Source organism: Lupinus angustifolius, chromosome LG18 (genome assembly GCF_001865875.1).
Source record: "Lupinus angustifolius cultivar Tanjil chromosome LG18, LupAngTanjil_v1.0, whole genome shotgun sequence".
Classification (NCBI taxonomy): domain Eukaryota; kingdom Viridiplantae; phylum Streptophyta; class Magnoliopsida; order Fabales; family Fabaceae; genus Lupinus; species Lupinus angustifolius.
Genome location: NC_032026.1, coordinates 11,421,105 through 11,493,193, shown reverse-complemented (window position 1 = coordinate 11,493,193; position 72,089 = coordinate 11,421,105). Strand labels below are relative to the sequence as shown.

General features: G+C 33.1%; 6 protein-coding genes and 1 pseudogene across 8 annotated transcripts; 3 read left to right on the top strand and 4 right to left on the bottom strand.

The window, feature by feature from the left end:
• Positions 2,276-2,920, bottom strand: LOC109332550. The gene has a single exon (XM_019567532.1). It carries the CDS (start codon positions 2,918-2,920, stop codon positions 2,276-2,278), a length of 645 nt encoding a protein of 214 aa, XP_019423077.1.
• Positions 24,576-24,938, bottom strand: LOC109332548 (protein app1-like). Its single transcript, XM_019567531.1, has one exon. The coding sequence runs from the start codon at positions 24,936-24,938 to the stop codon at positions 24,576-24,578; it is 363 nt and encodes a 120-aa protein (XP_019423076.1).
• On the bottom strand, positions 25,277-27,005 carry LOC109332255. The gene has a single exon (XM_019567175.1). It carries the CDS (start codon positions 26,863-26,865, stop codon positions 25,867-25,869), a length of 999 nt encoding a protein of 332 aa, XP_019422720.1. The 5' UTR covers positions 26,866-27,005; the 3' UTR covers positions 25,277-25,866.
• LOC109332547 lies at positions 30,312-31,677 on the top strand (annotated as a pseudogene).
• Positions 33,327-38,465, top strand: LOC109332329 (guanosine nucleotide diphosphate dissociation inhibitor At5g09550). The gene is made up of 13 exons (XM_019567275.1): positions 33,327-33,497; positions 34,086-34,148; positions 34,233-34,316; positions 34,819-34,926; positions 35,079-35,251; positions 35,545-35,656; positions 35,867-35,947; positions 36,023-36,085; positions 36,266-36,367; positions 36,738-36,862; positions 37,247-37,457; positions 37,769-37,843; positions 38,202-38,465. The coding sequence occupies exons 1-13, from the start codon at positions 33,411-33,413 to the stop codon at positions 38,253-38,255; spliced, it is 1,338 nt and encodes a 445-aa protein (XP_019422820.1). The 5' UTR covers positions 33,327-33,410; the 3' UTR covers positions 38,256-38,465.
• Positions 52,385-53,409, top strand: LOC109332402 (zinc finger protein 6-like). Its single transcript, XM_019567375.1, has one exon. It carries the CDS (start codon positions 52,499-52,501, stop codon positions 53,264-53,266), a length of 768 nt encoding a protein of 255 aa, XP_019422920.1. The 5' UTR covers positions 52,385-52,498; the 3' UTR covers positions 53,267-53,409.
• On the bottom strand, positions 61,814-63,720 carry LOC109332148. 3 transcript variants are annotated; one of them, XM_019566999.1, is made up of 3 exons: positions 62,697-63,720; positions 62,430-62,600; positions 61,814-62,177 (listed from the first exon to the last, which is right to left on the bottom strand). In XM_019566999.1, exons 1-2 carry the CDS (start codon positions 63,504-63,506, stop codon positions 62,463-62,465), a joined length of 948 nt encoding a protein of 315 aa, XP_019422544.1. In that variant the 5' UTR covers positions 63,507-63,720; the 3' UTR covers positions 61,814-62,177; positions 62,430-62,462. The 3 variants fall into 3 exon arrangements, with proteins under 3 accessions (XP_019422544.1, XP_019422543.1, XP_019422542.1); XM_019566998.1 differs by having other exon boundaries at positions 61,814-62,151; XM_019566997.1 differs by lacking the exon at positions 61,814-62,177 and having other exon boundaries at positions 62,267-62,600; positions 62,697-63,719.

Below are 72,089 nucleotides of genomic sequence, written 5' to 3'. Positions count from 1 at the left end.
TCCGGGCCTTGCAGGGCTTTGCTTGTGAAATAGACCAGATTTTGACCTTCTGTCGTTTCTCGTATCAGTACGGCTGCCACCGCCCCGTCAGACACGGCCAAATATACATACAGGATTTCTTCTGGTAATGGCTTGGAGAGAATAGGTGGGGCGGTCAGATATTGCTTGAAAGTGTTGAACGCCGCTTCACGACTCTCAGACCATTCAAATTTCTTGCTCTTCTTCAATAACTGGAACAAAGGAAGTGAATGTTTCGCAGCAGATGGGAGAAACCTGGATAGCGTGGCTAGTCGCCCATTTAATTGTTGGACCTCCTTGACCGGGCGGGGGCTTCTCATGTCGATGATTGCCTGGCATTTGGAAGGATTTGCTTCGATCCCCCGGCTGGTTAGAAGGAAACCGAGGAACTTGCCCGTCTCTACTCCGAAAGTGCATTTTTCGGGGTTTAGCCGCATGTTGTATTTGCGGAGTTGTCGAAAAATGATTTCCAAAATGGATACATGATCTTCGCCGGGGAGGCTTTTGGCGATCATATCGTCCATGTAGACATCCATGTGTTCTCCGGTCTGTCCGGCGAACACCTTGCTCATCATTCTTTGATACGTTGCCCCCGCATTTTTCAAACCGAGGGGCATGACAGTGTAGCAGTAGGCGGCTTGATCAGTGATGAATGCAATCTTTTCTTGGTCGAGGGGGTACATCGGGATCTGATTGTAGCTGGAGTATGCATCCATGAAGGACAGGTACTGATATCCTGAAGAATTATCCACAAAATGATCAATGTTTGGGAGAGGATAAGGGTCTTTAGGGCATACCTTATTGAGGTCTGTGTAGTCCACGCACATTCGCCATTTTCCTGAGGGTTTCTTCACCAATACAACATTTGCCAACCATGTGGTGTAGGTGATTTCGCGGATGTAACCCGCCTCCAGCAACTCGGCCACTTTTGAAGCAACTTCTTTGGTCCTGTCCGCCCCCATTTTTCGCCTTCTTTGCGCAACTAGTTTAGCCCCTGGTTTTGTTGTCAGTCGATGGCAGGCGAAAGAAGGATCTATGCCCGGCATATCTGCCGCTGACCAGGCGAAGAGGTCCCGGTTTGCCTTTAGCGATGTCTCCAGTCGTGACCTTTGATTTGGCAGGAGGGAACTGCCAAGGTACACTACATGCCTTGGGAATTGACCCAATTGTAGAGTTGTTTTTTCCCCCTCTGGTTGTGGTCGGAAGTCTCCTTCGTCCGCCTGGACGTCCAACTCTACCATGTGCACGCTCCGAGGTCTTTTGGAGGGAGGAACGTGCTGCTTGTTGAAGTGGGGGCGGAGGCTCATCTGGTAGCAACTGTGGGCCGAGTGTTGGTCTCCTTTGACTGTGCAGACTTGGAGACTGATGGAGAGGAACTTCATGCTGAGGTGGGGTGTAGAGACGATGGCTCCAAGCCTGTTCAAAGTTGGCCGGCCGATTATGGCGTTATATGTAGAATCGCACTAGACGACCAAGAACTTTGTTGGGACGGTCCTGCTCATGGGGTGGTTGCCGACTGTAAGCCAAATCTCTACGTATCCCCTGGGAGTGATTCCTTGACCGGAAAATCCGACCAGCTGTCCATCATAAGGTAGGAGGAAGCGATCCCGGAGCTCCATTTTTTCAAATAGATCCTGAAAAATAACGTCAACCTAGCTACCTTGATCAATGAACAAGCGACTAACCTTTTGTTGTTGATTTTAGCGGTGATGACGAGAGGGTCATCGTGGCCTCGGACGACACCTTCATAATCCCGGTCGTCGAAAGTAATGGGGGGAGTGGATCTGTAATGCTGTTTCTGCTGGGAACTTCTGGCAACGACGTGCATTACCTCCCGGACATATCTTTTTTGGGCGATCCTCGAGGTACCCCCGACAGCAAAACCTTCGGAGATGGTGTTGATATCGACAGGCTCCATGGTCACCGATTGTCTGCTCGGTGCCTATCCGTCTGAGGACGTGGGGTAGGTCGCCGTTGTTGAAATTGTGGGGGGGCCGTCTTCTTGGAGGTTCTAGGCGACGGGGTTGTGGTGATCGCCGGCGCTGTTCTAAACCTGCGATGAATCGTTGCAGATGACCAGCCTGTATGAGGTCTTCGATGGTATCCCGGAGCTGGGTGCAGTCATTGGTTAAGTGGCCGAACATACTGTGGTAGTCACAATACTTGGACCGGTCTTGCGGGCCGGGCTTTGTAGGGCGGAGGAGTTGGACGAGGTGAGTGGAGAGGACCTCTTGCAAGATTCGGGAACAACTGGCGTTCAGGGGGTATAGGTGGAGTATTTGGCCTTTTTGGTTAGTGAGGGTAGGTCGCGGGGTAAGTTTTGTGGTCTTGGTCGTTTGGTTTCCCGTGAGCGGTGGTGTGTTTGGGGCTCGGTATGGGTGTGCATGTGGTGGGTTTCTACGAGGTTGATGAATTGTTGGGCCTTGGAACGGAGGTCTTTCATCGTAAGGTCGGTGTATTTGGCTAACTCCGTGCGGAAGAGACCTTCTTGGAGTCCCATAACGAGGACATGCACTGCTACTTCGGGGCTTAGGGTACGTACCTTCATAGCCTCGGTATTGAACCGATCGAGGTATGCCCGGATAGATTCGTTGGACCCTTGGCGAATGCCAGACAGTGTGTATGATGACCTTGGTTGTTCCTTGCTCGCTGTGAAACTTGTGTTGAAGACTGAAGCAAGGGTTCCCCAAGTGTTGATGCTGTTTGGGGCTAGGCGGGTGAACCATTGGAGGGCCGCTTTTTTAAGAGTCAGGGGGAAAGCCCTGCACATGATGGGGTCAGTTGCCCCGCGGAACAACATAGAAGCCTCGAAGGCGTCGAGGTGGTCTTGTGGGTCAGCCGTCCCATCATATTGGTCCATGTTTGTGGGACGGTGGAAATGGGAGGGTAATGGGTAAGTCATGATGGTAGGTTTAAAGGGATGCCTAGCACCACAAGATTGGTGTGGGGTTGGTTGGGATGGTGGGTGGGATTCGTCCGCTGACTCTGCACGGTTACTTTCATGGAGAGGGCGTTCAGAATGATCCTCAAGGTTTATTTTGGATTGGCGGAGTTCTTGTATTACGTCGGCCTTCTACTGGATGAGCCGCTCTTGGCGTTCCAGCATCTGGAGAAGGTGTTGGGTGGTTGGCTGTTGTTCTGGAGTGGTATGATAGCTTCGGCTGGCTTGATGGGATGGTTGTCTCGGTGGGGGAAGGGTACTTGGTGTAGGGTCGACTTGGCTGGTTGATAGAGCTCGGTTTCTGGTGGTTACCATGTTGTGAGTAGGAAGCATAGACGGTGCCAATGTTCTTTACTAGAACACAAAGATACGGACTATGATGGATCAGATGTTGATGAAGGGGTAGAAGGTAGTCGTCAAAGCAGCAGGAGGAAGTAGGAGAGTTGGACCCGCCGGTGGAGGTACCTGAAAAGGTTCTCCGACGATCAAGTCAGTGTATGAACTAGTGAGAGAATAGTGAAGGCAAATATCAATAGAATGAGTAATATTAGAGAGTGAAGAGATTAAGATACTTCCTGTTGGTGGAGATCCCTATTTATAGAAGGGAGAGTTGACATTGAGCTCTTGGTTGGTGGTGCGACGCGTGGTCGACCAAGGGTGTTGTCGGGAGTTACTTTTCCCGTGTCAGGCGGTCTGCTAGGATCGTACGCTGTGCCATTCTTGTCTTCTAGCCTGTGGTTGGTTTGGTGTCCGTTCTGTGACCTGTCTGTTGTGCTGGCAGGTAGGTTGGTGGAGTACGGAAAGCACGCTATCCCTTGGGTCAACTCTGGTGGTCCCAACAAGTGGGGCCCACCTCGGCGACCAAGCTTGGGACTCTTCGGTTCGCCGGGTAGGAACAGGTAATTAATTGAAGATTTAGAAATAAATTTTGATGAACAATAAGATAATTAGCATTTAAGGCAAAGATAAAGGAAATAAATAATTTTATGAGATAATACTTAAGCAACAACAGAAACTTATAGCTTTTTACGTAGGATTTAATATACACACAGATAGTGTAACTGTTTTTACACTGTTAACGAATCATATATCATTTATAACAACATTGAATATCAAACAAAAGTAATAAAGTTCAATGATATATAATATGATGATAATATAAAAAACTTTATACTAAAAATACATAGATTTTAAATTCTTTTAGATATTGTATATATTTTTTATTCTATTAACATGCTACTAAAGTAGTTCAATAAACAAAATTTAGAATAACTTTTAGTTTTCAAAAATGAAGTGGGTAGTATTTGAGAACTAGTTTTTCGAAAATTACTTATAGTTTTTAAAAAAATATTAAGAGTTTTGAATAATTCATTACACAATTTTGCCCTTCAAAATTTACCAAATTATGTTAAATATATCACACTAAATAAAATACATATTAATTGTTGTGCAATGACTCATATCTATAGATAACAACAATATAAGTTATGGACTTGGGCTGATGTTAGGAATGGCAACGGGGCGGGTTGGAGTCGGGTTTGCTTCTACCCAAACCCGAACCCGAAATTCAAAACCCGAACCGAAACTCAACGGGGTTGAAAATAAAAATACCATCCCCGAACCCGCCGGGTTTCGGGTAACCCGAACCCGAAAAAAACCCGAAAATGTTAAAGTATTAAGGAAAATATGATATTATTTTCGTGTAATTTTACTCTAACATTTCTATTTTCTCTTGTATTATTTCATTTCTTTTATGTTTGAAGATCCAATAGTATATAAAGTAACATTAGAAATTAAAAACAATTGGCAAATGATAGAAATTTCAATTTTAAATTGAATTACCTTACTTCGGGGCGGGTTCGGGTTAGGGTCTTTGCTATACAAACCCGAACCCGAAATTTAAACCCGAGTAAAACCCGAACCCGAACCCAATCACATCGGGTTTTCCCCGTTAAATTCGGGTTCGGTTCGGGCGGGTACCCACGGGTTCGGTTTTTGTTGCCATCCCTAACTGATGTAAAGGGGTTGGGGTAGATGACTATATATTTATGTTATGTAAACCTAATGTAACAAGGAGAAGAATATTTAAACAGTAATCCTAGCCGCTCAACGCTCTCGGGGACGTAGGCACAATTGACCGAATCTCGTTACCAAATCTCTTGTGTTATTCTCTTGTCTATGTACTCTTTATTATTTGATTGTTCGCTTGTTCCCAACAATTGGTATCAGATGACTCTTAACCCATGTGCCAAATTCGAGGTGGGGAAGTTTGATGGAACTGGTAATTTCGGATTGTGGCAAATGAGAGTTAAGGATGTGTTGGCTCAACAAGGTCTATCAAAGGCGTTGCGTGAGAATAAACCAGAGGGTATGGATCAATTGGATTGGGAAGGGTTGAAGGAGAAGGCTGCGGGAACCATACGACTCTGTCTATTAGATAAGGTGATGTATCATGTTATGGATTTGACGTCACCAACAGAGGTATGAGAGACATTAGAGAAGCGGTTCATGTCGAAGTCTCTAACAAATAAGTTGTATTTGAAACAGAGACTCTATGACCTGAAGATGCAGGAAGGTGCTTATTTGCAACAACATCTCAACAATTTTAATCAAGTGATCAATGACTTGCAGAAACTTGATGTGAAGGTTGATGATGAGGACAAAGCAATAATATTACTAGGTTCTTTGCCAAATTCCTATGAACACTTGGTGACAACATTGACATACGGGAAAGACTCAATCAAACTGGATGAGATCACATCTGCACTTCTGTCATACACTCAAAGAAGAGAGAATGTAGGTGAAGGGTCTCAGGGTGATGATCTGTATGTAAAAGGGAGTCAAGTGTGTGGGAGGAGACAAGGTAGAGGAGGTCCTGCCAAAGGGAAAAGACCAAATTCCAGGGACAGAACACCAGTAGAGTGCTATAAGTGCAAACAGACTAGGCATTACAAAAGGATTGTTCCAATGAATGGAGTCCTAGCAAGCGAGTGGGGAAAGATGGAGTATCTATATCTACAAATGTTGCACATAAAGATGACTCTGGTTACAACAGTGAAATTGATCTACTATCTGTATCATCAAATTCTGGTACATATGAGTGGATACTTGACACTGGTTGTTCCCACCACATGACGCCAAATAGAGAATGGTTCACCACATACAAGACATGCAATTTTGGTTTTGTGTATCTCGGAAATAATAAAGCATGTGAAATTATTGGTATGGGAGAACTCAGAATTATGATGGATGATGGTCAACTGAAGACGTTATGTGAGGTTAGGCACATACCAGAATTGAAGAAGAATTTGGTTTCTTTGGGGACATTGCATGCCAAAGGATTTAGCTATAGAGCTGATAGAGACAATGATATTCTTCGAGTATGCAAATGTGCTCTAACTGTGATGAAGGGTAAAAGGACTGTAGGGAACACTTACAAGTTGTTAGGGAGAACAGTGATAGGTGGAGTTACTGGAGTGGCTGAAGAGATCTCAGTAGATTCAGACCATGGTGCTACAAAATTATGGCACATGCATTTGGGACATATAAGTGTGTGTAGCATGACAGAACTATGCAAAAGAGGATCGTTGAGGGGAGTCAGCAAATGCAAGCTAGATTTGTGCAAGTATTGTGTGCTCGGGAAACAAACACGAGTTAGTTTCAAGGCTGGCCAACACAAGACTCAGAGCATTCTAGATTATGTCCAAACTGATGTATGAGGACCCACTCAAGAACCATCCCTAGGAGGTTCTAGGTATTTTGTTACCTTCATTGATGACTTTTCTCGCAAGGTCTGCATATATTTTTTGAAGCATAAGTCATAAGTCTTTGCTAAGTTCAAGGTTTGGAAGGCAGAGGTAGAGAACCAGAATGGTAGAAAAATCAAATACATGAGGTCAGATAATGGTACGGAGTACAAAAACTCACAGTTTCAGAAATTCTGTGAGGAACATGGCATTCAGAGACACTTTTCAGTGAAGAAGACTCCTCAGCAGAATGGTGTTGCAGAAAGGATGAATAGAACTCTTACAGAGAGGGCCAAATGTATGAGACTGAATGCTGGACTTTCCAAATGATTTTGGGCAGAGGCACTTAGTATGGCATGTTATGTCATCAATAGATCACCATGGGCTTCATTGGATGGTAAAGTTGCAGAAGAAGAATGGACAGGTAAGCCAGTCAATTATAATATGTTACGCATATTTGGTTGTCCTGCTTATGTACATGTACCCAATAATGAAGGATCTAAACTTGATCCTAAGTCAAAGAGGTGCATCTTCATTGGATATACCAAAGGTGTGAAAGGGTTCAAGTTCTGGGATCCAGTTTCCAAAAAGGTGGTGTTGAGTAGAGATATAGTGTTTGATGAGGATTTCATGATGAAACAGTCAATTTTGACAGAGGTGCCCATGCCAAATGGCGAGACTTTAGGATCAAATATGATTCAGTGAGCAATGAAATGGTTCGGGTGAATAAAGGCAAGGAACTATGCACTAGTTCAAGTAAAAAATATGATGATTCTCAGGCGGAGAGTTCGGGTGTGCAGGAGTATCTGCTTGCTAGAGACAAGGATAAACGTCCTATTAAACCTCCAGAGAGATATGACTTTGAGGATATGGCTTCAGTTGCTCTCCATATCAGTTCAACAGATCCATGTAGCTTTTAAGAGGCTATAAATAGTCAAGAGAAAGAACAATGGATGGGTGCCATGATGGAGGAGATGGAGTCTTTACAGAAGAACCAAACTTGAGAGCTTGTTCTATTTCCCCTAGAGAAGTGTGCAATTGGGTGCAAGTGGGTGTACAAGAGGAAGCCAACAGTATCAGAAAAAGAAGGGGAAAGTTCAAGGCTCGTCTTTTAGGAAAAGGGTATTCACAATGGAAGTGGATCGACTACAATGTGATTTTCTTCCTAGTGGTGAGACACACTTCTATCAGGGTAGTGCTTGCCTTGGTAGTCAGCCGAGATATGCACTTAGAACAGATGGATGTAAAGAATGCCTTTCTCCATGGTGAATTAGAGAAGAAAATTTACATGACACGACCAGAGGGGTTCAATGCAGCTGGAGAGAGTCACATGGTTTGCAAGTTGAAGAAGTCTCTATATGGGTTGAAGCAATCTCCCAGATAGTGGTACAAGCAGTTTGGCACTTATATGTTGAAGTTTGGTTATAAGCACTATGAGTATGATTGTTGTGTTATGTCAGAAGCCTTGACAATGGTTCTTTTATTTTTCTGTTACTTTATGTTGATGATATGTTGATTGCTGCTAATCATTTTAGTGATATCAATGAACTCAAAGTCATGCTAGGTAAGAAGTTTGACATGAAAGATTTAGGGGCTGCTAGGAAGATTCTTGGGATGGAGATTCACAGGGATAGGGGAGTTAGAAACTATGGCTCTCCCAGCAAAGCTATGTTGAAAAGATCTTAGAGAGATTTGATATGAGCAATGCTAAAGTAGTGAGCACTCCATTGGCAAATCACTTCAAGCTTTCCCTAGATCAGTGTCCAAAGACAGATGAAGAGAAGAAATACATGTCAAAGGTTCCATATGCCAGTGCACTGGATTGCTTGATGTATGTTATGGTTTGTACTAGACCGGATTTGGCACAAACAGTTAGTCAAGTATGCAAGTACATGTCGAAACCAGGGAAGCAACATTGGGAAGCAGTCAAGTGGATTTTCAGATATTTGAAGGGGACTACAGGTCTCGATATCATGTTTGGCAGCTAATAGAGTAAGTCTTCAGTTATTGGTTTTGTTGATTCAGACTATGTAGGAGACTTTGATGATAGAAGGTCCACAACGGGGTTTGTCTTCACCCTTGCAGGTGGACCAATTATGTGGAGATCATCAGCTCAGTCTATTGTTGATATGTCCACAAATAAAGTAGAGTACATGGCAGCTTCTAAGAAAGCTATATGGCTTATGGAGCTGGTAAATGAGTTAGGCATTGAGCAAGGTGGAGTTCCACTACATTTTGACAGTGAGAGTGTTATCTTCTTGACAAAGAACCATGTGTATCATGCTAGGACCAAACATAGTGATGTGAGATTTCACAAGATCAGAGAGTTGATAGCTTGTGAGCAGATACTATTGTAGAAGGTTCACACTTCAGAAAATGCAACTGATATGCTAACCAACTTCAGAAAAGGCATTGCCTGAGCTTGCTGAACATTCACTGATGCTGGACTATGGAGTGCTCCCAACCCAATGACGAAAGATGGAGATTGATGATATTCCCAAGGTGGAGATTGTTGTGCAATGACTCATATCTCTAGATAACAATAATACAAGTTATGAACTTCGGCTGATGTAAAAGGATTGGAGTAGAGGGCTATATATTTATGTTATATAAACCTAATGTAACAAGGAGAAGAATAGTTAAACACTAATAATAATTCTCTAATAATATATAGTGGTAGCCGCTCAACGCTCCTGGGGATGTAGGCACAATTGGCCGAACCTCGTTACCAAATCTCTTGTGTTATTCTCTTAATCTCTTGTATTATTCTCTTGTCTCTGTACTCTTTACTATTTGATTGTTCGCTTGTTCCCAACACTAATAGTGATAAATAACTAAAAACATCAATAACTATAAATTAATAATTACTATTATTTTATGAAAATATGGAGATAATTAAATAAATGATACAAAATTACTAATAAATTTATCAAAATCTTGATCTTTATTTAATTAAAATTAATAATAATCTTACTAATATTTATTTGTGTAGTTATTCGTGTTTAATTATTATTTTTGATATAATCAAGGGTATTCATTCACTGAATGAGTAAGGAATTAATCTCATGTGAGTTTATCTCTTCTAACAAATGTCGCTCATTTGAATTAAACAATTGACTTTTTAGTATATCTGCGTATCCAATACGACCTTGTACCACTACTAATTGATATACATATTTAATTACTACAATTAATAATTATAATTTAATTAATAAAAACTAAAAAATAGTAATAAATAAATAATATATGTATTTGTAGTAATTAAACAAATGTTAAGTCCAACTAAGTTTTATGAATAATTTAGTTAGTTATATACGCAATTAGAAGCTTCATCACACACACCACCACATCTAAAATTTAATACCTAGAAAAGCTTCTTTTGCCAAATCTACCCCTAGTGATTAAAATTCCATGTTGTGGCTAAGGATGACAATTAAAACCGAATTTATGGATACCTACCCGAATCCAACCCGAATATAATAAGGAAAACCTGATGTGATGGGGTTTGGGTTTTACCTAAGTTTAATTTTCGGGTTTGGTAGAGAAAATATCCTACCCTGAACCCGCCTCAAAGTAATATAATTCAATTTAAAATTGAAAGTGATGACAACCTCTTTGTGGATTGTCTTTGTTGTGGGATCATTTCGTGTTAAAGTCCTCTTTTGTATTTGATTGTATTGTATTTGTTGTTAGTTTGATTTATTATTTGCCTTGGGATCGCCTCGGCTTTGATTTGTAAGAATGCTTGTGGAAGATTTGATGAGGAATTGAATGCTCACGGTTGGAATGGGATGAAGTGTTCTCGGTTGGATGGTGGAATGATGAATGGATTGTATGATTGTTCACAGTTTGGTTGTTTGGAATGTAGGTTGGTGTGTTTGTAAGTATTTGAGAATATGGATGGGGAATTGGAATGACTTGGCGCCACAAATAATGGAATGTTTGATAAGCCTTGTGAAGTTCGCCACAAGAGAATGATACTCTTGATAAGACCAAATGGGTTTTGGCTTAGCCAAGGAGCTAGGAGAAAACTCACTAACAATGGTTATGTCAAAATAAAATTCAATGTACCTTATTCATTATCATGCACAGTTCATATATAGAACCTTACATTAGGGAAATCAGCCATAAACAAAAAGATTGAGAAGATAACAATCTAATATTATCTAATTTCTAATCTAATTTCTAATCTATCTATTCGGTTGGCATTTTGAGATTTGATGCTTTAGCTTTGTTTCTCCTTAGAGGAATTCCTTTAGGTGTAGATTGATTTCCTTTTGATCTTGATTGTTGAAAGATAAGGTTGATTGATCTTATAGCCTAGATTGTAAGCATTGGCCATGCGTTTGTTCTTTTCCATCTTCTCCTCCTAGATTGTATTCGTGTGGACTTTAGGTAGGATTTGATTCTTCCTTGTTTCATGTTACTTGCCCTTGTTCTATCTCTTTGCCTCCTTATGCTATCTCCTATACTTGGTCGTGCACCCTAGAAAAGAAAGCATAACTTTAATTAAACAAATGCATCTAAATGACATTAATTTAAAAGACATAATTAAAATTCCTAAGCTAGTGTGAGTTTAAGACAACTTCTCACTTATTTAGGGTCCTAATTATTTATGTAAGAACTAAAGAGAGTCAAGGTGGTTTCTCCCTTAAATCGTGGACCTCCTTGAGTTCTTCACTTAGGCTTATGCAATTTAAGACCTTCTCATCTTGCTTGGTCTCATTTGCACTTGTCTCCATGGTGGAAAATATAAGTTGTCGAAGTGCTTCTTGGGCCTTTTTGGTCTTTGCTCTAGATAGGTCCTCCTAAACCATGTAGAGGATCTTCAATTATGTTATGCCCCAATGGGTTTACATTATCCCCTCCTTCTTCGAAAGAATTCAACCTCGAATGAGCATTTTCATCACCTGTATCAAAGAAGGTCAAGTCAGTCACATTGAAAGTAGCACTAATATTTTCATACTCACTTGGTAAGTCTAGCTTGCATGCATTGTTATTAATTCTCTCCAAGACTTGGAATGGGTCGTCTCCCCTAGGTTGAAGCTTTGATTTTCTTTGAGATGGAAATCTCTCCTTTCTCATGTGTATCCAAACCCAATCTTCTAGTTCAAAGATGACTTCGTTTCTTCCTTTGTTGGCTGATCTTGCATAACTTTCAGTTCTCTTCTCAATTTGTTCCTTCACTTTCTCATGTAGTTTCTTCACATACTCAGCCTTGGCTTTACCATCTTTATGTTTCAGCAATGATGTACCTGTAAAAGGTAATAAATCAAGGGGAGTTAGTGGATTGAAACCATAAACAATTTCAAATGGTGAATGTTTTGTTGCACTATGAGTTGCCCTGTTGTAGGCAAACTCCACGTGGGGAAGATAATCTTCCCATGCCTTTGAGTTCTTCTTTAGGACAACCCTCAACAAGGTAGAAAATGTCTTATTTACCACTTCAGCTTGCCCATCTGTTTGAGGACGACATATGGTAGAAAAGAGAATCTTTGTGCTAAGCTTCCCCCAAAGGGTTCTCCAAAAGTGACTTAGGAATTTGGCATCCCTATCACTCACTATGCTCCTTGGCAAGCCATGTAGCCTTACCACTTCTTTGAAGAATTCTTTGGGCAAAAGATAATGTTGCCAAGTTTGTAAGGCCCTCACTAGGGCATAAAGCTCGTTATCATAAGTGGAGTAGTTAAGGGAATCCCCCCCCCCCAACTTCTCACTAAAATAGGCAACAGGATGCCTATCCTGCATTAGAACAGCCCCAATTCCCACATTGGAAGCATCACACTCAATTTCAAAGGATTTTGCAAAGTTTGGTAATCTTAATAGTGGAGTATGTGTGAGCTTCTCTTTTAGCCTCTTGAAGGCTTCTTCTTGCTTATGACCCCAATGGAATCCCACATTCTTTTTGACCACTTCATTTAGAGGTGCAACGAAGGTACTAAAGTCCTTGACAAACCTTCTATAAAAACTTGCAAGGCCATGAAAACTTCTTACATCTGTGGTGCTCTTTGGGGTGGGCCATTCTTGGATAGCCTTTATATTTTTAGGATCTATGTGTACCTCATTAGAACTGATTATGAAACCAAGGAATATCATGTGATCAACACAGAAGCTACACTTCTCAAGGTTAGCGTATAGCTTCTCTTTCCTTAATATAAGCAAAACACTTTTTAGGTGTTCATAATGTTCATCAAGACTCATGCTATATATAAGGATGTCATCGAAGTACACTACAACAAATTTCCCAAGGAAATATCTTAGAATGTGGTTCATAAGCCTCATAAATGTGCTTGGCGCATTGGTTAAATCAAAAGGCATAACCAGCCACTCGTGCAAGCCATATTTTGTTTTAAAGGCTGTTTTCCACTCATCCTCTTCCCTAATTCGAATTTGATGGTACCCACTGTTCAAATCCACTTTTGAAAAGATGCAGGCCCCGTGTAATTCTTATATGAGATCATCCAATCTAGGAATGGAATGTCTATACTTGACCGTGATATTGTTCACGTCCCTACAGTCAGTGCACATCCTCTAGGCTCTATTTTTCTTTGGGACTAAGATGACTGGGACGGCACAAGGACTTAGACTTTCTTGGACCCATTCTTTGTGCATAAACTCCTCAACTTGTTTTTGTATTTCGTGAGTTTCTTAAGGATTGCTCCTATAGGCAGGCCTATTGGGCAATGAAGCACCAGAAATCAAGTCAATATGATGTTCTATGCCCCTCAAAGGTGGAAGACCACTAGGGACTTCTTCAGGGAAAGCATCATTGAATTCATTCAAGAAGTCTTTCAAGAATTAAGGCATAGTAGCCTTCTCAGTAGTCGTGCTACTCAAGCAAAAGCTTTTGCATAAAAGTAAGTACATGGGTTGCCTTGTGATCAAAACATGTTTTACTTCACATTTTGTGACAAAATAGTTCTTTTTAGGATCCTTTCGATCATTCTTTTTGACTTGGCTAGAGTCTAGGGTTTTAGTCGTGACCTCTTTCTTTTCTTTCAGCCTACACTGATCATCACTCACTTGTTTTGGAGACACGAGTTATAAGACCATTTTATGATTATTATTCATAAACGTGTACTTATTAGAACGACCCTAATGGGTAGCATTCTTATCGTACTGCCATGGTCTGCCAAAAAGCATATGGTTGGCCTTCATGTTGACCACATCACAAAGGACTATGTCCTCATATTTTCCAATAGTAAAAGGAACCTCAACTTGTTTATTCACGACCATCTCCCTAACATCACTAAGCCATTGTAACCTATATGATGTTGGGTGTGCCTTGGTGTTAAGCTTTAACTTAGACACCAATCTTGTACTAACCATGTTAGCACAACTCCCTCCATCAATGACGAGGGTACAAATGTTACCTTGTACAAGGCAGCGAGAGTGAAAGATGTTCTCTCTTTGATTCTCCCCATGGTCTCGGTTTTGACTCCTAAGGAGCCTTCTAACCGTGAGTATATCACCATCGGGCATATAAAGATCACCCTCACTATCATGTTCCTCATCACTAGATGCCTCAAATTGAGACTTCATATCTCCATTTAGGACCATCATAGTTCTTCTCGTAGGGCATTGAGAAGCCATATGGTCACACCCCAAACATTTGAAGCACTTTATGTTTCGGCTCCTTTGGTTTGAAACTAGGGGCTGTTTGCCTTGGGACTTGGCTGTCCCCATGGCCTCCTTAGTGCTAGGGCCACTCTCCTTTGTTACATTGCCTTCCTTCTTAGATTTGTCCTTCCAAGTATTAGATGAATACTTGGTTGCTGAATTAGACTTCCTCATCTTGAGTTGTTGTTCTACCTTGATGGCCTTTTTGACAAGCTCATTTAACTCAACATAAGCCTGCAGCTCCACAACATCCTGAATTTCAGGGTTCAACCCATGTAGGAACCAAGCCATTGTAGCTTCTCGGTCCTCATGGAAGTTGGACCTAAGTAGGGCCAGCTCCATCCCCTTGAAATACTCATCAACTGATTTGCCTCCTTGAGTTAGCCTTTGCAATTTATTGTGCATGTCTCTTTGGTAAGAACTAGGGAAAAATCTCCTCATCACCCTCTTCATCTCTCCCCAAGTGTTTACTACTTCCCCACCATATCTCCCCAAGTGTTTACTACTTCCTCACCATATCTCTTTCTCTCCTTTTGGATCTGGTCCCACCATACCATAACATACTCCTTAAATTCTAGGGTAGCAACCTTCATCTTTTTCTCCTCACTATAATGGTGACATTCAAACACTTGCTCCATTTTTAACTCCCACTCATGATAGGCCTCTGGGTTATTTAGTCCTAAGAATATAGAGACTTTTACTTTGACCCCCTCTAACCTATCCTCCCTCCTCCTATATCACGGCCACCCTCAAAATCATCATCCTCATATCTTCCTCTCCTATAGCCTACATCATACTCATCCTCATCATGTCTACCTCTCCTCTCACCACGACCCTCATCCTCCTCACGCCTCCCTCTCCTACCTCTCCTCCTCCTCATCTTATGGTCTACATCACTACTAGAATCATCCTTCAGCCTTCTAACATTTATTCTCATTTGATCTATTTGCCTTTGTAATGCCTGAAATTGGTGCTTATCATAGCATGTAGTACGGTTGTCCTTGGTGATAATGGAGAACCACTATCTTCTGGACTAGCCATAATATTACTCTCCTCACTTTTCTCTCAAGTGTTTAACTGTTTCGCTCTCTCACTTTTCTCTCAAGTGTTTCACTCTCTCACTTTCCTCTCAAACTTTCTCATTTGATTCTTGAGTGAGTCAAGTGATCGAGTTAAGTATAAAAAATGTGTGACAAGTTCACAAGATTACCAATTGATTTGGTTTGTGGCTCGGCTGGGGTGTGTATAGGGTATAGGGTTTGTGTTTGGGTATGTTTGGGGTTGATTTGTAGGTTTAGGGTTAGGGTTTGGTCTCGGGTTTTTGGTTTTATTTGGTTTTAGGGTTAGGGTGTGTATTCAGGCTGTGCAGGTTTTGTGGTTGATGTTTGTATTTTGGATGATTTGTGTTTGGGTATGATTTGTTTTTGTAGGGTAGGTCACCGTTTTGTAGGTTGTGGGATGATTTGGTTGATGTGTTTTTGTGGTTAAATTTTGGGTGTGTTTAGGCTAGGGTTTTGGTTGTTTGATTCGACCAAAAGAAAATAAATTGGGTAGAAGAAGAATTTTTAGAAAGAATTTTAGAAGAGAAGAACTTTTGAATTGAATTTGCACTTACTTGTGGTTTTGTCCCAAATTCAATGCCTTAGTCTTATTTTGATAAAGATATTCTTTTTGTGACTTTCAGGTAAGAACTGAGCTCTGATGACCACTTGATGACAACCTCTTTGTGGATTGTCTTTGTTGTAGAATCGTTTCTTGTGAAAGTCCTCTTTTGTATTGTATTTGTTGTTATTTTGATTTGTTGTTTGCCTTGGGATCACCTCAACTATTTGTAAGAATGCTCGTGCAAGATTTGATGATGGATTGAATGCTCACGGTTGGAATGAGATGAAGTGTTCTTGGTTGGATGGTGGAATGATGAATGGATTGTATGATTGTTCACGCTTTGGTTGCTTGGAATGTAGGTTGGTGTGTTTGTAAGTATTTGAGAATATGGATGGGGAATTGGAATGAGTTGGCGCCACAAACAATGCAATGTTTGATAAGCCTTGTGAAGTTCACCACAAGAGAATGATACTCTTGATAAGAACAAAGGGGTCTTGGCTCAACCAATGAGCTAGGAGAAAACCCACTAACAATGGTTATGTCAAAATAAAATTCAATGTACCTTATTCATTATCATGCACGGTTCATATATAGAACTTTACATTAGGCAAATCAGCCATAAACAAAAAGATTGAGAAGATAACAATATAATCTTATCTAATTTCTAATCTAATTTTCAATCTATCTATTCGGTTGGCATTTTGAGATTTTCATGCTTTGGCTTTATTTCTCCTTAGCAGAATTCCTTTAGGTGTAGATTGATTTCCTTTTGATCTTGATCTTTGAAAGATAAAGTTGATTGATCCTATGGCCTAGATTGTAAGCATTTTCCATGTGTTTGTTCCTTGCCATCTTCTCCTCCTAGATTGTAGCCGTGTGGACTTTAGGTAGGATTTGATTCTTCCTTGTTTCATGTTACTTGCCATTGTCCTATCTCTTTGCCTCCTTATGCTATCTTCTATACTTGGTCGTGCACCCTAGAATAGAAAACATAACTTTAATTAAACAAATGCATCTAAATGACATTAATTTAAAAGACATAATTAAAATTCCTAAGGATTATTTATGTAAGAACTAAAGAGAGTCAAGGTGGTTCCTCCCTTAAACCGTGAACTTCCTTGAGTTCTTCATTTAGGCTTATGCAATTTAAGACCTTCTCCTCTTGCTTGTCCCATTTGCACTTGTCTCCATGGTGGAAAATATAAGTTATCGAAGTGCTTCTTGGGCCTTTTTGGTCTTTGCTCTAGTCACAGGTCCTCCTAAACCATGTAGAGGATCTTCAATGATGTTATGTCCCAATGGGTTTACATCAGAAAGTCTATCATGTGTCCATTGTTTTTAGTTTCTAATTTTACTTTACATATTATTGACTCTTCAAATATAAAAGAAATGAAATAATACAAAAGAAAATAAAAGGACTACAGAAAATAATAAAAAATGGCCATATATAGGATGTCATACATAGGTCATCAAAAGACTCACATATAAGGCAATAGATAGCAATTACATAACATACTTAGGAGTTGGAAGGGACCCACTAGGACATAATTCTAATGCTACCACAAAAAGTAAAACGAAAATTCAACTTATCCAGTAATGGCTTAAATGCTAAATACCACATGTCATCAGATGCTAACAAACGTGATTCGGGTATTTTATCGGGTTCAGGTTATCTGAAACCTAATTGATTCGATGATATTATTTTTATTTTCAACCTCGTTAAGTTTGAGTTTGAATTTTGAATTTCGAGTTTAGGTTTAGATATGTACAAATCCGACCCCGATCCGCCTTGTTATCATTCCTAGTTGTGGTCGTAGCTGACACATTTTATTTAGAGTAAAATATTAGCATCCATGAGTTTTATTGAAATTATAGAAACTAACTATCTATTTTTTACACCTATAAAAACACCATAATTTATATACATATATTATATTCATTATCAGAAATAAATGTAATATTTTAAACAAAAAATGTGATAAATGCAATTAAGTTAAATAAAATATGATATATTGTCGAAACCAATGTTATGAAACCAGAGCCAGACATCAACCCGGAAGAGGTCCATATAGGTTCTAACCAGTTTAACCGGTTAGAGCGTTCGGTCAGACTGGATGATTTTATAATATCATATATAATTATATATATTATATAATTAATTAAAATAAGTGAATAACATATTTATCAATGTCATGCTTTGTGTAATGCATACATATATAAATCAAAATAAAAGTACATCAAACAAGTTAAGTTACATAATTAAAATTATAAATCAAAACAAAATTATCTCAGATAAAACATTCTAATTCATCCAAGTATTATTGTCTTCATTATAATTGACATTAGCGGTTAGAAATGCAGTTAAAGTGTAATTATCTACATCTTCTTAAGAAAAAAAAAGTTTAATAATAATTCACAAACAATATCTCAAATCATAAAATTTAACATTAAAAATTATTTACTAAAATTATGCTGACATTAAAAACAAGAACTAATATTGAATCATAAATTTTTAGAAGTTAGCATTAATAAGAACTTTAAATACTAAATACACAATGTGAGTTGTGGACACACTTTGCAGCTACCACGTGTATATGTTGATAAGGTAGTCAATGTGATTGGGGAAGAGAGAGAGAGTTAGTGGGTGAGTTGAATATTTAATTAAATGACAAAGACAAACAGTGAAAGGTATAACATTAAACAATAACAGAAACAAAGAAATCCTTTCATACCACCATAAGTCCACAATGCACAAACATTGGAAGGCAACAAGGAACATAGAAGGATGATGATGCAAACAACGAAGTAGACGGCGAAGTAGATGATGATGCGAATGGCGAAGGACGATGGTGGCTAGATTTTCTCATTTCTTTCTATTTATTCTTTCTTGGGTCTATCTATTTCTTCTTTCTTGGATCTGTATGTGACCTTCTCCAAGTTTTACTCTTTTATTTTATGGTTTCTATTTTAGTTTTTTTAAATAGTTGGACCGACCAGTCTAACCAATCGGGTTATTCCGGGTTTACCCGGTCTAACCTGGTTTGGCCAGATTAAAGTCGGCTAGAAACGATCTGAGAAGGATTCTGGTTTAGTGGCTAGTACGGGACCACAAAAACAAGCGGTCGACTGTCAGATCGCTCGGTCCGGTCTAGTCCTAGTAACCATGGTCGAAACAAATCCAAATACTATATGAGTCAATATATTTTTATTATTTTTTGTTCGTTACAATATATAGTATAAAAGTGGTTTAAATAATATATCTTAGAATTATGAATGCATTTTTAATGAAACAAAAATAATGAAAATATATTGATTAGTATACTATTTGAATTTGTCTCTATAATATATCATATTTTGTTTAACTTAATTACATTTATCATCATTTTTATTTAAAATATCACATTTATTTCTCGTATAGGGGTAGTCAGTGTAATGCATATATATATAAATTAGAGAGTTTTCGTAAGGATAAAAAATGTAAAAATAATTAATGTAATTTCACTAAAACGTATGAGTAACAATCTAATTTACTATTTTATTTATTTTTATTTGTAAGTGTAACTTAATTTGCCATAAAACTAGAGTATGTGTCTCTGCTTTTATATATCAATACATTATTTAGTTAGCACCACCTGTTTAGGGATGGCAACGGGCATGGGTAGTAGCTACCCGCTACCCGTTTTAAAATAGAAGAGTAATACCCATACCCGCCCGTATCCGTGAGCGGGTATTTGCGGGTAGTTCTTGGTACCCGCGGGTAGAAGGGGTACCCGCGGGTTTCCTCTATTATAAAAAAATTTTAAATTTTTTACTTCTACTGTGTTTCAAATAACATGAAACTTAATTATTTTTGTATCTTTTGATTAAATATTTTGCTAAAATGCTAAATTTATTGGTGGTTTCCATTTGTGTGATTTTTTGTTCTCATTTTTTTAACAAAAAATATATATTTTCTTTGTAAAATATGTGTTTTTCTATACTTTCTATACATGTAATACTATTTGTAGGATGTTTCACTACCAAATTCATTAAAATATGTAAACAAAGTAAAAGGAAAAAATATACAAAGTGTAATAAATGTTAGAATAATGTATTTTTTATTTTAATTAAATATAATATATTAATCATCTAAATAACGGGTACCCGCGGGTACGGGTACCATAATACCCGTACCGATACCCGTACCCGCCCGTATGTACTACGGGTATTTTTAAAAACCCATTTATAATACCCGCGGGTACCCGTTTTTGACCTGTACCCGTGCGGGTACCCACGGGTACGGGTTTTTTTTGCCATCCCTGCACTTGTTATCTATATTAGTTTTGTCTTGTTTTTTCCCAGCTATACCCAATCCATTCAAGTCTTCAACCTTTATTTCATTTCATATCACTGGAGTTTAATATTATGTACTTTCACATAATTTTCATGCTTTTAAGTCTTTAACCTCATTTCATTTCATGTATATTATTAGTATGTGAATGGTGAATGACATGTTGGCAATTGTGTTAACCATTACCCTGTCACCATTGTTGTCCAATGTTCCATAGCTTTTTTCAACTTTGTGGAGCACTCATTAGTCATTACTAATAATCTTGGAAACAAAGTAGATTTTTCATTCACACACCGAACATTATGCAAATAAAACAAAGAGAAACAGCATGAGCTTAACAAGGCTCACCATGACTAACACTATGCCAGCAAATTCACTCAATCTAAGGAAACCAAACAGAAAGTAAACATGATAAGAAGACTCATGCACGAGCCTCGATTTATTTTACTACTAATACATTATGCATGCAACCTATAGAACACACTACATGTAACCACCAGGAACATTAATGTACCAAATTGTCCTCAAGGTTTGGTAGTTGTAGTAGCAGCTGGTGGGGAGAAAAAAGATGGAATTGAGGAGAAATCTGGAATGTTAAAAATTGGTGGAGGTAACCTGTATTCTGGCCACTCAGTAACTGGAGGGAAAGGAGGAAATTTCAACGCAGGAATGTTGCCAAAACCACTAGGTGTTGTTGGTGCTAAAAGTTTTCTATTGGCTTGGACATTGCCAATGTTGAAGAGTGATAGAGCAATGAAGAAAGCTAAGAAAAACAAACGAGTAGAGGCCATTTTTTGAACTCAAGAAAGAAGAGTAACAACCAAGAGTGTTAATAAGCAAAAGCAGAATTAAGATGATTTGTAGTGGTTACAAATTGGGTTTTATTTATAGTCCACCTTAGACCAGGTTTTTCAACAGGCTTAGAAACTGTTGAATATTTTGTCAAAGAATGATGAAAAAAATACAATGAACATTTATACACATGTTAGTTCACATTTTCATATTTTTTTTGTTGTAGTTAGTTTTGTGTCGGTTTTAAAATGTATACTCTTTAATTTGTTGCATTGTGATTTGTGAAACACTAGTATTTTCAAAGAATGATGGTTCAATAATGCATTTACATATCGAAATTTGGTTTTAAATGGTGTCAAATGTTGGTTGTGCATTACTCTTTTTAAGTCCTGTATGTCTCATATCGATGCAAAAGTGACCCACTTTATGCCTTTTATTTTATTGGTGCTTTGTTTTGCAGTTAGCCATCATTTTCTTAATGTCAAACGTTGGTGAAAATTGTATTTTCCCACAAGGGTAACTTGATGGTTGTCTCTGGTTGCAAAAATTGTATTCGCCAAACAATGATGAAGAATTTGAAGTAAATTTCCATAAAGATAAAATTACGACATATTATTAGAATTTTTAAAATATTTTAGTTGGTTTTTAAATGAAATAGTTAGTCTCAACTTTTTTACCAGACATGTATACATTGATTCTCTCACACCACTAATGTGAGAGACATAGAGAAAAGAAAATTTTACGTGCATATAGTGTCTTAAAAGAAAACGTAGTTATTTAAATTCCTATAACCAATATCCATGTAGCATCATATATTCCTATAAAAATATAAAATAATTTTTTATATTATTTAGTAAAATATGATTAACTTGAGACATTAAAACAAAAATATTTTGGGATATATGATTTTTATTGGGGTTACTGATTTTATTCAAGAAAGACTAAATAATGAAGCAACATCTCATTAAATTTTGATTTTTAATGGCGTAAAATGTTGGTGTGCAATGTGCATTACTCTTTTTAAGTACTGTATTCCAGATATAGGAATGGGGATCACCTGTTCTAAAATTAGTGTGTCCCCATGTCCCAAGCCAATAGAATTTTTCAAAGTAATGCATATATGTTACTTTAAGTTTTAAATTTTTCTTTTTTAATGAAGTGTCAATTTTTTATTGGACTGGGACAGGAAAATGGGACAGGTGATCTGTGTCCCAGATATAGATGCAAAAGAGGCCCACCTTATGCCTTTTAGTATGAATAGGGATAACATGTTTTAAAATGAGTGTGTCACGATGTCTCTAATCAATAATATCTTATTTTATATTATTAGAATTTTTCTTTTTAAAATGAGACAGGATTTAGTACTGTTTTTCTTTCATCCAATTTGATGCAAATAATAGATTTCATTGCTGCTTTGTACTTGCGATTATAACGAGTAGTAGCAATGTCAAATTGTAAGTGGTTCGGCTCACACCAATATTAAAGAGATGATAGTTGATATATTGTGTGTGGGGTTGTTGTGTTTCGAAGTTTTCATAGCACTTTGGAGGCTAGTTGAAGCGTTCCATTGAGATAAAATGGATAGTAGAGATCGCATCATCGTTTAGGCTTTAAACCATTACTCACTTGGTCCCTTGATTTGTGTGGTAGGTAGCACTGAGTCAATTATAGTTAGGTTAGATGAAGATTCGGCCAAAATATTGAATCTATAAGCATGATAATATTGTTGTTCTCAACTGCAATAATGTAAATAATACATTGATTACGTGGCAGATGTTAGGATGTGTCTATCTATTGCGGAAAATTTACCAGTTGACTACGGAAATAGTATAACTTTTATTTTATAAAAATTACAAAAGTAATATTTTTTTTTGAAAACTCGTGACTCTCACATTCAACTTTATAGGAACTCATAACTCATATGTATGAGTTTTCAGAAACTCACTTTTAAGAATGGACATGGGATTCGTGGATGATGAAAACCACGACACTTGAGAGAGAAAAAAAAATGGAATTCGTGCATGTGAGCTATGAGTTCCTGCAAACTCGTACATGTAAGTCACAAGTTCTTGTAAAGTATGAGACTCATGAGTTCTCTAAAAAATAAATCTTCCTAATCATTTTTATAAAAGTTGCACTACTTCCATAATTTTGCAGTCAACCCACACTAAACGTGGTAAATTTTCCATCTATGGTATCTTATCTTAATTCATGGATTAATAATTAGGCCTTATGCATGCCTTTCTTTTAGCTGGAAAAAAATAGATTTAAGCTTCAGTTAGTATTACTACTACGTACTGACTTTGTGAAGTGTGTATATCTGTTGATCTTCTCAAAGTTTCCAAAATCAACTCCTCTTGTTGTGGGATTAGTGCTATCATAATTGGGGGGATCTTCTCTACTATAGGATAGGAGTATAAAAATATCACCTCGATGTATATATATTTTTTGTCCAATCATAAGTCTATATATGGAGTGATATTGAATGAGATAACAAATTTTCGTCACACATAATATCTTATATTTGTAGAGTTTTTATCATTGACTATGTTTCCATATCATTTTCTTGTACACACAAAAGCACACAGAACTAGTCATCCATAGCATTTGTTACATACATAAACTCTAATTTCTGTCACACATATAAGGTGATGTGATCGATTCTGGTGTAAAAAGATTGATAATTTAATAAAAGCAATAATGAATATCACGGCCATATTAATTGACAACTTAGTGAAGATGATCAGCATGGAATTTAGTGAAGATTTAATTAAGAAACACGGGAGAGGTGACATGTGGAACACTTTAATTTAGTAATAAAAGGGAGGTGAGGAATTTACACAAGATACTAGACAGAACTATTTGATGGTGATAAAGTTATGAATATTTAATTTTATTTAACTGACGTGACATAATATGATTGGTCTAGGACAAAATTTGGGACAGTGGATCCTTGTCCCCTTAGTCCTTACCTAGCCATCAAAAAATGGTTGTTGTAATATAAGTTATCCATGGTAAACATAATTAATAAAATTCTACCATAAGAATAATAAAGAAGTCTCATGCCATCATACATGGGTTAAGTATGTTACTAATTGAGCTCATTGACAGCTCTGAAGTTATTGCAATTTTGCAAGTATGTTACAAAGGGGCTAACTCAAATATGTAAACTACTCTTCAGTCTTCATGATTTGAAAATAACAATAGGGGCTAACTAAGTTGTTACAAGAGTTCAAAGGGAAAAGCAATGCATCATAATCGTAATTGTATATAAATATGTAATTCAACATCAATAATATATGTAAAGAGTACAATCAATATGACAAACTCGAGCATAGAAAAGAAAAATAAACGTTCTTCACACCAAACAACAAATACAACAATGATTATGACCTTATACAACTCTCTGACACACAATAAATTATGCAATATCTATGGCATGCACTCTGGTGACAACATTTGCAACTTGGCAAAGATACCAAGTCAGTGGCTAGCAAGCACAGGATCAAAAAGTGAACATTTTTTATGGGCTAGTAGTTGAAGGTGGTGGAGAGAAAAATGGAATGGAGGGGATAGTGGTGGGGATTGAGGGAAAGTTGGGCAATGTAGGAAGTGTTATTGGAATGATAGGAATACTAGGAAATGGTGGCAGAGTAGTAGGTTGTGACAGAGATGGGATTATAGGCAATTGGGGAACATTATTGCCCTGAGGCAATGGTTGAATTGAAGGCAAAGGTGGCAGTAATGTTGGATTAGGCAAAGTGGGAATGTTTGGCAAATTTGGTTGTGTTGTTTGCAAAAGATGGCGAGTTCCTAAGGTTAAGTTGATGCTAGAAAATGCCACAATAAGAAAGAGGGTTGTGATGAAGGAGTTGCTAGAGGCCATGGTTTAATGAATTAGAAGAGTGAAGAATAATTGGAAGCTATGTGTAAAGAAGGATTTAACTTTGAGATTTGATGAGAACATAGATGGTGCTTGATCTTATATATAGAGTAAGAGAGATGTGGAGGGCATGTATAATTTGGAGAATCAAAATGAAGCATTGCAATCTTTTGTTAGTTCAACAACATATTGTGTTTGAGAATGATATTTTGTGTGGTTGGCTACTATATATTGTTTATCCCCAAACATTCAAATGTAGGCTTACCAACTCATCTGCTTTGTAATTTACAAAGAGGGAAAAGAGGTAGAATGACTAATTGTTTGTGATTATTTATATTTTATAGATTTTGTAGCTGGGAAGAATTGAAGCTGGAAACAGTTATGTGTGTGAGTAGTTCATCTGATTGAGTTTACCATTATAAAATTTTACAATGACAAGACTTCAAAATAGCTCAGCTTTACTTCGTGCAACAAATACAAACAGACAAGTAACAACAATCTACATTGTAGAATCAAGGACGAAAAAAACAAGTATCTAAAAGACTAATGACCCTTAACCTTATCATCCCTCACAACATTGAGAATGGGCAAGCTATTGAGGAAATAGATTCGTTTGTGAATTGGATTTTAGATGGAAAATAAAAGGTTTAAAAGTCATGAAATATATTTATAAGATGACTGAGCCATGAAATACACTTAGATGACTCTGTAACCCTTCTTTGCTATCCATTTCCCTCAAAAACCCAACTCGCAAACGGATCCTACAATCCTAATCCCTGAGCCTCTCCTCCTAGGACCACCCACCGAACCTCTCATACCAGGCTTTGTACTCCTACTTGCATTTGCACCACCAGCCACTGCAGATGCAATAACATCAACCGCCCGCCTCCACTGCCTCCACCACCACTACCCGGATTCTCATTCCCTAATATCAGAAAAAATTCCTCCTGGAACTCCTTGTCCTCTTACTCTTCCTCCTTTTTCCATCCCTCCAGTCTCCATCAGAATCATCCTCACTAGGTTCCGAAATCTCAATGAACGCGGCTGCAGCATCTTCATCATGATAAACCCAACCCCTTTTCTCCTTCTTCGTATCCCCTTTCAAGGAGCAAGGGAAGTGTGGCGAAAATGGGTTCCAATTAGAACCAACTCCTTTAACATCTTTTGAATCACCGGAAAACCCTAACGGTAAATATCCCCAACTGCAAAAGGATTCATCTAACCCATTCAACGGTGGCGATCGAATCACTACAGCGTGAAACCCTCTTCTACAGCTCCGGCACCGCAAGGTACACTCTTCGTACACCTTCGGGTACTCATACATAACATAGCAGTACGGACACGATGTCCAAAAACTCGCTTCCTCTGACTCAATCTGAGTCGACTCATTCGGCTCGGTCCTGGCTTGAGCCGGTTCAGTCGAAACATTTTTAGATCTAGGGTTTTTCTTTAGTTGCGGCTGAGGCTGCGGCAGGGGAGGCGGAGGTTGTGGTTGCTGTGGCGGAGGTGGTTGCGAAGTGAGTAACCGGAGGTCGTTGTCGTACATGGACTTATTGACTGGGTTGGAGAGGACGGACCATGCGTCGTGGACGAGAGAGAAGGCGTGGCCGGAGAAGGCAAAGGGGTTGCGGTTAGAGTCAAGTAGGAGAGCGAGGCGGCGGTACTGGGCGGCGATGTGGTCGATGTTGGTGGTGTAGCGATGGATCTGGAGGATCCCGTACCAGTCGCAGTGGTGGTCGTTGATACGAGTCTCGCCGGCTAGGACGGTGTCGATAACCGTAAGGAGAAGCTCCGACGCGTCCAAAGTCTGGTCGGATTCGCGGGCGCGGAGAGCGAAGGAGCGTGCCCCGTGCAAGTCACGTGCGCTTAGAAGCTTGTTCGCTGTGTAGAGCCATCGCTCCGCTTCGGCTCTGCTTCCGCCATCGTCCATGGTGGTTGTTAGAGTGTGAATTGACGAAAGGGACGCGAAGTTGAGGTCGGAGATAAGAAGCTTCAAGTTAATGTTTGGGAGACTGGTAAAATGGTTATAATAAGTTCGGAGGAGTTTTGTGTTGTAAGTTGAAGGAGAGGTAAGTACTCTTTTGAGTTGTGAGACATTAATTAATAACAAAAAAAAATATATATTTAATTTTATTTTTAAATTGATATAACATATTTTTTATTACTGTAAGATGGATTTTGGGATAACAGATAGTTGAGCATAATAAGAAATAAGATTAGTTGATGAAAGTGTACTAATTATGTCCCAACAAATTTATTTTCTATAAATAATATAAAAATATTATTTTCGATTTTTTTTAATTAAGTGATATTTTATTGTTAGATCCGAACAAAAATTGGAACATAACAAATTATCTCTCCGAAAATTGAGATGCTCTTTCATCGAATCTATGGGCTAGGGTAATGAATTTTGTTATGACTTTAATTAATTTTTGTAACTTTTCTTATTTCTTATTAAGTAAAGGATTTAAATTATGTCGAACAAGTATTATTATTACGCACTCCAATCCAAATTTTTAACGATGTCATTTGCCATTAAATGTGTGCTATCTCATGTGGGAAATTTGAAATTATTATTTTTATCTGTTCTGAGATCTAGTTGACACATTTCCAGTATATAGTTGATATTTAAAATTAAGTTGGATGCATTCTGGGCATGTGTCTGGATCTTTGCAGAAAAAACATTAAATATGTGACAAATTTGGATAAAGATGAAATTAAAATGTGAAATATAACATGAGTTGAGTTTGTATAATTGATTTTGAAGTTCTAATTTGATGAATCTTAGCTAAATGCTATATTACTTTAATAATGTGATCAAGAATGAGAGACAATTTTAACCAAAATAAAAATAGTTAATTTATTGTTTATACAATTTTTGTAAATAGACAAATGCTCATGTTGTAAAGTGATGTTTCTTAATATTTTATTGTGAACATAGGAAAATACATGAATATTGACTTTCACTTTAAGAAAATTTCAAGTTCATATTTAATTATATTCTTATACTATACATACATGTGTATAAATATTTTTTATTTATATAGAGTGTCTCTCCCATGTCATGTAATTTAATCATTGTCTATATTTAAGTGTCTTTGCCACTTTTTTATCCATTGCGAGTGGAAGTTCTATATCCTACAACTTCTTGTCTTACTTCACCTTTTTTTTGGTTATTTGGAGCTTAACTATCTTCTTGTGAAATCAAACAGATTCAAATTTCTATATTTAAGTGAAGGAATATGAGATATATTTGCCAGAATTTTTGTGAATGTGACTACATTGAATTGTCCAACTCTTTCTAACCAGCTTCTAATAGCTTTCACCAAAGGTGCATAAGGATGAAATTAATCAAAACTATTTGTAATTAAGTTGATTGTCCCTGCGAATCACTTTCAAGAATTATATTCGCCAAACCTTTACTCCAAACTAGAGTTAGCATTGAATACATACCCCAAAGTTCAACCCAAAGTATAATAAATATTCCCAAGTTTTTACAAATGCCAAATAACCAATTTCCCAAATTATCTCTACACACTCCATCACAGCTAAAGCTACTAGTCTTCCTAACCATGCCATCCATATTGCACATGAACCACCGTGGAGGAGGTGTATCCCAACCGCCATAACTTGTTGATATAATGGGAATTTGATGGAAGGAGAAAGAAATTTCAAGTTGTTACTAACTTTCATATCCATTGCCAATGATAGAGAATTTGTTTGCCAATCTTACTTCACCTTTTATACCTTACACCACTTCCTATCTCTATTCACTTTAAATCATATTATTGATCACATCTAATATTATCTCTCATCCCATCCTATATCTAGGATCCTCGCCATACATATTTATATCAATATTATTAGTAACATACCCATGCGTTTGGTAGATCACATTCCTTTTGACGCATGTACAAAAGCACATAGGAATAAATTAATGTTGAAAACACAAATATATAGCATTGAATGTACATAAGAAGTACATTCTTTCTTTGAATGTTGCAAGTACTATAAAAACATTCATTTAGTATGAATTTACATGATAGTCACTTGTAGGAAATATACCCAGAATAAGATGACTAAATAAGTAATGAAACCATTATATATTAGTCATATGTAAGTTGAAACTTTCAAAAACTGAAATAAAGGTACAAAAAGTCTTATATTCATTTAATAATGTAAGGATTATAGTATATTTATAATCAAATATCATGTTATATATGGAATCATAAATGTACATTGAAATTAACACAATTAAGAGAAATGAAAAATACATCACTAAAGTATTTTGGAACTTGATGTTTGATGTACTTGTTATATATTTTGGAATATCTCCTTAAAGATTACAATAGTTGTAGTATTAAGTATTTTCCAATACTACATGCTCTAAACTCTAGAAAATACATGCTCTAAATTCTAGAAAAGACTATATTACTATAATTGATCATGACTGAAAATAGGTCGATGCAAATATAATCCAACAGTTATTAGTGATTTGATGAACATTTTCATTACCAAATACCTCACATTAAGGTACATGTTCTAAGCTCGGTGTAACATCGTGTTTTTCTGAGTACTTTTAATTAAGTAATTAATATTAATGGATTAATTATACAAAATAAATCAGTAATATTTTAGGCTAAATCTCAATTGAGTTTTAGTCTTGTATTATTATTTTCTTGCTTGCCCTATTTTTTCAAGATTTTTGGAAAATAAAAGTTTCCGAGACAATTTCGGGTCGTTTTATCGAGTTTTTGCTCAGTTTTTGAGTTCCGTAACTCGGAATCGAATTCTGATTTCGCTGTTGACTTCGAAATATTATTTATATTCCAAATAGACACCAAATTTGTCCATAACTAATCTCTAGATATTTGTCACCTCGAAATTCAAGTTTTGGATGTTTCGGTATGTACTCAAATTATACATTCCAATCCGGGGTGGAAAGTTCTTCACCATATCAGTCACACTTAAACACCCAACAGAAGACATGTTTGATAAGTTGGTAGACTCTCATACTTGGTGGGTTGGAGGTAGACACCACACGCATCACAAAGATGCAATTTCCTATGTATAAAAATATTTTTTAGATCACCTAAGTTTTATTGACATATTTCAAAACCGACAACCCTCTCGTAGTTTCTAATTTGTGACTTGTTTCTTTCAGCAATTCTAGATGCTTTTTGCATCCTTGTTTCGTACCTTCTATTGAGCTGACATAATTTTGTAATTTTTTTAATATCTATATTTCTTTGTTGCTGAATGTAATGTGTACATGTTTTTGAAATCTTTAGTACGTATCACTTTTCAACAAATATGAAGTTTTAACTTTCATGTGATTCAAATTCGAAGGAAAACAGATTATCTTGAACCTATGTAATGTTTGTTGTTTCCAGTATGCAACACGTGATTGAAAGGCGTGATCGGCATTCAGCAATTCATAAACCAAATGCCCCATCTATTGAGCTGCAGGTATATAATAACTTCAAATATTTATTGTAGCTGGTTATTTAAATGGTGAATTCTGATGACGTTTCTTTTAATCCTGGAATTTATAATATTTGATTAAGAAAGCTAATTCTTTGACACACGAATATGGGAAAAATGGAATCAGACTCCTCCCCAGTGATAAGGAAAAAACAAAATGAAAGAACACTTATGTTTCTTTTAATTATTACAGTGAGATTAAAGTTTTACCTTTAAAACTCAAGAAGCAAAGAAAAGGAGTTCTGCAGGTTAATCTCTGATGTGATTTATGAAACAGTCCATTCATGCTTCCATTGATTTTACATCATGATTCCCACTTTTTTTAATCAATTTTCTCACTATCACATCTAGATAATTGAAGCTGTATTTCTAATTACATTGACAACACTTTGTAATAAAATAGTATTATGTGAATTGCCTTTGTGATTTCTTTTAAGATCATTTGTCACAAAGATGGAAAATTATGAAAGGCAAATATTTGTGCTAATTTATGCACAGGTTCAGAGTGACTCCAACAATATGCTGCGCCAGAAAGTAGAATATAAGACCCATGAACTGAGGTATATACTCAGACACAGAGCTAGTAACTTTTTACCTAAATAAGATGAATGCACCACACAAATTTATATATATATATATATATATATATATATATATATGTATCACTGAGAGGTTGTTCAACCTTTATCACAGACAGTTGAATGGGCAAGAGCTGCATGGACTGAAATTACAGGAACTTCAAAGACTAGAGGAACTACTTAACATAGGTTTGATCAATGTTTCAAAACTAAAGGTTAGTTATGCCCTATTACGTTAGCAGTGTTTTAGTCATTTGTCTCATGGGATTAAACCTAGATCCCTTGCCTGCAACTGTAACGTCACCTTGTGATAATCAGCTAAGGTTGTGAACATCCTCTGGAAATTACATTACCCATTGCAGGAATTATTTGAACTAATGGAAGAAAACCAAAAGTTAAAACAGGTATGATACACTTATCAAACTTTTGCTTATTTAATCATTCTCAGTATCATAATGTAATATATGGACTTGTAGGTACCGAGCCTTATGCATGGACAAAGGCAATCTTTTGAATTCAATATTCACAGTTCATATCTTCCTGAAGATGATGGCCGTGACACATCTCTAAAATTGGAGTTAGATCACTTTACTCTCTTTGTATGGAATAGTATGTATAAAACACCGAAAGAAATGAAAAGGTTTAATTCAGTGTTGTTCAAGATGAGTATAGGGAAATGAGGGATTTGTAACACTTAACTTATTTTCATCAACCCTTATATATTAAGACCAAGTAATGATCATTGAACTTGAGTTATTTAACACCACCTTTCTACCTCACTGATTATTTTACAATCTTTGTGTATGAGAAACGGAAAAGAAGCATTCTTTAAGTTACTAATGATATATTGAACTTTTTTAAAATCAAAAAGGAAAATATTCATAATCAAGTCTTGCCAAAGTAATGCTAACGAGTAAAATATAATGTTTTAACTTCACCAAAACAAACATATATATTTAATTATGCTTTTATTATTAATTATTAATACATAAACTAAAACTTCATACATAATTCATTGAGCTCTCGAACATTAAACATGTATCCAAACCATAGTTGTTGCACTTTTCCCCTCCCGTAGAAAATTTGACAATCTGAAATCTAATTCTATTTAATTTTGTCTATAGTTGCACTTATATGTTTTATTAAAATCCTCTTATATTTCTTGTACATTTGATACTTTAATAAAAAAAATCTTTTCGCTGATAAAAAAAGAAAACCTAACTATAAAAAAACCATTTTTCAATACATATTAATACATAGTTTTGTGGTTTCTTAAGATGTGGGTAAAAGGTGTTAGCATATGAAGAAAGCTCAATTCAAAACATTAGTCTATTAACTTATGTACTATATTGAACTTATTATATTACATGATTGCATCGTTATAAAGATGGTGAATGATTCTGTTATATTTTATAGTTGTTGAAAGCCTATCTATGTTTTGCAGGTTACCATCATTACTTAAATAAAGAGACAATGTTGATTAATTAAGACTTTAAAAGAACTAAGGAGAAGAACAGATTGGCCTCCTTCCTTTCCTCTGTCATCAAAATTCATTCCAGGTGTTGCTGTTTGAAAATAACTTGTGTAAAATAAGAAGGGTATGAGAGGACCCTGCAGGTGGTGGAGTTGTACTTGAATTCATATTGTTCTATTTTCTTTTGCCAAATTGATTCTTAGAAAGTGTTCATATAATAATGAGTAGATGATTATGTGGTGTCTATATAGTTTATTATCATAAAAACTTTATAATTTTCTCTGTATTTTATGTTTCTTTTGCTGTTTATAAGAGATTATTGTTTTAGCAACTTTGAGCAATAACTAAGGTGATGATAACCTGAGTTTCCACTATACATTAAATCCCCTCAATTCTAATACTTTGACAAATAAAATGGTCCCAGGATTGTTTATTGATCTTGAATAGCTCGAATTGTTTATTGATCAATAACAAACAAATTAAAATAAGAAACAACAATAACAAAAAAAAAGGAAACAATTGAAAACGCAATGCACAATAAATCAACAACCAACAATCTTTTCCTAAACGATTACCAATAAATGATTCAAAAACTAATAAAATGATTTAATTCTAATGTCTTACTAATTTTGTATCATTCGTATATTATAAATAAAGTAGTTTGCAGCTCATGTCTTTCATGGACTAAATAGTAGTTTCTTCTTATTTTTATGAAGCACGAAGAAGAGAAAAAACACGTGGGTGCATGATAAGAGGAGTTATTTTGGGGGACTAGCGTTAGTGTCGTTAATTACATGCACCCTAAAGACTTGTTCTGCTTTAAATATCTCTCTTACACAACCTTCATCAACAACCATTTTATGTTTTCTCTCTTTCTCTTTTGTCTTTTGCATTTGAATCATTTTCATTTTTATTTATTTTCTATAATTCAATCCTCCCATGGATGAAGAGTATGATGTAATTGTCTTGGGCACTGGGCTCAAAGAATGCATCCTTAGTGGCCTTCTCTCTGTTGATGGCCTCAAAGTAATAATTCCTCTATTTCTCTCACCTTCTTTATATTGCATATTTGATTTTCCTTTTGTTTCTTTCTTGTACATTTTTTATTTATTTTAAAGTTAGGTTGGGTAAGTTTGGTGCAACAATAAGTTTGATAATGGATGATCACGAGCTTATTGATTCAAATCTTAGAAATAGTCTATCAACTTGCATGGTTAAAATTGCATACAAATCTCTCCCGAAATCCCACTAAGTGGGAGCCACCATACCTTTTTAAAGTTAGATTTCATGTTCAAATTGATGATATACAAGAAAATAACAATGTAGAATAGAAACTATTTTTCATGAAATATAATTTTATGGCTCATATTACTCAAATTTGCTCACATGATAAAGAGAAAGGGAAATGATAAGATTGTATATTTGTGTTCCAATAGTGATTTGATTGTGTTTGAAGAAAGATTATTAATATACAATGTATGATCCTACTGTTAGTATATGAAGCAATAGTGATTTATGATTTATGATCCCTTAAATCACTGCATCTTTTGCATTGAAAACATACTCATAGTGTTGGTTCTTCCTCTTGCTTTTATTCCTATCAACTTGAATCAGGTGCTGCACATGGACAGAAATGACTATTATGGTGGAGCATCTTCATCTCTTAATCTTACACAGGTTGTAATATAAGCATATAAAATATCTCATTCTAATATCGTGTTTGGTTTTCTTTTTTCACGTTAAACTCATTTTTTTATACAGCTGTGGAAGCGATTTAAGGGAGAAGATAAGCCACCAGAGAACTTAGGCTCAAGCAGGGAGTTCAATGTTGATATGATACCTAAGGTACCTACTCTCCTGTTTATATTGTTACCTTCATTTATAGTTGAAGTGTTGAGGCATTTATTTATCATGTGTCTCTCTACAATCTTTATTGTGAAAAACCATTGCAGTTTACTTTAGTTTCTATTCTACATGCCTTTTTATTTATTTTGACAAGACAATTTTTATTAATGAGGATATTTCAAACTCTTAAGCTCTATTTGCGAGTTGAGTTTTGGAGGGGAATGAAGCGAAATAGAAATCTTCAGCGCTGTGAAATACACTTGTGAGATGCCCTGTAGCTACACTTGTGAGATGTCCTGCAGCTACACTTGGGAGATGTCCTGCAGCTACACTTGGGAGATGCCCTACAGCTTTCCTTTTTTTCATTTTTCACTCTCCAAAACTCAAACTCACAAATATACCCTTACTAGAGAGGCATCAAGTGGATTGTAATATCTGCTTATATGTGTCCACTGTTATTCATTTATGACAAAAACCAACTTTTTCATCTGTTTTATGGTAGTTTATGATGGCCAATGGAGGTTTGGTCCGTGTTCTAATCCACACAGATGTTACAAAGTATTTAAACTTCAAGGCTGTAGATGGAAGTTTTGTGTATAATAAGGGAAAGGTATATATGTTATATATTCACCATATTCTTCACAGTTGACACTTTTGTTATAACAGATGTTGAATCTTAAGGAAGTTCTTGCAATGTTCACCATATGGAAGTTCTTGCATGTTGAGAAAAACCTTGTAACATAATTCTAATTTTTTTTAAAGATTTACAAAGTTCCAGCAACAGATGTTGAAGCGCTGAAATCACCTTTAATGGGACTATTTGAGAAGCGTCGTGCTCGAAAGTTCTTCATTTATGTCCAAGATTATGAAGCAAGTGATCCCAAATCTCAAGAAGGACTAGATTTGAACCAAGTTACAGCAAGGCAACTGATATCGTATGATAATATATCTTATTTGCATGATTTTGCTTTAAATCTGACATGACTTGTTTTTTTATTTAAGAAGAAGCATTTTCTTCCTTAATATGAACTATATAGGACAAACTAAGGTGAAACCTTATTAAGATAAATGACTTACAATATTGTGATTATTTCATTAAGTGTATGTCATTATTTTAGAGTTTGCAGCATGTTGTTACTCTAGTGAACTATTGTTCTTGTAGTAAGGTGCATATAATACTTTGATTCAATCTACTTTGCTCAATTTTTAATGGCTGCTTCAAATGTAGGAAATATGGGTTGGAAGATGATACAATTGACTTTATTGGGCACGCCTTGGCACTTCATCTGGATGATAATTACTTGGATGAGCCTGCCAAGGAATTTGTAGAGAAAATGAAGGTACTAATTTACAAATGCATGAAAAGAATAGAATTGCATAGCTATTGAGATGTAAATTGCAAAATTATATCACCATGATACCTTAGGCTACTTATGTTTCTCTTTCATAGGAATTTGTGTTCAACCTTCAGTTGATTTTGCATGCATATATAATCACTAGGTAAACCTTCCAAACATGAAACATGTATGTAACATGTATGTTTTGTACAGCTTTATGCAGAATCTCTAGCACGTTTCCAAGGAGGTTCACCTTACATATATCCACTATATGGACTAGGAGAGTTGCCTCAGGTTCTCCATATCCCTCTTCCTTCTTAAACTTGGTATGTTTCCGGAACTAACTTTTATTCCTTCGATGGCTCGAAGGCGTTTGCGCGATTGAGTGCAGTGTATGGTGGAACTTACATGCTCAACAAGCCAGAATGCAAGGTAAGTTCATAACCATACTTTTATATTCTGGAAAATTATATACTACAACTTGTGGAAGGAAAGGTTGAATTTATCAAGAGAATTAAATTGAATTTGGAGCCATCTTAATGAACATTATTCTTCCCTTCCTAGCTACTCTGTCTTGATTTCATTCTTCACATTTTATCTTGTGGTACATAGGTAGAGTTTGATGGTGATGGAAAAGCCATTGGTGTGACCTCTGAAGGAGAAACAGCCAAATGCAAGAAAGTTGTGTGTGATCCATCATATCTTCCTGACAAGGTATCTTCTGTCAGATTTCTAAGGGTGCATACAGGGACAGATCCAAAGTGGGACTTTTACATATTTTTGACAATTGTTTTATATGTGTGTGTAATATTTTATAACAGTTAAGGAAACATAAGTGTGAAGTCAATGTTGGAAAAGTAAAAATGTTAGTCTTATTATGTTAAATACATCATTTCCCACTGTGGACTTGGCATTTTTTGGTTCCTTTACCATTTCCCTTGGCAATGTTTAGCAAAACTAAAAACAAAAGCTACACTTCTCAGTATGATAGGGAGCTACATTCTTCGAAGTATTTTATTTTGCTGTGGGAAATTTTAGTCTAAACATGTGATCTTCAAATGGCACTAATTAATTGATCTAACAGGTTAGAAAGGTGGGAAAAGTTGCACGTGCAATATGTATTATGAGCCATCCTATTCCAGACACTAATGATTCTCACTCAGCACAAGTCATTCTGCCACAGAAGCAACTTGGTCGTAAATCTGATATGTAAGTTTGCTTTAATCAACTACAGTGGTATAATATTCATGTACTTCAGGAAAGAACATTGAAATCCTAGTAGGACCATACTCTACATGCATGGCTATTGAACTTTGTAATACCATAAAGTTAGTATTTGTAACTGAAAACTAATGTTACTTAATATGGCAAATAGGTTGTAATTGCAATATAGTGATTCAAAATGGCAAACTAATGTTTCATTCCATTGTCACCTATAAATGTTAATAGTGAAGAACTACTGATAAACCATACAATATAGTGATTTAAATGGCAAGCTATAAATTAAATAAGAGTGAAAGAGTGGATTTTGATAGTGATTACTTTTACTTCTAACTTCATAGGTTTTGTTCCTGATTCACCTTGTCACTGCAGGTATCTTTTCTGCTGCTCTTATGCTCACAATGTTGCACCCAAAGGAAAATATATTGCTTTTGTTACATCAGAAGCAGAAACTGACCAACCTGAGTCAGAATTGAAGCCTGGTATTGACCTTCTTGGCCCTGTTGATGAGATATTCTATGACATGTATGACAGATTGGAACCCACCAATGATCATCAAGTTGATGGTTGTTTCATCTCTAAAGTAAGTACTTAGTAGAATCTCTCAGATTTATTCTAGCACTTTTTTCCTAACCACTGTGACAGGACATAGAGAATCAAATATCCTTATGGTCTAAGTGAAGTAATTAATTTATCATGTTATGGAATTTTCACAATTGGAACCAATAATATTGACTGCTATTTTAAGTTATTTATGGAATGATTTTGTCTTTGGTTTCCTTCATGATAGATATGATATGATTGATATCTTCAGCCTATATAATGTGTTCTCTTTCCTTATTCTTTTTTATCTTGGAATATCAGTTGTACTAAAATGTAATTAAATCCTTACAGAGCTATGATGCTACCACACACTTTGAAACCACAGTAACAGATGTGATTGAAATGTACAGTAAGATCACAGGAAAGGTAATAATATCATAATATACTATTGAAATTTCATTTTCCATCTCAATTTCATTTTATTGGTTAATGGTATCTTTTATTTAGAAAAAAGCATACATGCAATTCATTGTCTATCACAGAATTACAAAACATAAATATATTTTAAGGATAGAATGCCCCCTGCATTTGGTAGATACAGCAAAGAAATAAGCATATCTCTTTTTTTCAAGCAAAATTTATACCAAAATTATTTCCTGAAAATATAGCATTTATATTTCTTCATTAGAGAATGTGATAATTTGATTTACCATCTGATAACATTATGCTCCAATAATCCAATTATAATTATTGTTCATTATTTCCTTTGGGCTCTTTGTATCAGGCTCTTGATCTTTCTGTGGACCTGAGTGCTGCAAGTGCTGCAACTGAAGGATAAGATTGCTTGAATCTATATTTACACAAGCCCAAGTAATAGAGAGAAAGCCTTTTTATTTTATTTTTTTAATTTCGGATGTTTGTATTTTAGATATTCTAATGGGAAGAGGGCAATTAAAAAATAAAAATCTTTGTAACTTTTGATCGATGGGCAATTTATGCCCCATATGTGATTGCATTCTTTAACTCAGGTAAGAATATTTTTAGTTAATGTGATTATTGTCTTAATTTTCTATTAATATTCTTGAGTTTATTCAAGTGTAAAGTCTCACCTTAGATATAAAACGATAAATAAAAGAGTTTATAAATAAAAAATGCACATAAAATTATTACCTTAAGGTTTTGGTTCAAAACATAGTGTTTTATTTATAACTATTCATTTTTCTCATACTCTAATAATAATGAAATTTCTCAGTTGGACACTCCTACGTATCCTACGTATAGGTCAGATCCAACAAATATTAACTGAAAATATGTGATTGTGATATAGTATCAATTATGTGATTTTGTGCTTTAAGTAAAAGTTTGCCTCACAAGAAAACTAGATATATATAAATGAAATTATGTAGAGCTATATCTTTTAAGCCATGTAATATGTGTGATTGTAGTTAGCTTATGCCAAGGGAAACTGTTATCTTAGGCCTTAGATGTTTGTTTTCTTTTCTGACTGTACCAGTAAAAATATATACTTATTCATTGAAAACAAAAACAAAAATTCATTTCTCTATGTATTCGTTTAAAATTGATAGTAAGAAGAGTCTAAGAGTTAACCCTTATTACCACAATAACTTTGCCATAAAAACTAAGTAATTTGTGAAAATGCCTTCTTAAAAAAAAATTAAGATTATATAGTGATATGATACATTGTCAAAGTTTAGTAATCTCAGCACTATGCAACAGAGCCACAAAGTTATTAAGCAATCTTCATATATCATTTATCACAAAGTTATTGGGTTCTGGGATGTTTGAAATATGTTATTATTGTATTAGTCCAACAATGTCTAGTATCAGAATAGAGAGTAGAATATCAATGTTATATATTGGACTCAGATCTCTTGTTGTAATGTGCACCAGATGTAAACACCAACTAGAAAACACCTCATGGGCAGGTGGGCCCATGAGTGTGCTATGGTTTATAATCTTTATTCTCTAATAATATTTTAGTAGCCGCTTAGCCCTCCTGGGGACGTAGGCACAATTGGCTGAACCCGTTAACAAATTCTCTTGTTTCTTCTCTTATATTTATTCTATGCCTTTATTTGATTGTTTGTGACCAACGTTGTGCAACGATCGCTTCCGCTGCACCAACATTATGCGATCTTCCTTTTAGTAGTTCTAGCTTACTGTTTTCATTGTGTGTGTAAAGGATTCTCAATATTGGAATCATCATTCATCCATTCAATGGAATGAATCTCAATATTCATAAACCTTTTCTCTCTAAAATTCCTCATTGAACTTGAAGCTCCATAACCAATTTGGTTGTTCCCTTCACTTTATTACAGAAACTAAAGAAAAGGTAATAATGGCATTATTAACTTACTATAACTACCATTGCTATTACAAGCTTGCCTTGACTTTTTCTGAATCTTAGCATAGTTTATCGAGTCAGGTCACTTCATACATCTGTTTTGATTTTCCTAAAGAACAATCTACCAGTAACTCAAATAATTGTTAAACAAGTTTCATTTTTTTTATTGTTTTTTGTTTTGTTTGAACATGTATATCACATAATTCATTAAGAAACGCATAAAACCCTTTTCTAATTATTTATATGCTTCTCAATATAAAGACAAACATAGATTTATTAAGATAATTCCTCTTTCAATCATGGACTCATGGTATGAGAATCTTTAGCATAATTGTTTTACATGAGACAGCTTAGTTTGCAGACAGTTCTCTAGCTATAAAACTATATCTCTTCATAATAGTCGGCTATGTAATTTATATACATTTTTGTTTAACGACACGGAACTCAATTTATGCGACGATTATATCTGATGTTAACCTGAAAATTATCGCTTATTTTATATGATATGATCATGACTATTAGTTTGTGTGTCATTTCCATCATTTTGTATCTGCTGTTGCACTGCCCCTAAGCATGCTGCAATTGAATAAAACAATAAAAGAGTCTATAAAACTAATAAGGCATGCATGCATGCACAGCATAACTTACTAGCATAATATATATAATGGTAGATCTTGAAATAAAGTTTAGAGGGGACGACAATATTTAATTATAATTTTATAATTAAAATTAATCAAGTAACAATAAAATATATATAATTATTTAAGAGTTTCAAAACAACATGTTAATTCTAAATAACATTTTAATAACTAAATATGTTAAAAAATTATAATACATATTCATTTAAAGTGTTGTTTTTTATTTAAACTCATTGATGACTGAAATAGATATAAAAAATTTCGTTATTTCATGTAAATTTATCATTAGTATATTTTGTAATACATTCTACTACTTGTTACATTTCTTATGATATAGCGGATTTGTAAAAAAAAAATATCATTTTTATTTTAATAAATTAAACAAGTTTAATATGTTAATAAAAATTGAAAAAACTAGGGCCACTGAGAAGCTCCGCCACTGTATATATATATTAATGAAGGATTGTTTCAGCTTATAAGCTTCGAGAGCCGTTTGAGTCACCTTCATCCAATTTTCAATGTATATACTAATTTAATTAATAATGTTGTATTTATTTCTTATAGCTAGGGAGCTAAATAATATTTGGTCTCACTCTGATAGTTAGTGTATTAATATTATACAAACAAATGAAAAACAATCAAACCAAATCGATCAATTGGATCACATTTTAAATTTATTTTATTAGATGAAACCAAATCGTGTATATGTTACATTTATATGTTTATTTACTACTATATTATATATACTAGTATGTATATGTACTTCGTGTCTGTCGGCGAATATTGTGTGATACTACATATTCAATTTTTATATATTTTATTTTTTTGAATTAAAATGTATTTGTTGTGTTCGGTGTACTTTATATTATATTTTTGTATGTTTATGATAATGTTTAATTTAAGGTGAGATATGTGGTTAATTAATGTATTGGTGGTAGTTGCTTAAGATTATATAGTTTTTTTGTAAAAATTAAATAATGTTAAGGGCAATATAGGAAATAAAAATTACACTATCAGGAAAATTATTTTAAGTTTTGGCTTTATATATAGTATAGATATTATACGTCAAAAACATTTATCTTAAATTAACATTTTTACAATCCTATTATATATATATATATTATTAATTGAAGTTTTATTTGTTACTTTCATTCTATAGATGACTTGATGTTAAAAAATAAAATAAAAAATCAACTGGCGAGTACTTTTTTGATTAAATCATATTAAAATTGATACTTTCGATTAAATAGAATGAAACTATAAATAATTTTCATCCAAATCAAAATACCAACACATGTACCAAAAGATAAACTTTCATCCTTATATTTGTAAGACTCCTTAAATTTTTAATTAAGATGATCAAAAAATTAAAAGTTCAATTTTTGTAAATGATACTTGTTAGAAAGAGTAATCATGAACTCAAAATAGATTAGTTTCTAATCCATAAGGTGAAAATCTTTGGTTGTATAAAAAAATGACATGTATCATTTATCTCTTTCTTGTACCAATTTACACATGTCAAGAAGATAAGACAAACATTTTTAGAAGTTTTATAACGGGTAAAATACAAATCTACTAAAAAGAAAACATCATAATCCTCATAGAATAATCTAAGCTCGCTTAACATTGTATACTTTGTACCAAAAAAACCTAGTCTAATTATAGAAGTTGGCACTTAAATTGAATAGAAAATAAAGTACAGGTCGTTGAATCCATAACTCGAAATAGTTTAGTCCCCATGTGGCATTAACTCTTTGCCACGTAAACAAAACTATGCTAATATCCATAGAGAGGATCACAAATCCTCATTTCTATCTCACCTTCGTATCCACGTAATTGGAAAAACTAATTTAATTAAATATAAAAATTGAAATAACAAAAATTAATATTTTATATTATTTTATGAAATTTGATTAGCTAGATATATATAGGTATGTTTTTTTTTACGACAGAAGATCTTTGTCCAATATAGAATGTTAAGAGATATATTCTCCTAAATCTAAATTATGTCCCAAATCATGCATTACATCAATGAAAACATAACATATTAATTAAAAAATTAGATATTTATCTTTTTGTTTTATTTTCATTTGTATGAAGTAGGATTTGGAACAACATATATTTATATATTTATTGATATAGAATACTTGTTTTTTTATTATATATATATTTATTGAATACAGGTATTAGATTTTGTCATGTCATGTGCAAATGTTCCCCAAGCATGGATGTGTTTTATTATATGTTATATAAGTGTCATGTTGCAGTTGCATAGCCGTATAAATGTCCCTCACTTTATTAACAAACCACGCAGTTGTTTTTGTCTTATATATTGACCAAAGTCCCCTACCCCCACTCTTTAACTCAATTCACGGGAGCTTCTAAACATGTATTTTTTAAACTTATTAAAGGCACTGGGGATTTTATAATTGCTTCTTTTCTTTATCATAAATGTGGACATTCTGGCTTAAGATCCAGGGATAACTCCAACCTTAAATTATTACTTCTTCATATTTATCTATTCATTTAACTTTTTTGTCCTTATTTATTTCTTCTTTTTAGAATTTCCATTAATTGTTCACTCTTATTTAATATCTTACTAACTCATATAAGTAGTAAGAAAAAATTAATGATCATAGATAGAAAATGATACATTTTGGGGGAAAATTCAATAAATAGAACATAAATCAATACTATTCTTATATTTCAGACGTGTTTTCTTTTTTTTTTTTTTGCAATGAGATGAATAAATAAAAATTGAGATATTAATTGCTTAGTTAATTACATACTTATATAATAATATTAGAGAAAGGAGATAGATACTTCACAATTCACATGACTTAAAGCTAACTCCACTTACAATATATCCACCAATTTGGTTTTTATATTGAATGGAATTACAATTTTAAAATGGTGTAGGTAATGTCACTTGGAGTACATGGATGGGCGAATTGAGTCATACCCACATTATGTGGGACAGTGCTTAAAATTAAATACTCTGAACATATTCATAGAAAAGGATTTCCAACTTGAAAATTAAGTCACATTGGGGGTAACCTTTTTATCCTTTTTGGATACTTCCAAAGTAATGGTTAAGAAAAGAAATAAAATATGATTTTAGAATTTTAATGGGGATTCTAATATGATAGGATCACGTCTCTTAATAATAACTAATTAAATATTGTGATTTACTATGTCATTGGTTAATTCTCCTTGATAAGCTCAACTTGGTGGGCCATAATCACGATTTGGGAAATCTTAGACGATAATATCGGCATCACTTCAATCAACAACAAAAGAAAGCATGATTAATGCCCTCCAAAAGTGATTTTTCTCAAATTGATAGTGGAAACCATTACGGCAAGTTCAAAAATACCCAAAAAAGGAGGAAATAAAGAAACATCTTTACTATTCAATAAGACAGTTGTATCTGTATTAATAAGACTTGTAAAGCATGATTGGACAAATCTCTACTATGCTGAAATATTTAGTAATGAAGAGTTGTTGTCTCATATCTTATCTCATAAGCTCGCAATAATACAAATATATCATATCAATTAAAAAAAATTATTATTATTTATTTGATTCATTATTATTAATACGATTAAATACAAGAGATATGATCTAGACAATAAATCTCTATTTATTTATATATAGAAGCCAATTTAGGAGTTAAGTGTAGATGTGGGGGCAAGTACTACAAAATCTGGGCATGTGGTCCCAATGTGGATGGGACCTACATGTGCTTGTTCAAACAGTGTGGAACCAATGAGATGTACCTTCCCATGTGTTATTACCCTTCATCAGTGGAGAAAACCTTGAGTTCATGTCTAACCATTTTCAAACTGTTCCTAGTTCCAAACCCACTTAGCTTCTCTATTTTCCATCTTCCTTCTTCTCTCATAAAGACATTCTTTTCTTTTTATATATACCCTTTTTCACTTTAGAATCTCAGGTTATGACAAACTGTTTTCAACCAATACATGCTATATATACCCAAAAATAAAATGCATATGTCCTAACCGTTTTTGTGTATACTTTACTGAAGACAGGAAGAAGGGTTCAACTTTTTGAGCAATTGCTGTTTTTTATAAAATTATAATAAATTTAATTTCTAAATGAATGATAGATACACTCACAATGCTATACTTACTCTATCATATATATTAAACTCTGTCCTAGTTAGGGAAATAAAATTATAATTTTACTCTGAAAATGATATATTTAGTATGGGATTTGGTTGAAGATCTCTAAGACAAAATTTCCCACATTACATTTTTTGAACTAATATCCTTAGATTATTGATTAACATAACACTTAAAGTATATTCTAGAAGCATATACAACAACAAAATTTCTCATAGGAAGCTAAAAAGGTAGTGTTATACTAAAAAATGACATGTTTAATATTTTGAGAAGTGTTAAACATCAATTTTCAAAATTAACTTCCTCAATTTATATTTTTTTTAAAGAATCCTTTAGAATTATTAACACGGCATATCTCTCAACTACCTTATCATGTTTGTGGGTGACTCAAAACCCTAAACTCCTAACTCTACCCTACCTACTCGACATGGCAATTTAATTGCGCTGGATCCAATGGAAGATAAGGTCATCATATTGAACACATATACTTTGTCAGAAAAAAAAATTATGTATCTAAGTCTTTAATCGATAAAATTTGACAAAATAATATAACAATATTAGTTTTTATTTTTATGAATATTTTATTTAATATTTAATTAAATGATATTTTATAATTAATCACTATACCAAAACCAAACATGAATGATAAGATATGATCTCAATTCCATCATATTAGGTGATGTATGAATCAGTTACAAATGGGAGTTTTGTAGTGCCAATGTTAGGAGAGCACATCTGTTGTGTATAATGTGTGTTACTTCTTCTACCATTATGATTGATTAAAAAAATATTTAAATTAAAATTTTAATAACTAATCATTTTTTTGATTAATCAGAAGTAGTGACACATGGAGTGATACATTGTTTTTGGGACAGTCAATATCTACCCCAATGTTATTGCACCACATGGCAAGAATAAGACTTGGAAATTAATCTGCATTGTCAATCATCCTTACCACAAAAACTAAAGAAGACTGAACTACTTGTACGTAGTAATAATTTTTTGATTAATACTAAAAATACCTTAAGCATATAACAGGAATTAAAAGATAGAGAGTTTCAGTTGGAAATCATATTTTTTAATCTTTTAATGTAACGAATAATACATTATATAAATTTAAACTTTAATAACAAGTAATCAACAAGTTGTTGAGTTCAAGAAATTGGAAAAGTAATTATTGAAATGGGTAACACAAATCTTGAAGTCACTATTTCTCTACTACTTTACATAGGATACCTTTTTAAGAAGCTATTTATATAAGAATAGTAAACACATGATGAAGCCAAAAATTGGTACCATTGTTTTGGCCAGCACTGGTCCCAACAAGCAACAGCTACATATATATCTCTACCTAAACTCCCTTTACTCTTTATGACTACACTCATTTATATGAGATTTGTCAATTCAGTGTACATGCTTTATTATATGAGTGAGTGTTCGACTTGACTCCTTGAGCTCCATAATGGGACTACTAGAAAGACCCAAAGAGCAAAATCATTGGATCCACACATGATAAAGCGAAAGGGTCGTTAGGTTTATCACTACATTAAACCCATTTTTTATCTATCTAAAATTATTAATGGAGACCATGTGGATCATACATATTCTTGCATTGATATTAATTAGAACATACATCATCATCATGCTAACAATTTTGATATTTTGTCATATCAGGATTTTAGTCACTGAGTTTCAAGTTATAACCATTAAAACTTTAGTCCAAATTATTAAAACTTATATATAATTAATTAGCATGATATCAGATAACTTTTAAAATAAAATAGTTCAAAGCCTAAAAATGTAGTGTGTCACAAGAAAACATAAATGGTGGTATAAATACACATATTTCCTAAAATAACAATATGTCTTCATACAAGTTTTTTTATTTATTAATAATTAAATGTGATGATTTAATGGCGTTACCTTTCATTTATACCCATGTCATGGTATATATCCTACAACTCTACAAGCATATAGCTAATTAATTAGTTGAATTTAGAATAACCACTTGGAGATTATGCAATGATGATTAATATCGGATCTAACGGTGGAAAAGGAATACAAACTTTTCCCTACAAAAGATGATCCGCAACATGGGGATTTACAAAGATATATTTTTCTTATACATAGGACAATTTGACTAATTAGAAGTGCTTTGAATAGATCACACTCATGAGAAAGTGAGGACAAGGTGGGGTCAGATTAGGAGTTGTGATGAAGACTTTAGCATTGAAGTGGGCCATTTTCCATTTTTCTAAGATAAAATATTACATAGCCATTATGATTACAATATATATTATGAGTAGCATTATGCTTTTTAAGTGGGAGATTGCTAACCCAAAAAAGCACTTGCTCTTAATCTCTCTCTCTTGTAGTTAGCAAGATTCGCAGAATCTCTCAAAGAAAGAAAGAAGTATACAAATATAGATTTCAACGTCAATCACGCAAACACTAAACAAAAGTATTCATCATCATAAACACGTAATGGTAGGGACCCAAAACATAAGGTTGTGTAAGAAACACACACCTGAACGTTATTATATTCAATTTTATATACTCAATGTCATAACACTAAAATGTCCTTTCATATATAGTATGGTTTTCTCTTTAAACTAAGCTCCTCATAGTCCTCCTGAACATCTTTTTATGTTGACTTTATTAGTTCAAAATTGGCATAATAGAAAACGGTGACATGTGTTAGGGAATTAACAAGGTTGGAGTAATGTGAAACATGCATATCTAGTTAAAAGAGATGTGTAGGGGTGAATATGATGTGAACACGTGGGCCATGAAGTAGTTATTAGTAGGACTGGCGGTGTTAGGTTTGTCTGTGTGCCCAAGTATCAATATATCTTCTGTCTCAAGATATGTATCATTCTATATATTTTTTTATTTATATTAGTCAGAAAATATAAAATTAAACTATATTTAATTCTTGATTTACTTTTCTGACCAATAAAAAATAATAAGTATATTATATAAATTTTGACAGTCACTCTTTATCATCTCATAGTTTGAGATCTTGGATGCTACAACCTCCATAGGAATTTTTTCGTTCATGTTCATGTATAGTTTGTTTATAAATTCAACATTCTCTTAAATTTCATCTTCAGATTAATTGATAATAGGATGAGTAATATTTAAATTGTGATTATAAAAAATAAGGTAATTGATGACTGACTTATTTTTCACCAATTTCCTTTCACTAAATTTTATTTGACACATAGAGAAAAATGAACTATTGTTATATAATATCTTTTTAAAAGTTTCACCATAAAATTAATTGACAATAACAAAAATATCTCAACGGATATTTAAATTATACTTACAAAAAAGAGATAGATACTTCCCAACAAGTATGTTAGTTGTTACTTTCTATATTTGCTTTTTTAATATTTTCTTGATTCATGTAACAAATGGACAAAAATTAATGCCCACGACCACAGATGATATATTAGAGGAAAAAACATAATAAATTACATGTAAAATGATATAACCATTACATTTCTTACTAAGAGTGTTTTTTACAATGAGGAATAAATAATTCTTATTTCCAAAACTTTTGATATTTAGTCTTCATAATATTTTATAAACTTAAGAAAAGTTATATGTACTTTTTTTCAAATCTAACCTAACTTATTTGAGCATTTTCTAACCTAGTTCAATAATCGTTATTAATTTATTTTCCAATTTTTTCCTTAAAATTTTACAAGATGTGAAATTGTGATGGAATACTGTCTCCATTTCTTAATGTACTACTTTATATTATGTTAGTAATTATTTTGTTAAAAATTTCTCTCCCAAATTTTTGAACAACTTATGATCAGAAATTAATTGTAAAAATATATGAAAAATTAAGAAGAATATTCTAGTCAAAATATTTTTATTGACTTCTTAATCTGTGTTCATAAACTTGTGCCCTACCCTCACTCGGCTTCCATTTTTATTTTTGTATTAAACCATCAGGTTTGTAGAAACCAGATATGCAAGGTAGCAAGGGTGTTTCCTAATTAATCCTGATTCGAGCTGAACATAGTATATGGGTAACAAAACCATTTTGGTAAACATAGTTGTATTATAAAAAAATTATACTTCAGATATTTGATTAAATTAAACTAGTTCATCTCATACAAATTGATCTATGCGCTCAATAGTATTGACTTCTAAGAATAAGGCAAGACAAAATTGATTTAAGGTGTGGTTGAGAATGTGTTTAGAAAGTTTGGAAGGTTGAAATTGTGTTCCATTTTTTAAGTATGTTTGATGTAGTTAGTTGTAAATTATTTGTAACTTTATTTGGCATCTAAATCTTAGTTGAAGAATAGATAAAGGTTTAAATTTTCATATAATAAAACTCAGTTATGTACTTTCAACTATTACATTATTAACAATAATTTTATTAAAATTAAAGGTATACAAATAATATATATTTCATCAAAATCATTTTTAAAAAGAGGTCGCATTTGTTGATATCCCAAAAACTATCTCAGTTCATATGTCATCACTTGTATTAATCAGAAAATTACTTAATTATTAAACTTTTAATTTAAATATATTTTTCAATCATATCAAGTAGTGTTTATCAAGTGATATATTTTTTGAGACTATGTTTCCTAGCAAAATGTAAATCACTTTAAGACAAATTTGTTTTTGCAAGTTCAATACAACATATACCCAATGAAAGAGATAGGTTAAGAAAACTAAAAATGTAAAAGATATTAATTTACTAAATAAACTAGTGACATAGTTGGGCATATAGGTATGTAATTGTCATTATTCTCAGAATTCTTTGTATGAGCTACACTACAGAAGTAGTTGGAGAGTTGTAGTCTGCAACAACCAAGGTGGGGAGAACAGAGACATGGGCATCCTGTTTCATAGGCTTTCGATTCCATCAACAAATTAAGTAGATTTAGGCTTTATTTGGTTGAGAGGAGAAAGCGAGAAAAGAGAAAGATATGATAAAGATTATAAAGAGAGGAAAAGAGATAATAAAGAGATAAGAAAGAGAGTAGATTTTCATATTTCTTCTCTATCTCCCTTGTTTGGTTGAGTATAAAGTAAGAGGAAAGAAAAATGTTATATTTGATGAAAAGACAAAAACACAATTAAACAAAAAGAAAGGAAAATATTAATAAATGAGAGTGTATAAGACCATAATTGTTATTTCATGTGTTAAATTTTTTCTATATATGGGGAGAAAGAATTTTATGTGGGTCCTACCTATTTTTACTCTCTCTATTATTATTTTTTGTTCTAAACCAAATAAGAGAAAATCCTACTTTCTTTGCAACTTCTCTCCCCTCAACTTCTTTCTTTTCCATTTCCCCACAACTAAATAAAGGCTTAATCTTTTATGGAAAAAATAAAAGAATGAATACCCATTTTGGTTTTTCATCAAAATGGCTATGTGTATCAAAGTAGCTTGACTCTTAGAGAACTGAAAATTCTAAATTATTCATAAAAATTTCAAATTGAGATCACATTACTTATTTTTAACCAATAAGATGTTAGTCTAATGGTATAAGGTTTTGTTAGATCTCTAGGATGACCAAAAAGTCAATGTTTGATTCCTATGAATGACATTCGTTAGGAGGGTTAATCATGAACCCCGAAATGGATTAGTTCTTTATCATAAGGTGAAAAATATTTTTGATAGTAATAAAAAAAATTATTTGATTTTGGATTAAATTGTCTAAAAAGAACCAATTTGAGCTTCATTTTAAATCTTTGAGGATCACTTTTACATAAACTAACCTGTACGCATGAAAAATTGATATTGATAGCCAAGTTGAGTTCTCATTCGAAAATTGGAGATTACTAACTTTGGTAGCCAAATTGAAAATTTGGAATGAAACATTATGTAACAGAAAATTAAAAAGGTGCTTGTGCATTATAGACAGGTCTATGTACATTCACATATAATAAATGAAGGGAAATAAACAATTTTTGTGGAGGTTTGAGTTGAGTTAGATCCTTGCGTTAGCAAAATGTTTCAAATAATATTGGCAAGCTACTAATTATGGCCATCTTAATTATGCTAAGTTCAAAGCCATCGAAAGGGTAGATCAAGCAAGACCCACAAAAATATCCATGTTCACTTTTCTAACCTAATTGCATTAAGAGAGGATCACTTTCTAGTTGTTGGTTGCACATTCAAAAAGGCATAATCATAATAAAGTAATGGATGGGTCCAATAAGCTATTAAATTTTGGATAGTTTAATTAGCTACTCCGCTGATTTAATGGCTTAATTTGATGCTGCTACTATACATATAGTCCAACAAACTAAGTTAATTATATTGGTTGAGACTTTAATAGTTGCCTTTTAAATTATCAACTTGCATAATACAAAATCATAATTTATGTGTAGTGGCTTGTACGTAATTTAGGAAGAACCATGAGAAGCAGGGAAAAAAGAATAATGAGATATGGCTCTGATCCAAATCAAATCATTTTATATAGGACTTTTAAGTTTCAATCCTTCCCATGCTCCCATCACATGCATCACATTCTTCATCCTCGTCTTCATCTCATTACAATAATAACAACAAACAATAATAATAATAATAACAATCCTTATAAGAGATCTATTGTTCTGATTCCAATTTTCCCTCATTTTTTGAATAATAAAACTTAGTGCTTTGAATTTCTTTTTCTTCTTTTGTTGTTTATTGAAGTGCTTCGAATTTCTTTAATCCTGAACTGTTCATTGTTCATTTATTTAATACTGAACTGTTCATTGTTCATTTCTTTAATCCTAAACTATTCATTGGTCAAATAATTTCTTTAGTTCATATGTGGATGATAGAAGCTCATAATGAAAAAAACTTTAATGCGGGTAATGCATAGATATTAAGATACTTAAGAAAGACAGCTAACCATAAGAAAATAATTGTTTTATACTTTGATATTGAGTTTCCCCAATAAATTTTTATCATTTTTTATAAAATATTTTCTTTATTTCATGTTGTTTGATGCTTTAATTTTTTTCTTCCATTTTTACTTTTTTGATATTTTGAAAATTCAATACACATTTATACTTTATTTTCTGATTATGCGCTTATTTATTATTCCTATTTTTAAGTTACCCTCAATTTCTCCATTTCTTATTTAATTTAGTTTCTAATATATATTAAATGAGATTATGTTAGTCAAAATGAACCAATTTTTATATAACTTAGTGATTTCTTAAATTTTATCAAATCTTAGATATCATAATATATATCAATGATATACTACATTAGTCTAGTGATGAAAAACTTCACTATATCTCAAATATTGTAATAGGTTAAAAGTCAAAATTTTGACTGTTATAAAGGTAATTTTTTTAGTGGAATAATCATGTATTCTAAAAAAGATTAGTTCTTTTCTCGTAAAAGGGATAACATTGTTTATAAAAATGAGAAGTTATATCTTCTACTAAATTCTCCTACAAATTATATTCCTTGTAAAAAGAGTACACATGTTATTTTTAAACCAAACATTAATAAATAAAGTATTACCATGTAATTACATATGTTAATCTTTTGTGGGTAGGAGAATTATTAGAATGATATATTATCTTCCAAAAAAATATATGAAAGAGAATATTTTTTTTTTTATCATGTCTCATCTAGAAAACAAACAGAGATTTCATATCTCCAATGAGAGCTCATTCTATGTGCTAAACCAATCAAAATATTAGTTTTTGTATTTAATTTTTTTTATTCATAACGATATATATAATAATACAGGGAACACATCATTCATTTCCTTTGAAAACCCCATAATTATTATTTATTGTGTGAAATCCAATGTATAAATAGAGCCCAAAGATACATGCAAGACCACCTTGATAACAACAGCTCCCCACCATTTCCCCACAGACTCATCTCCTTGTCTCATACTTCCACTACCCCTTTCTTCATCATCAACAACAAACCCACACTCCCATGGAGGACCAACTCCATCACCATACAAACACAACCAACCCTTCTTCCACCACGCGCTTAAAGCTCTTCGGCTTCAACGTCCACCAACACACCAACGACCAACTGGATGAAACATCAGACTCAACCCCCAAACCCACCTCCCCCGACTCCACCGGCGGCATAGAAGGTGACACCGCCGGCATATCCACCTCCTCCGGCGACCGCAAATACGAGTGCCAGTACTGCTGCCGAGAATTCGCAAACTCTCAAGCACTGGGAGGACACCAAAACGCGCACAAGAAAGAGCGCCAACAACTCAAACGCGCTCAATTACAAGCCACTCGAAACGCTGCTGTTTCATTCGCTCGCAACCCGATCATCTCCGCCTTTGCTCCACCGCCTCATCTCCTCGCTCCGCCGGGTTCCATGATGGTGCCTGCGGGTACACCGTCATGGGTATATATGCAACCACGTGCAGCTCCTCCTCCTTTCCATGTGTCAGTTTCACACGGTTGCGTGTTCCCAAACAGTAACAACGGTGTAAGCAGTAATAGTAACTGTAACGGTGGTAACTATAGCATTGTAACGGGTGCTAGATCCACAGGTACAGGGGTATTACGGTACGGTGGAGGAGTAGAGGATTCCTCTTCCACATTTTCAACGATGGGCTCGCAAGTACAAGGTAGGGCCCACTTTAGCAGAATTGATGGGCTTTCTAAAGGGGAAGTGGGGCCCAGTTTCGATGATGGGTTTGGATTGGACTTGCACCTTAGTTTAGCACCACCGTGAAGTTACTATGTATTTAGGTTCAACCTCAGTGCTTCTAGCCATTTCAGTTTTCATGTCTTGGACATTTTTTTACATTATTTTGTTTATTATTATTATTATTTCTCAAACAACTGATTTCACTTTGTACATGTTGCACTTATTTACTCATTAACTTTGATAATCCTTCTCCATGTATGCGTTCAAGCATTTTAATTATGAAGCTAGTTACTCGTAATTGGCTTTTCAACTTATTAATTTTGACAATCTTTTACATATATTTTTTATTTGACTAAGGTATAGGACAAAAATTGTTTTGTGCGTTAATATATGTAGATGGTGAAGATTGAAGAATATTTTGAAGTGGAGGTGACTCATTGTGACATGTATTGGATTTTGTTTTATTATGATTTTTCTATCATCTAGTTCTTTTCCCACTGTATGGTAGGCAACAATGCTTAGACAGGTAGGGCATGTAAATTGTAAAGTACAATTAATATGAAAATATCATACCATTTGTTGCATTTTATAAAGTAAACAAAATTTTAATTTGCATGCGAAAGCGCCGTAGTTATTTGAAAGTATGGTCTACTAGGTGTGAAAATGGAAGATAAATAAAAGCATCCCAAAGTATGGTAAATACTTTATGCCTTAACATTGTATTATGCATCTCTTAGGACATTTTTTGTTGTTGAAAAGTAGGACATTTTTCTTTTACTTTCGTTGTTGTCTTTCTTCGCCTTCAGTGATCAACACTTAAAAAAAGTAAACCGGGTAGCAAGACTAATAATAAATTTTGTGCAACGAATTCAATGACATTGGTATAATTATGTTAGACTGGCATTGCTTTCACCTCTGATTAGTGTACCCAAAACTTCGAAATAGTTATTTCTCCGATCCATTTATAGTTTTGAATACTTTGTGATGAATTAATAAAGTTAACTAATATAGTTAATATTATTACATTTGTCAACAGTTAGATATATTTTTACCAAATTCAGAAACACATTCTCTTTTCAAATAATGTAATCGAAATTTTGAAAATATCATACAAAATACCAAAAATAAAATTTCAAATGGATTCTATAAAAAAAGATCGATGATATTAGTTATTAGATGGTTGAAGGATATACTATGAACAAATTATATTATGTATATATATTCATTTTTTCTCAAAGAAATATAATTAAAATGGTACTCCAACCCTTATTAAAAAACGAATTTTACCCAATATTATTGGTTTGAATCATATAAGCTTAATATAACATCTAACAAGAGAGAAATTAGCATATTCAACTGTAGCTAGATGCAAGAACATGAATGCAACATGTATAAATAAGATATATATATATATATATATATATATTGACAGTGTAAGAGACTTTTATACGATCATTGTATTATTATTAATTCTTAAAATAAAAATAATACAAATGAGTGATGAATGATACACTAATTATGTATAAATCTTTATACAATCGGTGCATATATATTACACTTTATAAATAAATTTGTAGTCCTTGGGAAGATTACATGATGCTGTAAGAAAATTATTTAGTTTCTATGTACTCACAAACCAAAATAGTTGTAAACCAATTCCGATATATAATTCAATCACGATTTAATTAAAAAAATTAAACTAATAAAACCAACAATAGTTAATAAAATGTTAGTTTAGTTGATAAAGATTCAGAACATATCTTACAAGAATTAGGTTTAAGTTGTATTGTCATTCTACTCTGAAAATATCGTTGATGAGTAATTTATAAATATCTCTTCATAATATTCATAGCTTGTAGATTGTGTTGGAAGTAACTAAGAAAATGTAGCTTTTCTGCACACCTTTACCTCGTCAAATTAACAAAATATTAGGTGTGAATTTGGACCTTACTATATGCATTGAACTCTCTATACTATAGTGAATCTTCCTTGTAAATTCGCCCATAAAATGAAGATGAAAACGATGGGAAAATTATAAAAGCCAAAGTAAGGTGAACCTCTTTTTTAATTCATAGTCATCATAATCCAATTAGAGGCAAGATTAAGTTTCTACATGTCTAACAATTAAATTAGCCTCCACATATAGCATGTTGGGACCATGCAATTTTGTTCTTAATGGGGGGTGTCATTTTTCTTCATTGCAATTGGCTTGATCACGTTCAATGTATTGGATAAGTATTTGTTTTTAGAAGATAATGACTTTTACAAAGTACTACTAAGTATTTTATATAAGGGTAGCTTTGAAAGTGGGATCTTTGCGTGCCCTAGTTATCCCACTATATTTGTCAAAACTAATATGTAGAGGACGTTGAAGAATTGGAACCTGACTAAGATTACTCATTATTTTTCCTTCCTTCTTTCAATTCCTCCCCACAGATATTTAACTTCATTGGCTGCGGCATATTGTTAACTTAATGTGAGTGCTTGGTTGTGGCAATCATGGTTTTAAGTAAAAGTTTATGTGGGTTAATTTAATCAAAATTGTTGGATCCTGATAGCCTTTTATCATTCGAGAATTCTATTATTACTTGGGTATGAGAAGAGTAAAGAGTTATGAGTGAGACATCACGTTTTGACCCAAAACTTTAACGCATTAGTTTAATGAGCATTTTCTACTTATAAAGTCTTTTATTTCTCCCATCACATTTAATATGAGACTTCACACTTGAGTAAATCCAATAATTTTCTCCTTCAATCCACCATGTCCCAGGAAAATAATCATATAAGTAGGTTTGACACAACATATTGACTCAAAACCTTAAGTCATTAGTTTCATGAGTCTACTTATATAATTCAAAGTATCCAAATAATGTATTTTTATTAATATAAAGTCCATATATATATATAACGTATCTTTATTCAAAATGTTGCTATTTGTTTTAAAGATCGAGGTTCAGATCATGGGATAAATGTGAAATATATGGGTATAAAATGGAAGAGGATAAGATAAATAAAGTTACATTGCTTGAAATAAATGGAATTAAAATACCCAAAATAAGTCATGCAAAAAAACCAAAATTCTCCCCCTCAAATTAAGGTATAGCACCAATAAGATATTCCATTTCAAATAATGAGAATATGACATGACGCATCTTTAGTTCCTTCACTTCCATTCCCTTTACCTCATTTTCCTTTTCCTTTCTCATGTTTCATTTCATTGTATGGCACTTCAAACTCTCCAATCCAGCATTAAAGTCATTAATAATTGAATTGCTCTGTTGAAAGTTCAACCCATTTCTTTTTTAATATAAATGATTATACCATCTCACAACTTCTAAAAAAACATTTAGTTGATTTTGATTTCTCAGTTGTAATATTGTTTTCGTTAATCAATTAAGAGTTTAATTAATCGATTAACTAGTTAGTATATAAAGGGTGGTTCCCTTATTTCTTGTAATTCAATTCATTCATTTTCAATAATGAGAAATATCAATTCTTTAAGCTTTCTTTTCTCATTATCTTTTCTCATCTTTCTTGTTTCATCAAAAAGATTCAAGCATGTCTCCTACCATTTTAACATGATATCAGAGCATAATTAATCTTTTGTAAGCTTTCGCGTTTATGCTTCTATGAAAAACTTCCATCTCACCTTACTACAAAGAGTAAGAATGGAGAGTGTCTACCAAGTTACAACAGTCTCATCACCATTTTCTCTGATCATCTAGAGTCACTAGTCAAAGATTCCCAAGAAAATTCATATCAAGTTATGCTTCTATGATTGTGTCGTTTCTATATCAAGTGTTCTTCCATTTCAAGATTCCCAAGAAAATTCGTGCCAACAACTTTGTATGGACATTTGTGTTGTTTATTAATCAAAGAGGCATGTTCATCTCACTTCTTGCAAAGTGATAAAAGATTAGTTCATATCTTCTTCTCAAAAGTTTCTACCATCTTCTTGCTATCAATTCTGTAACAAGTAACAACACTTAGAAGCAAAGAAGGTTGAGAAAAGTTTCATTCAATTATGTTTATCAAACAGGTAATGTTGGTATATGAATATTATCAAGCAATATGTAAGTTTCTCTTTGAGATCTTTCAGAGTTCTTGAGATTTTTGGTTACTTCACATCTTTTTCTTCTTATTCTTCATCAACTACTCCCAATTATTTCTTTTCTTTATTACTCTAGTTTCTTTACCCCTCTCTCATTAAACACACAACATTAGTGTGTAATTTTTTCTCATTGAAGCAACATATTAAATATTGACTTAAAAGAAAAAAGAGAATGATGTGGCCAAGTAAAATGAGTAGCTATAGTGAAACCTTTTTTGTAGCCAATGAGAAGAAGAGGTTGTGGTGAAGCATCTTTGTTTTTGGCCATACAATCCTCAAGGATTTTGCTATAAATAGGAATGTTTCAAGCCATTGTAAGACACACCAATATTTTAACCTTAGTGCATATTCTCTCTTCTTCTCTTGTTCTAATATTGTAAGGAATATTTTAGTGTTTAAGATATACTTGAGAGAGAGTGATATTGGGTGTACTTGGATTTTGGGAAGTGAGTGAAACACTTGAGTGAACTTGTAATTCTCTTTTATCATAGTGATTTGTGATAATATCATTGTTGCTCTTCAACCATGTACGTAGATAAATTGCTGAACCACGTTAATTTCTCGGTGTCATTTTCTCTATTTAAATTTCTCCATGTGTCTTCCGCTACAACACAACATATAGTGATCAAGATTAAGGTACATCTCATTTCTTTTTTTCATCTGTTATGATTGGTTTGCTTCTTTCAAAAAGATGATTAAGCGTTGGATGAAATTGCTTCTGCCAAATGGTGGTTAAGCGTCAGTATTGCTTCACGTTCAGATTTCAAGACTGAGAGACGAATATTCGCTCACCAGCAAAAAGAGGTATTAGAGTATGTGTGATGTTCAGCACAATTATTTCAAGCTTGGAATGCTTGACACATTCTGACTTGAGGGGATGTTAAAGTTGTTAGTTGATTTCGGTTTGTTAGTTGTAATATTATTTTCGTCAATCGATTAAGAGTTTAATTAATCGATTAACTAGTTAGTAATTCAATTCACTCATTTTCAGTAATGAGAAATATCAATTCTTTAAGCTTTCTTTCTCATTCTCTTTTCTCATCTTTCTTGTTTCATCAAAAAGATTCAAGCATATCTCCTACCATTTTAACACACCTGAACTTTTGTAATTGGGTTCCAAAATGAACTTACAACGAGTCATTAGAAAAATGCTTTATCACGCTGTGGTTTTATGACTTTTATCCAAAAACACTTTGCCTTAACTTAGGCAGTTTAATCCATGTGCTTGCACCCGGAGTAGAATCTATCAAAAGCCTATTACCTAACTTATAATGTATCAGATTATAGACTATTTAGCTATGTAATGCAAATCAGCTTTTATCAAAAATTATATTCAATTATTGGTAAAATATCCACTGAATGCCTTGGAATCTAATGCATTAGTCAAATTGGCAACTCTGGGGTGACCATATTTGCAAAACTGACTGGGCCAAATTAGCTTAGAAACCATACTTCATTTCACACCAAAACTTGAGTTTCCTCCAAAGATAAGCACATCACATGCTTCAGCTATGTGGAAATGATTTTTTCTTAGTTACAAATAAATGCAGGTTTATTCGATTATCATAATTTTTTAATCTCCATGATTCTTTTAATTGTTCTAAATGTATTAATTTGTGGAGAATATTATGACTTGCTATTGTGTGGTCAATCTATATTACAAGGAACGAAATTAACTTTAAGATAAAAAAAGTGAGTTATATTCATTTAATAGATATGATTCAGATCTTAGATATTGTTCTTTTCTTTTTGCAACTCTATCTTTTTCGTCTTCGTTATGTATGAGTGTAATATTTATACACTGTCTTTATAAAAAAAGTTATATCCTATATATAGAAAATGATTTAGGTAAAAGCAATTATTATCGTGAGAAATAAAAATAGTCAATATCGACAATCAGATCTAACTTAAACAATTAAGATTAAAATAATTAATTATATCTCAATAACTAATTTTTAATCATAAACTATATTTATGTATGATTGTAAAGCCTGAATTAATGTTTTCTCTGTATGATCGTACTTGAATTTGTATACTAGGGTACCAAAATTTTAAACATCCTCGAATTTGATATTATGTCCGGTGTTGGGCTTTGATAGGATCGAACACAGGTGGTAATGGGCCATAACAGAGTTCTAAAAGTATAAAACCCAAACCAAATAAATATGCAGTGGTTCTTTGGGCTGGGTTATCGCATTAGCGATTCCTGTAAGATTAAATAAGGGAGTTTATATTTAATCCTGCATTTTTAGTTTTAAATTCCATCTCATTTGTAATCTATCTATGTGCATTTAACCGAAGTTAGTGTACTTTTTCCGAATTTGGATCCTCTCCATTACTGGAGAGTCCATTACCATGTTAAGATCATGACACGTGGCAAAAATAAAAATCTAACAGTTCTAATTTTAACTCATTTTTTAATAAAATAAATTATATTTATTGTTTCTCCTTAAAATCCAGTACTGGACTCTCCAGTACTGGAGAGGAGTTGGACTCAATTTTTCCAACAAAAAAAACATGTAACCTTGCTTACATGGACGAAAGAAGGTAATGTATGTAAAGTTGTGGTTTAAAACTAGTAATTAAGGGTTTAAATCTAATCTCCTTTAAGTAATTGAAACACAAAAATTGAATAAGAAATTAAAATATCATATAAAAATGTAAACTTATAGGTATAAAGAATTAATGTAACATTTATACACTATGATTGTAAAGATTTATATACATTAATGATATCATTTATCATTAATTTGTATTGTTCATATTTAAAAGTTAATTATAATTAAATATAAAGTGTGGATCAATATATAATAAAATCTTTCATGGTATCAATATATATCTATTCTCATAAATAATATTACCTCTAGTCCTTTTTATGACCATTTTGGATAATTTCATATGGATCAAGAAAAATAAAACCATTATTAAATTTGTTAACTTTTATATCACTTTTACCAAAACTGACATCTAGAATTAAACTATTTTATTTTTTCATTGAAACTGTTTGAATAAATGAAATATTTTGGTAACAAATTCATCTATTATTGTTCGTAGAATTTTGAAAAAGATGTTGTAAATATGATCAAAACAAAACCTCAAAAGAATCTTATAAATAACTAAAATTATTTTTAATATCATACATATACAAAAATCATTTTAAGATATTAATAATTTATGGTAATGAAATTATAGTAAGATTCCAAGATGCAAACTTCTCATAAATAAAAGAAAGAAATTATAGGTTAAATGCTAGAAATTCATAAATGTAATGCCAAAAGAGTCTAATATTGTTTCAAAAAGTTGTAATTAATTTTATCAATAATTTTCAAAAAATAATTTGCAAACTTATCATAAGTTTAAGCCCTTTAAGGTATTTACTTTTTAAATTTCTTTGTTTCTTTTTTTGCCTTCGACCATGTATCTTCATAGATATAGACCAAGACTCCTCAAATGAAGTCACAATTTGATAAAGCTCTTCCAAATGTTTAGACTCCAAAATTGGAATTCTTAACCACGGATCAAATTTGTCTAAAGCCTCAACCCAATCACTTTTGAGAAAGGTATATTATTTTTTCTTATTAATTATTAAACATAACTAGATAAGCATTTTAATTCTACATGTCAGTCGTATATTAGCAAGCGTTCTTTACGAGTTGAGTTTTAGCGATGAAGGAAATGAAAATTTCATTCATGTTATAAGTATATTTTATAACTCTCAAACTTTCTTTCCCTCCAAAATCTAAATTGCAAACAAATTCCGACACAATTTTAGTGATTTGTTGAAGATGCAATCAGCACACATAAGAAAAGTGACTTCTCATATTAAAAACTCCACCAAAAAGTCATCCTAGTAAAATACAATCAAATTTAAAACACCTTCAATCACATACATTAATCTCCAAACATCAAATATGAATCACTTGAATCCTAAGGATATTATATAGTTAAAATTATTATGGAAAACAAAAACCCAAGCACAAAAGAATAGTTTCCTCAAGAAAATGTGATATCTACTATTTCAATAGTTCAGAAAGCTAAGTTTATCACGTTGCACTATATTATAGCTGTTTCACTTTGGGATTATATAGTCCATAACATCTAGTATTAAAAATAAAAGTACCTTTATGATGGATATAATGATTGGTACTATTTGTTGATCATCTTTGTCCTTCTATCCTACTATTGCAGTTTTGTTCCACAGTATATGGATTTGGCACATCAAACTTAGATTATTGTTTGGCTCTTAGACCATAAGTGATTGTTAGAAAATACAGTGTCAAATCCAAAGTATCCAGGAACTTAACTTGGTGGAAATGGTTTAGCTGTTTGTTCAACTTCAAGATGTTTGTGCATTCAAAATGTGCAGGAATTGAACATGTGAAATTGCTAATAAATTACAAAACATCAACAATACTTTAGAAGAGGTATTCAAAGACCAACTTGAACACTTATCCAAAGTATAACATCTTCAAAATGTACGTGATATTGACCATGGGAAATTGTTAAAGGAAGTAGATTATTGAAAGATCTGTCATCATATTTATAGTTCAGCAAACAGTCTTTCCCACAGAAGAAATAGTCTAATACTATACAAACTCTGTCATATTTCACTATATGAGGGGTTGAGCTCCTCTTATGTGCAAAACCAGTACCAGTTATGAAGAAACTGAGCATCTAGCAGGAGATTTTGGAGGCAAAATGAAAAAAGCAGTAAAAGGAACACAAATTGTGACAGTTTTAACTTGAACTGCAAACCTGCAATTGTGATTGCACTACTGCCATTTTGATAGTCCCCACAATTGTGATAAATCGACCAAAACCGAGATGGAACCACACCCGCAATTTAAAACTTGCACGCCTGGTGTCCAATGCAATTCATAAGCACTATGCAGAAGTTCAAAAAGTCAAATTCAAACAAACCTAACCAATACTAACTCAGAAATAAGTAACTAGACTACAAATTCTGCATATAGTGAAAGAAATGAAAGCTTAAAACTGTGACATTTGAGGTGTGTCAATAAGGCACAGAACTTTATAAGCAAAGTAAACAGTCACCAAACTACAATATTATTATTCTCATGAACAAAAAGAATGAATTGAACTGTGAAAAGCAACAGAAGCTTAATCCATATGTACCATTGCAAAATAAAACCTATCCATCAAGATTCTTCATTCTTCATCATCAGACTCAGAGAGATGCATTTTTCCCTTCCCCTTACGCACTTTCCCTCCACCATTCTCAGATGCTTCAGTAACTTTATACAAATCAGCTGTAACTTCTGTTAACCACAATCCAGGAAAAAGGGTCTGCACCAAAAAAAATCAAATTTTCTCATGTGTTAGATTTTGCATAGTTTATTAAAAAAACACAGAATCAATCAAATGCAAAGAAATTAAACTCACATCCATTTGTCTCTGAACATCTCTGGGCCTCTTGATAGGCCTGCGAGGCGGCCGGCGACCCACCATCGCAGCAAAATCTTCTTCAATCTCCTTCTTTGATAACTGCACTGAAAATTTCTCCCTTTGCTTTGTCTTTTCACAATTGCTTCTCAACTTTGGAAGCTTCACCGCACCACCACTGTTACCGTTACCGTTACAGTTAGTGTTATTTCTCAGTGGCGATGAAGAATTCGGTTTCTTCTCTTCAATCTTCAATCTTTTTCCGTTACCTACGGCAGAGAAAAACGGTTTAATCTCTTCCCGCCGCCTCGTCCTAAGGTTCCACGGCCTCGCTTGCTCCGCTGGCGGTGGCGGCGGTGAAGATTCCCGCTCTTCTTCTTTTTCTTCATCCTCCACCTCCTTCCTCAAAATCTCGTCTTTCATTTTCTCCGCAGCGGTCTTCAGATCAAGCACGAGCTTCTTCCTCACCGCGTCGATCCCTTCATCGTTATCGCCGTCGCCGCCGTCAATTCGCGGTTTCCGCATCCTCGAACTCCTAACGTTCCTCTCCGTCTTAAATTCCATCATCCAGTTCGCGGTGGAGTCGTCGGACCACGACGCAGGGGATCGGCGATCTCTGCTTCCGGAAGCTTCGGCTTCGGCGTGCGCGGCGGCGGAAGAGTTAGCGCACCGCAGATACCTCTGGCTGCCCCACTTCAAAGAAGAAGGTAACGTGAAATTGTGAAGACGATTTGATCTCTTGGGAGTGGTGGCCATGTACGCCGGCACCGGAATCGGAACTCTGTCTTCGGCAAAACCCAACAACACCATTTACCTGAAGAAGAAGGGAAGAAAGAAAGAGAGAAAATGGAGGGAAGAGAAGAAAGAGAGAAAAGAGAAGGAAATAGAGGTGAAGGAATTGTGAGGGAAAAAGTGAGAATAGTGAATCACATGAAAGGTTTGTGTTTGGGAAAGTGGCCGGGAAACGTATACAAGTTTATATATGAAGAGAAGGAGTGAGGGAACAAATAGAGGTTGAACGGGTTTAGTGTTTTTGGGTTATTGGATTTGGATCTTCCCTTCTTTGCCTAAGGAAGGAGGTTATGTTCAAAAAAAATTCTTTTTCTTTAGAAAAAATGCATTTGTATGAGCTTTATATGTTTTTATTGTATTATTATTCATTTATGTTTCATTACTATTTACTCTTAAAAAACTATAAAGGGAGAGAAAAATATGTACCGAATGAGTATGAGTTTTGTACTTTGTCACTTCTACTTCTATTATTTATGTTTAATTATTATTGACTCTTTAAAAAGTAATACAAATAAACTGTAGGTGATGTATTGATTATATATAAATATTACACTCTTTTTATTATAAGATGAAGTTACAAATATAAATATATATGTATATAGCATATTGATTTAAAATATGATAAATTTAATAAATTATAATGGAACATATACTTACATGTGTCATATTTTTATAAACCGCGAAAAAATGTATGTACCAACAATATATGAGTTTTATACATTATTATTATATCATTCATATCTAATCATATTGATTATTAAAAAAAATCAAATGAATAATAGATGATAAATCTTTACAATATAGGTATAAGTATGAGATTGATTTAGAGTATGATAAATTTAACAAAATTATAAAGTAACATATGGTTAAATGTGTCACTTTTTTTATAAACTACCCGTTAAGGGAATAAGGTTAGTTGAGTATGTGTTTAACATGTGAAAAAAGTGAATTCTACTAAGTATGAATAGGGATGAAAAAGTTTTTTCTCATTAACACTCAAGTAAGTACAACAAATGCAAGCTTGTGGGGTCATCACGCCCAATGCACGCATGTCTAATAGTTTGGTTTGGGACTAGATTGATTAATGCGTGAAAGCCATTATGGATTGATTAGTTTCATTGTTAGTTTTCAGGATTATTGAAGCAATTGACATTGCTTTTTTTTCTTTCGATGACAACAAGTAGCATTTAGCAACATACTATCGTTGTAGACTATTAGTATGGATGAGAATCATCTCATTTTAACATTGTCTCATTTCTTATTTCTAGACAATCATATATTAACATATTGATAAAATAAAAAATTTAAAAGCAAAAAGTAATAAAATAGAGCATTCTGATTGACTTAGGACATGGAGTGAAACACCATTTGGGACAAGCGATCTCCATCCCTATTAATATGACCTTCCTTCTAGTCTTTTTTCCTCCTAAAAGGTTCTATCTACTACTATGTACTTTCTCACATTACATCCTTATTTTTATACATATTGTATTTTAATAATTTAATGCTAATTAGTGATTGGCTCATATGTTTTGTTACGTTAAAAAGTAATAATTATTGAACATTAGATGAGATTAAAATCTTTTTTTACATCCAGACTATTTGTTTGCATTAATCTATCTATATTATTTAATGTTTCATATTAGTCTAAGAATTATTGTACTTTTCACTTATCGAAGTTTTGTGATACTTTTTTGATTGAATTTTAATATCATAGTTCAAATTCTTTGAATTTTATTTTTTCTCTATTATAACTAAAAAATCAAATTCGAAAATGAAGTTTTTATAACTTGTAAATATATTTTTAACAAGAAAAGACCTATATGGTATCACAATTTGATTTTTCTATTATCATATATGAAATTGAAAAAATAATTTCATTCTCTACAACTTTTAAAATATTTTATTTAAAAAAAATCACATAGAATCATGTTTCAGTCTCATATTTTCATTAGAAATTCAAATTCGAAATTGTCATTTATTTCTCTTATGTGTTTGAACATGCAAACACATAGGTAACACTTATGTTCTTAACAATGTAAATATACAGATAATATGTAACATGTGTGTTTTAACTGTGCGAATATACGAGCAACATATGTTTTCTTCATAATATGAATGTACGACTAACATATGTGTTTTTAACCATGCGATTGCACGGTTCACATGTATGTTCTTAATAATAGAGTGCACATGTAACATATCTATTTTTAACAAATGCACGAGTAACATGTGTATTCTTCACCATGTAAATGTACATATAATATGATTATCCAGCAAAAATATTGTCTCGTGCGAATGCACGAATAATTTGCTAGTTGTTCATCAATGCTTAGGTAAAACAATTATTTTTTAATTTTTTTACTTGTTCGTTTTGTTTTGTGTAGTGTATATGCACTTTTAGTATAAAAATTAATACATAATCATTACATCATCTGCAATTTATTTGAATTAATTTTTTTGAAGTGTGAATAATAATTATATATTAATCGTAGATGATGCGATGATAATATATAAGATATATATATATATATATATATATAAAACATGTATTTTTTTCCCACAAAACATAACTAGTTTGTTAATTTCTAGTTGTATTGTCTATTTTACTTAATTTTTCATCATTGATTTTAATTAGGCTTGAATACGTTTTTCGACCCTCAATTTTTTCGAGTCCACCACCCTCATTCCTATTTTTGAAAAGTTTTCAACATAGATGAATGATGAAAAAGTATATTTTAGCAATTTTTGTAGGAGTGATTTTTCTCGGATGTTATGCACATCAGTTAATTATTGATTCTCTTAGCCAATTGTTGAACATAATGAAGACACATTAATGGAAACTTATATTTAGCAGCAAACACGATGAGATCCATAAGTATTATAGACATACTCAATTAACTGTTGGTTACTTTAATAAATGGGACACATGTAATTATAAAAGAAAAACTAATATTCAATATATACCAAAATTAATGAAGTAAGTATTGGTTTATTGTATTTTTGACAAGATTGTATTTTTACCATACTTCTTCTAATTGTTAAATAATACCATAAGTTTAATTATACTTTCAAAATAACTTCATCTATTTTTGCTTTTGATCCTGGGATAACGGATTTCTAACTTTTTAAGTAGATTTATTATCCAAAAAATAATTTTATAAGACATTTGCATTGAAGATATGGTTAAAATATGGAATGAATGTTCTAAAAAGAGCATTGAAAACACTTAAAGCGTTCAAGGTTTGCTTTAAATAAAATCCCATATCAAGTAGAGTTTAGCACACTAGCAATGAAGTGACTAGTCAATGTGGTAGGGTAGTTTGTTCTAAGATGTACCTTACTAGGAAAGGTGGTGGGGAAGTGGGTACCTTGTTGGTGTAGTTGTATCTTCACCAGAGATGTCAAGATATGATTTGATGTGCGAGCTAGTCGATCTTATCATAAGCTCAAATTCAGCTCGTTATATATTGACTCATAAAAATTTTGAATTGATTTTAATGTGGCTCATCTAATCCATACTTCTCATCAGTTAAATATAGAACGAGTTAGATTAGCTCAGAGTTCATACTTTTTTTATCAAAAATGATTTTTTATGATGAGTACACAAAAAATTTGGCGGAGAAAAAATGAAAAAGTGTATTATGAGGGATATCTTTTATTTAAAATTAATGGGATTAATTCAGATTTAAAAGAACAAGTTCCATAAATTAAATGTATTTATTATCACTAACTTTGTTATGGACACATTCATATAGTGTTCGAATAATCCACTGAAAACAGTGGGTTTGATACGTAGGGTGGGGTTCAATTAAGCAACCTCAAAAGGATACAAAATTAAAATAATATAAGAGTTCAGACCCTCCCATTTCTTTAATAAAAGAGAGGATCTAGCATATTGAATAATTTATCTATATAATAAAACGTTAAATTTAAGTTTAGCTATAAAATTGTTTGAAATCGACAGAAAATATGGAGGGAATATATTTACTTTTGAGGCATCCACTTCTATTTCAACATTAAAATGTGAATATGCAAGAAATTGTTGATTTGTATTAATGGAAAATACACATCCCATCCCTCTTTGAAATTTTCAAATCTACCCCCCACCCCCTCTAAAACCCAATTCTCACTATCTTAAAATCACTTACAATCATTGATGAATCAGGAAGTGTATAAAAGAAAGCTTAAAAAAAAGAATGAGAAACAAAGATTGATAATATTATCATTGAATGCAGTGACGGATCTTGATCAAAATTTTAGGAGAGGCGATGATATTTAATTACAATTTATAATTAAAATTAATTGAATAACAAAAATATATACAGGGACGCCAAAGATAAAATTTTAACTATTTCCTTTAAAATATAAATCAATATAGTCTTTACAAGATAAAACAAGATGAACTACTTGATAATTCAATATATGACTAACGATATATGTTAAAAATCACAATTGATAAAATAAGACGAATTATTTGATAATGCAAGATATGACTAACGACATATGATAGAAATTTTATCAAACTTGATTGGCTAACGACACCAGAAATAAAATATCGATATTGAGATTTTAAACTAATCTTCATTGCTCATTAAAATTCGTTGGATAAAAAATTTGGACAAAAAATATATATATTATCAATATTAAATGACTTATAAGTATCCTTAGAATATATTTTAATACACACATAATATCTTTCATCAAGTGTAAGATCATTATGAACTCAAATGAAGTTATATTGTTATAAACAACATCAACATCTAAATGTATAAGAGAACTTGATCAATTATATATAATTTTTAAAAGAACCACACAAGTTGTACTATATTTATTTATCAAGCTACAAATTAAATAAATATGTGAACTCGAAGTATGTCCATAAAGACGTTAGTCAGGTATAGGTAAAGGGAGTACATCTGCTCCAAAAAGTATGTAATACTCTATGTGTCACATTTTATAATTTAAAAGTTTAATATTTAAGTATTTTTTAGGCCAAATGATACATGAAGTGACACACTTTTTGAGACAACAAATATATCCCCATAAGAAAATAGTAAAAAAAAGTATTCAAAAAATAAAATAAAAAAATCCAGGGGCAGCTGCCCTCTCCTGTCCCTTCATAGCTCCGCCCCTGATTGAATGAATTGAATTGATTGAATAAGAAGTGAGTCAATATGACTTATTTATAGAAGAGAAAAGAATGAAAAGAAAGCTTGTAAAGCAAGTAATTAACATAAACATAACTTGTTAATTCCTAAATTTCTAACCAACTATCATCTTCCAAAATAACCTATCATATATCTTTAATATCCCCCCTCAAGCTGGTGAGTGAAAATTTTCACTCTCCAGCTTGGAATTGATTTGAAGTAATAATAACGCTTAACCACCTATGACAGAAGTTATATCATCAGACGCTTAACCACCTATGGCAGAAACTATATCATCAAACGCTTAACCATCCATAGTAGAAACTATATCTTTGCTTAACCACTATGGGCAGAAGCTACCCATCCAATGCTTAACCATCCATGACAGAAGTTATGTCTGAACTTAACCATCATGGACAGAAGCGAACTAACCATTGATGATGAAAGAGGGAGAACAGATCATAATCTTGATCCTAATGAGATGCTTCTATGATGAATAAGAAAGATGGGTAAATGATGAAGAATAAACAAATGATGTAATCTTGTATATGATAAATTGATGATGAATGATGATAAATGTTGAATCTTGGAATGATGGAGCCATAATCAGAAGCATTTTCCTTGTAAAAGACCTCATTGAACATAAGCAACCAGGTCTCGGGTGAAGATCAATGATGAATCTGTGCATTTGAAAGAAGAAGAACAGAGCATTAATGGTACAGTTTGAGAGAATAATGAGTATTCTTGATGGCCTTCTTGATGGTTTTGAGGAGTCAACAATGGTGATTAAAGAGGATGAAAAAGAAGTTGCACTACTTCAACAAGGTAGTCCACCTATACCCCATTAATTTACGCTATGATCATCACCATCCTTAGCCATATGCAAGATTCCTCAGTTTGATGATTGATGCATGATGATGATTCTTTCTTGAATCTTGGAATGATAAAAGCATAAGCGGAAGCGATTGAATATTTACGCTCTGATATCATGTTAAAATGTGGTAAAAACCATGAAAAGAAAGCTTCTTGATGAATCAAGATGTGTATAAAAGAAAGCTTAAAGAAAGAAGAATGAGAAAGAAAGATTTATAATATTATCATTGAATGAATTGAATTAATTGAATAAAAAGTGAGTCAATATGACTTATTTATACAAGAGAAAAGAATGAAAAGAAAGCTTGTAAAGCAAATAATTAACATAAACATAACTTGCTAATTCCTAACTTTCTAACTAACTATCATCTTCCAAAATAACATATCATATATCTTTAATACTTATCCTCTCTCATTTACTCACTCATCTTCTCCGACTCACCCATTCCCCCACCATTTAGTACATCAAGTGGGCTGAAAAGGAACTAACTAAGTGAGACCTTATTAATTGTTTTACCTATACTACCATTTTTTTAGGTCTTTATTTTATATTAAAAAATTCATTCAATTTCATTTTGAAATTATTGTTTGTTATTAATTATCACACTGTACATATAATTTTGTTTAATATTTTGTTGATTATAGTGATGATTGTATTGCATTAGTTGATGTAAAATTAAAATTATTAATGTTGAGAAACTGTGATTACACCAATATTAGGTCACCTAGGCTAGAGCTGACTATGCTTTAGTTACCAATACAATGTCCAAGTATTAAATAATGGTTTCGTACTTATTTTTAGAGGTATATTTGTGAGTTGGTTTTTAAAGTAAAATAAAAATAAAAAGATAACTTGAAAATTATCTCAAAAATATATTTCATGATATAGAAGCTTTTTATTCTATTTATTATTATCCAATAACTAATTCACCAATACACTCTAAAGAGTATTGAATTTAAGAGTTTTATTCGACCTCTCTTCTAATTTATTATCATAAACCATACGTGGCAAAATAATTTTATCGTTCTATTCTTAATAAATCAAATACTATAATATGTAACACTGTTAATTTAAAAATTAATTTTATATAAATTTGTCAAAATCATAAGTAATAATAAATTGGACATACATAAATGAGATAGAAAATCTCAATTCATAATTTATGGGGTAGACCATAATTGTAGTTTTAAAAGATGGGTGACACGTATTTTTAACATTTCAACACATTTATTCACTTATTTAACAATTCAACACATTTATTCACACCATTTATTAAATAACCATTGTGGTTTTAAATTTATAAATTACTATTGATTGATGAGAAGTGTGAATACACCATTATGAATGCTCTTTCTCCCTTAAAACATTTCATAAAATTGTCACTTCAATTGAACAGATAAGGAGATAGAGGTGGATATCAATTTCTATCAGTGATCAAACTAGTATTCTAATGTGGTTCTAACACTACAATTCTATATTCCACATCACAATTAACACTAATTATGACACATATATCAACATCTACTAAATGAGAGCATCTTACATCCTAACTAGGGATGACAATAAGTATTACGATCCATAAGTATTCACAAAAAATATTCTCTATAAGTTGAATTTGGTTCTATTTTGGACCCGTGAGTAATTAATATTCGAAATTTTAAGACTCGTTGTTGGATAGTTTAGATCTGGACAATTAGGTACCAGACCCGCTATATATATATATATATCATAATGTTATATTGTTAATTCATAAATGTTATTATTACATTGATAAATAGTAATATTATATTGTTAAGTAATAATGTAACGTTATGCTGTCAGTTGATATGTATAATTTAATATTTGTTCATTCAACAATTCTTACTAAATCAATTTTACAACGTAATGTTAAATAGTCAATTTAAAATATGTTTAAAACTTTAAATATGTTTTATAATTTTTTCTCTTGTTGATTACTTAAATAACATATAAAATTGTAGAAAACAAACATAAAATTACATAAACTACTTGCAATATTTTTAATGTTTTTGAATTTATGGGTATTCGCATATTCAGTAAGTATCAGCACGAGTCTGGGTGTGTCTAGGACTAAAAATAAAGCAATAGGGCGGGTCTAGACAATGCATTACCTCAACCCATCCATACTCATTGTCATCTTTGTTCCCACGGCACTTTTTTACCACAATAAAAAAAAATCATTTTGGTCAAAGTAGAGAATAAAGAGATTATGATAATTCCACAACAAATTTTACTACATTAGCTGAAATATAAAGAAGTGAAAAGTACAAGAATACCCCCAATAACTTGGCACCATGTGCAATTTAATACCCTATACTTTAAGTTGGGTGCGAATGAGTCCATAACTATCAAAAAATGCTATGTGCAGAGAAAGGAAGAACACAAAAATGGGTATATTCTAAGTGAAAATGACTTTTACTGCATTCACCTCTACATCACATTCAGTACTATATGCCAAAAATGTTTCCAGGTAAATACAGTAGAAGTCCAATCCAAAACAAAAAAGTACAAATGCCATTAAATAATGAACCTGCACTAGTGGAAAAAATAAGACTATCA

Excerpts from the sequence above, each read along its gene's own strand:
- LOC109332550 (XM_019567532.1), bottom strand. The coding sequence starts at position 2,920 with ATGACTTACCCATTACCCTCCCATTTCCACCGTCCCACAAACATGGAC.
- LOC109332548 (XM_019567531.1), bottom strand. The coding sequence starts at position 24,938 with ATGGCCTCTAGCAACTCCTTCATCACAACCCTCTTTCTTATTGTGGCA.
- LOC109332255 (XM_019567175.1), bottom strand. The coding sequence starts at position 26,865 with ATGGACGATGGCGGAAGCAGAGCCGAAGCGGAGCGATGGCTCTACACA.
- LOC109332329 (XM_019567275.1), top strand. The coding sequence starts at position 33,411 with ATGGATGAAGAGTATGATGTAATTGTCTTGGGCACTGGGCTCAAAGAA. Across the intron at positions 34,317-34,818 it reads ATGTTGATATGATACCTAAG|TTTATGATGGCCAATGGAGG; the intron begins GTACCTACTCTC and ends GTTTTATGGTAG. Across the intron at positions 36,086-36,265 it reads TCAACAAGCCAGAATGCAAG|GTAGAGTTTGATGGTGATGG; the intron begins GTAAGTTCATAA and ends TGTGGTACATAG.
- LOC109332402 (XM_019567375.1), top strand. The coding sequence starts at position 52,499 with ATGGAGGACCAACTCCATCACCATACAAACACAACCAACCCTTCTTCC.
- LOC109332148 (XM_019566999.1), bottom strand. The coding sequence starts at position 63,506 with ATGGTGTTGTTGGGTTTTGCCGAAGACAGAGTTCCGATTCCGGTGCCG. Across the intron at positions 62,601-62,696 it reads ATGTTCAGAGACAAATGGAT|ACCCTTTTTCCTGGATTGTG; the intron begins GTGAGTTTAATT and ends TTTTTGGTGCAG.